The sequence below is a fragment of the Osmerus mordax genome, chromosome 23 (assembly GCF_038355195.1).
Source record: "Osmerus mordax isolate fOsmMor3 chromosome 23, fOsmMor3.pri, whole genome shotgun sequence".
Taxonomy (NCBI): domain Eukaryota; kingdom Metazoa; phylum Chordata; class Actinopteri; order Osmeriformes; family Osmeridae; genus Osmerus; species Osmerus mordax.
Genome location: NC_090072.1, coordinates 4,844,669 through 4,906,262, shown reverse-complemented (window position 1 = coordinate 4,906,262; position 61,594 = coordinate 4,844,669). Strand labels below are relative to the sequence as shown.

The 61,594-nt window shown below is 42.9% G+C and overlaps 5 protein-coding genes across 6 annotated transcripts in view; 3 read left to right on the top strand and 2 right to left on the bottom strand.

The window, feature by feature from the left end:
• Positions 1-1,643: 1,643 nt before the first annotated feature.
• etnppl (ethanolamine-phosphate phospho-lyase) lies at positions 1,644-9,644 on the top strand. The gene is made up of 12 exons (XM_067261579.1): positions 1,644-1,759; positions 2,650-2,768; positions 3,056-3,215; positions 4,223-4,297; positions 4,689-4,782; positions 5,333-5,449; positions 6,442-6,524; positions 6,744-6,969; positions 7,345-7,499; positions 7,998-8,087; positions 8,343-8,473; positions 9,126-9,644. The coding sequence occupies exons 1-12, from the start codon at positions 1,701-1,703 to the stop codon at positions 9,293-9,295; spliced, it is 1,479 nt and encodes a 492-aa protein (XP_067117680.1). The 5' UTR covers positions 1,644-1,700; the 3' UTR covers positions 9,296-9,644.
• Positions 9,645-10,428: 784 nt separating this feature from the next.
• On the bottom strand, positions 10,429-11,983 carry ostc (oligosaccharyltransferase complex subunit). Its single transcript, XM_067261578.1, has 4 exons — positions 11,787-11,983; positions 11,416-11,509; positions 11,039-11,236; positions 10,429-10,905 (listed from the first exon to the last, which is right to left on the bottom strand). Exons 1-4 carry the CDS (start codon positions 11,923-11,925, stop codon positions 10,887-10,889), a joined length of 450 nt encoding a protein of 149 aa, XP_067117679.1. The 5' UTR covers positions 11,926-11,983; the 3' UTR covers positions 10,429-10,886.
• A 592-nt stretch (positions 11,984-12,575) lies between these two features.
• rpl34 (ribosomal protein L34) lies at positions 12,576-14,339 on the bottom strand. The gene is made up of 5 exons (XM_067261386.1): positions 14,311-14,339; positions 13,710-13,781; positions 13,518-13,617; positions 13,004-13,107; positions 12,576-12,700 (listed from the first exon to the last, which is right to left on the bottom strand). The coding sequence occupies exons 2-5, from the start codon at positions 13,772-13,774 to the stop codon at positions 12,616-12,618; spliced, it is 354 nt and encodes a 117-aa protein (XP_067117487.1). The 5' UTR covers positions 13,775-13,781; positions 14,311-14,339; the 3' UTR covers positions 12,576-12,615.
• A 7,366-nt stretch (positions 14,340-21,705) lies between these two features.
• LOC136967614 (sodium/potassium/calcium exchanger 2-like) lies at positions 21,706-50,259 on the top strand. Of its 2 annotated transcripts, none has more exons than XM_067261462.1 (10): positions 21,706-22,646; positions 33,866-33,871; positions 33,979-34,004; positions 35,117-35,225; positions 42,673-42,762; positions 44,782-44,864; positions 49,058-49,192; positions 49,363-49,452; positions 49,699-49,865; positions 50,010-50,259. In XM_067261462.1, the coding sequence occupies exons 1-10, from the start codon at positions 21,728-21,730 to the stop codon at positions 50,257-50,259; spliced, it is 1,875 nt and encodes a 624-aa protein (XP_067117563.1). In that variant the 5' UTR covers positions 21,706-21,727. The 2 variants fall into 2 exon arrangements, with proteins under 2 accessions (XP_067117563.1, XP_067117562.1); XM_067261461.1 differs by lacking the exons at positions 33,866-33,871; positions 33,979-34,004 and adding exons at positions 30,500-30,534; positions 39,952-40,002 and having other exon boundaries at positions 42,673-42,771.
• A 10,602-nt stretch (positions 50,260-60,861) lies between these two features.
• Positions 60,862-61,594, top strand: part of sepsecs (Sep (O-phosphoserine) tRNA:Sec (selenocysteine) tRNA synthase) — a 7,021-nt gene continuing 6,288 nt past the window's right edge. The window contains exons 1-3 of the mRNA XM_067261413.1: positions 60,862-60,890; positions 61,277-61,392; positions 61,573-61,594. The exon at positions 61,573-61,594 is cut by the window's right edge and continues 133 nt beyond it. Of these exons, the coding sequence (XP_067117514.1) occupies positions 61,279-61,392; positions 61,573-61,594 (136 nt within the window). The 5' untranslated portion in view covers positions 60,862-60,890; positions 61,277-61,278. The remainder of the gene's footprint in view (positions 60,891-61,276; positions 61,393-61,572) is intronic.

Below are 61,594 nucleotides of genomic sequence, written 5' to 3'. Positions count from 1 at the left end.
AGATGTATCTATTATTTCAGTGTTTTATTTTCCAATCAAGCCCAAGATCTAAGGCCTTACCCTTAAGCTCTGCACTGATGCATTTGAGTACAGTATGTAGAAGTCTGTAAAGTATGTCAAAAGTGTTCATATGAAAGAGTATGTGTTGATGGTCTTGACCGTATGATGTCATCACCTGGCCAACGACATACAGTGATGGTTTTTGTTACCTTGCTTTTTTCATTTCTCACTCTCTCATTTGCTCCCTCCGTCTCTCACTGTCTCTTTCACACTGTCTCTCTCTCTCACACAGACACTCGTTGTCACTCACTCTCTTACTCTCTCTCATTCTTTCACTCTCCGTCTCTCACTCGATCTCTCTCACTTTCTCACAATCTCTCTCTGTCTTTGCATTGAATGTAGCTTGTTCTATGAGGTGGATTGTCCTAGTTCAGGAAAAGCACATGCTCATTTGACAAGAAGTGCCATTTGTACTTAAGTTGATGTACTTAGGTATGCAGCGTCCAAAAACAGCTTTATAACAAGTCTCACATTTCTGTTAACCACCTTTCATTTCATTGTTCCCACATGAACAGTACCACTACAGTGGCAAAGAAAAACAATTTGATATGCAATTGTTGATGTTTGCGTTACAGTGATATTGACGTGTGTGGAGGCTGTATGTGGGGTCATTTATTTCTGCCTGTTCATACTCACATTTAGAAGATGTTCTGGCATTTCTGAAAACACATTCGTTGCCATATGGTTTTCTTTCTTATCTTTTTATTTCCACTATTTTTATGTACAACTTCATTAAGGTACAAAATACTGAAACTTCAGTGATGTGCAGCTAATTTCTTATCTCTATTTGATTGGATTTGACCTTTGCTTACAGTAATAAAGGGTCGATTGATTGTGATTTACAGTCATTTGTATTCAAGTTCCTATGAATATATATGTTAATTGTTTGTCATAGAGACTGGTATGGGGCCACACATAATTCCTTCCTCACACACATTTGAATCACTTTTACACGTAAACCATGGTAAATATACCCTTGATTGGACATCTGCTTTCCATCATACATATTTCATTTCATGAGATAACAGATTATTTTCCTGTTAAACTGAATTCCTCTTTTACAGTAATAAGCGTATTCCTCACCAGTCCTTCAATGACCTTCAGTTGTTAGTCCACCTAACTGGAACATGAACACTTGCATCCCGCCATGGGAGCTCTTAAGACACCTGAGCAACATTTTCTTTGCTTTCTTATTCAGTTAATTTCTTTTGTTGTTGTTTTATTTTCTACTCTGTATATCTGTATCACTCTTTTACACGTTTGCAAGTGGCTAATATTTGCATTAAAAGTACTTCTGCACACATATTCTACACACATTATTTCAAAACAATTCACATGACTGTATTGTGGGAGCCAAATAAATGCAGTCATTCAAATAACTTTAATTTGTCTTAATTGAGTGCTCAGCCCTTGCTTCTATGAGGTCTACACGTAGTCCCATGAAACCGAGAATGACTCTCCCATTCTTCTTGTTTACGTCCAGGGGGCAGCATTGTGAGGCAATGTGCTCGTGTGCGCGTGCCTGTTTGAATAACAGACGTGTGCAACTATATCGCTATAAAGTCATTGTTGCATTGTCCAACAACACAAGTCTGATGTACATTGGAAACTTTTAGCCTTGTACAAAGTAAACATCCAGGATGACAGCGGAGACTTTTGATAAAAAGAAGACTATAGAACTGAGGAAGAAGCACATTGGGTATGGAATGTACTTTGCTGACTTGACTTATGGTTACGTACAGTCTGTTTAGTAAGGATGATGAAAACAGAACATGCAGTTTTGAGATAATGGGATTTGCACATATAGCGTGATCAGAGAAGTTCGGAGAATTACGTTTTCAAATATATATATATATGAAGGTTTAAAGCTTAAAATTCAGGACAAGTAAAAAGTTAGCAATTGCCTTGATAACTTCTTAACACAAATGTTCGACAAACCTACGCTCTATGATAAACCAGACAGATATTCAACACTATCTCACGATTTATAGCAGTCCATATCTGTATTTCCATATGAAACCACAGTAATCTATTCGATATCAGAACTATACATGTATTAAATAAATGTTTTATTTGAAATAAATAAATGTGTAATTCTAGGCTACCAATTAGTGACAGGTACCGGTTGAAAACAAAACAAACAATTCAATAACAATAATAATAGTATGACAGTAGTGGTTTATCATTGTTTATTGAGCTGCCTGTATATGTGAGATTAATCAAATATTGCAGAATTTTACATGGTATTCATAATCGTCAATATGTCGCAAGAATTGCAGCTTGTATAACTAGTTGGTTAACCTTTTATATGTTTTAAAAGGTTGGGTATCGGGTTGGGAAATGTCATTATTTATTTTTCAAAAGAAACGTGCATATCTATTCGTTTGAGCTAGACTGCTATTAATTTAGCATGTTTGTGTCACGGAGATTATGATTTGGTCTGCTTGAATTTAAATGAGCCGTAAGTGCTCTTTTCCAAATTAGGGAGTTGCAAGCACAGTCGATTGTACCAGTAGATTAAGGACATGCCAAACATTTCTGGTGTTGCTGTATTGTCACCTGCTGCCCATGTGCTTGGTTGCATTTCAGTCCGTCATGCAAAGTCTTCTTCAGTCACGATCCGATCAAGATTGTGCGTGCCAGAGGCCAGTACATGTATGATGAGAATGGGGAACGGTACTTGGATTGCATAAACAACGTGGCTCACGGTAAACTGACAGTAACTCTATTCAACATAATGGGGGTGACAACTCCCATAGATGCACACATGTATACTGTAGATGTATACTCATGACTCATGCACTTGTATAACATAATACACACCAACACATTTCATAAGCATTTAAATGGTTATCCTTGCAACACTACATTTCAGTCTAAATGAGAAACCACATACTTGGTGTTTGTGTTCACATCCTGGTTGGTAATGGGAGAGGGTATTTCCAACACGACTACATGCGAGTTGTTCTGCACATGTTCATGTCCTGGTTTGTAGTGGGCCACAGCCACCCGGAGGTCGTGAAGGCAGGAGCAGAACAGATGGCTCTGCTGAACACCAACTCTCGCTTCCTGCACGATAACCTGGTGAACTATGCCCAGAAGCTGCAGACCACGCTGCCTGACAAGCTCTCCGTCTGCTACTTTGTCAACTCTGGGTACGTCCGTTCTCACCTCACCTAGGACACCTTTGGTGTTGCCTTCATGCCACCCTAAACATTACAACTTCAGAAAAGGGTGGGTCAGATGGCTGAGCGGTTAGGGAGTCGGGCTATTAATCAGAAGGTTGTTGGTTCAATTCCACGGCCGTGCAAAATGACGTTGTGTCCTTGGGCAAGGCACTTCACCCTACTTGCCTTGGGGGGGGGAATGTCCCTGTACTTACTGTAAGTCGCTCTGGATAAGAGAGTCTGCTAAATGACTAAATGTAAATGTAGAAAAGATCAAGTTTATAATTAAGTCTTAGTCACAGTCTGGGCCACTGTCAACACGCAGGACTGGGTGTAAGGACAGACTGGGACCTAGGTATCACTAGGGTAAAGGGCGAGGGTAGCGGTTAAAAAAAAACATAATTTGTAGTCCCTCGGAAAAGCCATCTTACGATTGGCCCAAAAAAAAGGTGTATGAAGCTGTTCCTGAAGATGCCTCCACATAAGTAAGAGCAGTCAGTGCTGAAGAAACGAGGAAGTTGAGAAGCAGAGCATATTTCCGATGGGGAAAACAGACAGGAGAAGCCAACCAATAGCAAGGAACAGTCAAGTCACTCCTGCAGTAGATGGCACGTGGCCAGAACTCAGCTGTAAGCTCTGGAATGCATCCAGACACGTTGTGAGACGCAGACCGCACAGAACTGGTCTAGACAGCTCAAAAGTACAGTCTGTGCCAGGACGTTATATTGCCCTATTCAGAGGTTTTTTCTAAAACTTTGTGAACCTCCATACACCATCAAGACCCCCATCTATTTTTTTCCCGATATTTCAACTTATGTTATTCAGCATATTCACATTAAGTAGGCAAAGTCAGAATGACTGATGAAGACAAAACTTCTGTTTCTAAAGGATATTTCAGCACAAAGTGTTTCAGATAGCTCTTGCTTGTGACATGGCCATGACTAAGCTTGTGTATCCTGTGGTTATTAAGTAACTCAATACACTTTGAACTTTAGCTCTGAAGCCAACGACCTCGCTCTTCGACTGGCCTGGCAATACACTGGCCACAAAGACATCATAACACTGGACAAGTAAGTCCCAATTCCTGGCCATTTTTACGGAGGCCATTTTCCTACTGTTCCTTCCAGTGACTTAAAATACAGTACAAAATCAAAATATCACTTGAATAAGTAGAATACTTACAAATTTGATTCAAAATTACAAATAAAAAAGACTGAAAGATGTGTCTATGGTGTGTGCTTGTCTATGTGTGTGTGTGTGTGTGTGTGTGTGTGTGTGTGTGTGTGTGTGTGTGTGTGTGTGTGTGTGTGTGTGTGTGTGTGTGTGTGTGTGTGTGTGTGTGTGAAAGTGCTGAAGAGTGGAATAGACCGGAGTTTCCTCGTGAAATCACTCGGCTCCCAAGCATTAGTGCAGTCATATTAGGCTCTGACACCCTGCTCAAGCTGTTTCCCATGTCTGCAGTGCATATCACGGTCACGTGTCATCGCTCATCCACATCAGCCCGTACAAGTTCCACCAGCTGTCAGACGCAGAGCAAAGCCATTCTGTACATGTGGTGAGTGCACAGTAGAATCAAAACACCATGACTTAAGATGGGTCTGACAGCCGAGACCTGTGTGTATGTGTGTGTTCATTTGTGTGAATTTAATACGCATGTGTTTGGGGGCATGACATTGTTGAAGCTAACTTGTTGAATGGTGCTGAACCATCCTGATGAAGTCTGTATGACAGTAAAACAAAGATGACAATGGAGTTGTTTTGAAAACCTCTCTGGTCTTTTCTCAGATACAAGAATCTCTAAAAGGTTATACTGTGGTGGTTTTACTGGCCTATACGCAAGTCTGGTCTGAACCAGTGAAGGCCCCTGTCAACAGTTATAATCCAAATGCCATTGTTGCAATAAACTGTTTCTTCTGTCAATGTAATTCTTGTTTGCAGTCACATGGAGGCCATTTTGAATAAAGTCTGAAGTAACATCCCATCACATGTTGTTTCTGAACCAAAGATCCCTAACAAACAGGAGGACATCCCTGGATGAAGATAGTGTTTCCAGATGGTATGATGGTGACCCTGCCTTTCTGCCCCCCCCCCCCCCCCCCCCCCAGGCGCTGAGTCCAGACACGTACCGAGGCAAATATAGAGAATCCCACCCAGACCCCGCTACAGCGTACGCCGACAACGTTAAAGACATCATACAAAAGGCCCATGCCAGTGGACATAAGGTACAGTGATAATCTGCACCCACCTTCAGGGGGCTTCAGCTTTGGGCTGGCTGAGGCTTGCATGACTGTTCGGCCTTCGCAATGGAATACAAGATGTCGTTTCCCAGCGCAAAACATTTGACATTGTAAGGGAGACTCTCGCGTTTCACGCTTCCAAAAACCAAACAGACCTAAGATCCCAGTCTTCTGTTGTTGAATTGGATCGCATCACCCTGCGTCCCTTTACTCTCCTGTGTACAGGCATCCCAGTGCATCAAGTTGACACCACTCTCCATGAACCGTCAATAATATTTTCATCTTCCATCCCTTCTCCTCTTTCTTCTTGCCGTCTTCTATCACTGTGTCTCTTGTTTCTCAGGTTGAGGACCAAAGACTGGGGGCTCAATAGGTGACTTTCTCCTGACTACGATTCCTACTGACTACGATTCCCAGGTGCCGCTGCACTGATTCCCAGCACTGGCCCTCTCACGGGCTTAACCCTCTGTTCCAGGAACTTCCCAACGCCTCCCTCATCGGAAGCAACCAGCTTTGATTGCGATTTCTGACCCACCTCGGTGGGCTGTAGTCCCACCCTAGGAAGATAGAGGGTGCCACTAACACCTGGTGGATATGTGTAAAGAAAACCCGGAAGAGGACAGAACAAGCCTCTCTTGTATGATTGCTTTCTTTTATGTTCCCTTGTAACCTTGTTTTCCTTTTTGACATTGGCGCGTTGCATAACCTTGTGCTCGAAAATACTCTGCGACAGCATCTGTCTCTGCAGTTGTGGGTGTAGGGGGGTGAGGGGGGGGTGAGGGGGGGGGGGGGTGGACAGAGCATGCTCATGGACAAAGTGAGACTTATCATTTCCAGATAGAAGGCAAAGAGATCCACAGGTTGTGTATGGAGTTGTGATCTCAGCCTTGGACTTTGTCTCTCCGTGTCTCAGTCACTCTTCCAGGGGTGTTAAGTTCTGGTAGTTCTTAAGTCTTGCATTCTGTTCTCCTGTCCAGATTGCTGCTTTTATCGCCGAGTCCCTGCAGAGTTGTGGTGGGCAGGTTATCCCTCCTCAGGGCTACTTCCAACAAGTGGCACAGTATGTACTCAGCACTCACAAACGACCTAACATCTAGCACATACTGATAAACATCCTGTGATAAACATCCTGTTCCCCCCCACCCACACCCAGGTGGCATATTTAGTACTTGCTAGATTGTAAAAGTTAGTTATGGTATCATTACAGCTGACACGACAGGCTAATTTAGAATATAATATCCTGAGTGTGTGTTTGTGTGCAACCTGTTCCCTTTCACAGTCATGTTCGTCAAGCAGGGGGTTTATTCATCGCTGATGAGGTCCAGGTGGGTTTTGGGCGTGTTGGCACCAGCTTCTGGGCCTTCCAGCTGCACGGTGAAGATTTTGTTCCTGATATTGTTACCATGGGTAAACCCATCGGCAACGGGCACCCTATGTCCTGTGTGGTGACAACCAGAGAAGTGGCAGAGGCCTTCCAGTCATCTGGGATGGAATACTTCAACACGGTACAACACAACAATATCACTCTATATACCATATACTGTCGTTCTATACCATAGACTATCACACTATGTACTATCACTCTACACCATAGACCATTACTCTATATGCCATCACTCTATATACCTTCACTCTGTACCATTTGAAACATCTGGCATAATCATTATGAGTTTTCCGACTGGCAGTCCAAAATGTGTTCATTGGGCCACTAGGGCCCTTTGTATTCATATATGATGCCCCCAGTCCACCGAACAAGCCCTGTTTGACTTCCATCACATTGCGTCACTGGATCTCTTGGAGAGGGACCAGGAGATTTCTGTGCCTGTATACTGAACAACAGGGTGTCTGTTTCTCTCCGGGTCTGGTCTCGGGTGTCTCAGTTCGGAGGGAACCCGGTGTCCTGTGCCATCGGCCTGGCTGTGCTGGACGTGATCCAGAAAGAGGACCTCCAGAGCAACGCCCTCCGTGTGGGGGCGTACCTGAGCAGGCTGCTGGAGCAGCAGAAGGAGAAGCATGCCCTGGTGGGGGATGTCAGGTACCTGCACACACACACATCCACATACAGTATAGACGCTCAGGCACCCAACACACTCACACACTTTTACATACAATACACACACTCAGACACACAACATACACACACACACATTTACATATAACATATACACTCAGGCCCACAACACACACACACACACATTTACTGTACGTACAAAGAATAAAGAATCACTGTTGTGCACTCGCCTAGCAAATTATTTAGCAGATTTATGGTTTTGTAATATGTAACTGGTTTGGATTTAGCACCGGCGTGCCCTAATTAAGCATGCTTGATTTTTATTGATTTATAGATTATAAAACTACTACAAGTAGATTATCAAACAGATATCAAACTAGTACAAAATGTCTTCAAAGCACAAAAGTATAACTGCATTGCAAGTTATGCAACAACAAAAATGCTGAATGCAGTAGAAACAGAGACAGAGATAAAGTAATTGCGCCTGTTAAGTGGGTCATGATATGATGTCATGTCTGGTAGGGGCTGTGGACTGTTTGTAGGGGTGGAACTCGTGAGGGACAGATTGAAGCTGACGCCAGCGACCGCTGAAGCCCAGGAGATCATATACAAGTGAGTGTGTCACTGTTTTTATGTCTCTAAAGGTGGAACAATACATTCCTTTTGGTGAATGTGGGTTGACAAAGTAATTACTACTTTTAACGTGTTCAAGTTTAAATGGGGTGGCTTTGGCCTTCCGTAATGAATGAGTAATTTCTTTGATTGAACATAGGACTCCAACAAAGGACTCCGGTCTCTGAATAGAAAACCTGAAACAGCGGCGACAGAGTTAATAGTACTGCGGTCGTTGTTTTTGTCGTTTTGTAGACTGAAGGAACAACGCATCCTTCTGAGTGCGGATGGTCCTCACCGCAACGTGCTCAAGTTCAAACCACCCTTGTGCTTCACTGAGGAGGACTGTGACTTTGTGGTGCAGAAGATTGACCAGATTCTCACAGGTACTCTCAAACTCCTAAGTTGTTGTAGAGAAAAGAACAAAGCACCAATCCATCCCGTCTTTCAGCTAGCCTGCTAACGATAGCATGACCCAATTCTGTCAGAAGGATGTTACGAAACACCAACCGTTCCTTTAGTTCTTAAGTTTGTAATGTGTGAAGGGTGTTGAGCAATTAGCTGTCTTCCCCTTAGAAGACCACCTGCACACTCCTCTCAATGATCTCCCTTAGCAATCCTACACATCCAGACTCAAATCATTCTTAGAATATACAGACACTCCGGTGTGACGTTGGGTAAGAGACTGTACCATGTAGGCTGAGGCCTTACTGCAGGGGCTCCGGTTTGATTCCGGCCCTGGCCTCTCCCCTACATTTCCTGTCACAAAAGCAAGAAATGCCGAAAGCAGAAATGCTGCAAAAATACATCTATAAATATTAACAGACACCTCTCATTCTCAAAGTTCTATACAATTCAGAGGAAACATTGAACTAAGAAAAGCTGGGTCTTAGTTCCATTCAAGCATTCAAACTGTTCAAACACTTGTGTTTGAACAGTTTGTTAAAACAGTGACAAAGCATGTCCGGTTCCAATGGCTGGGCTCAGGAAGGGTTTGTCACTTGTTAGGCTGTAATGTGTACGTTTCTTGATATTTAGATCTTGAGAATGCCCTTGGTCTACACCTTCCTGGCATGGCGAACACAGAGAATGGAGGCAGTAAAAGGAAGGTCTCCGCTGAGGAAAACAGACATCAACCAAATGGAAATGGAACCAGCAAGGAGGCCCCACTGCCAGCCTCCAAGCCGACCAAGAGAATAAGGACATAGAGAAGGAGTCTTACATCATTAGATACTTGAGGAAATGCCATATTGCTCATCCTGCCTTAAATGGATACACAAAGTGGATTAATTAATTAAGTGTTTTGCGTAAAAAAAATATTCACTGCACATTTATTACGCAGTGTCCTCTCAGGTTATTTACATTGTTAGTTGCAGAAGGGCATGAATGGTTACAGATAAAACACTATGTAGTACTAACATGTTTCATGATAGTATTGTATGTGAACTAAAGTGTTATTGACATTGTTGTCTATCAACTCATCAATTCACGTATCATAATTACTTATGCCAGAAATATACAGAAATTAGTACTAAAATAAAATACATATAATACTGTAACAGTTTGACAAAAGAGAAATATGTATTATTCTAACTCTAGCCCACTGGATAAGCATGTGTACCATGCAAGCTGAGGCTTCAACGATCCAGCGCAGCTGGATTCGAATCGGGCTCGGGGCTCTTGCATGCAAGATCCCCCCCCCCCCCTCCTGTCAAGCTACCTTCACACCATGAAATAAAACATGCTAAATGGGCTTTATTTCCATTTTCATGGAACAGATCATGTCTGCTTTCATTGGGACAGAGCAGAGATGAACAAGGAACATGAGGTCATGCTGGGGAATGCCTCAAATGGGATTCAAACCGAAAGCCTCTGCTTACATGGTACACACACTTAACCAGTGAGCTCCCAGGGACTCACCATGACCCACTGATGTTCCACAAAAATGTCTCCCAGGAGACAGCAAAGAACTTTGGCCACTAGAGCTTATGCCACTAATATGCCACAGACTATATGAAGGAAGGCACTAATATCTCAGCATATAATCTTGCATACCATGAGCTACCAGGGCCTAACACGGATGACTTCCATTGCTTGACTACAGATACCTTATTTTAGGGAAATAACTTAAAGATATGTCTCCTTGTTGTGCCAACTTTCTGTCCATGGTAGCAAAACCTTTAACAGCATTTTCATTGTTTAGACAGCATGATGCTTTGCCTCGCCTACTACATATAGTTAAAAGTATGTTAGGATGAAGAGCATGGTGCTAGAATCTATGTTTTTTAACTCAGTATTATTTGCATATGGTGTACAAAATAAATATATATTCAAAAACGTGTTATACATAATTATTTATTACTATTGCCGTTTGATTCTGGAAAGAAAATGTTTCCAGTCTTAGTAGAAAAAAAGTCACAACATGCTTAAAGGCATTTTCAAGAACATGTCTACAAAACATCAATTGAAAGATTGCTGCAAACCCCACTAACATTTGCTTGGTGGCAATAATAACTTAATTTAAGAAAAGTGCCCACTCCCTAAAAAATTGTTGCATCTCAACCGATCACACAGCTTCCTCTCCTCATCTCCTACAGAATGGTTAAAGACAACAATCTTAAAGGGAAATCTAAGTATTATCACCAGGGAGGGAAATCATAGATGTGTTTTCTTGGTGCAGTTCAATGCTTTTTCATTTTTAAACTGTCTGGATTCCATTGAGGCTTAAGACTGTAGCTAAGCCTGAATATACAGCTGCCTGCAGGGTCCACACAACTGCTCCTCGTGTTCGAATCTTCTTCAACCCATCAGATATCCACTGCAGAGACAAAAGCAGACACAGAGAGGTGAGTGTCTTGTAACAACACAGGCCTGGATGCTGGATCACAGTCTTTATCTCAGATGAGCAGTGAGAGACGGTGGGAAGCCCCCCTGTGCAGGGAGAGACTCACGGTAGCTTCATCCTCATGAAGACTCTGGCCATGAAGAAGCTCAGGAGCACGCTAACAAATCCGATGAACAACAGCAGGAAGCGGTTGAGTTTGGGGATGTTGGGAGCATTGGAGCGGTCTAGTATGATGAAGCCAAGACCCCCCATCGTAAAGAGAAAGCTGGAGGCCAATCCCTCCATGATGTACTGGCCGTTCACTCTGTCAGGGACAGAACGCAGGTGATCGTATGAATTAACCATCAGACAGAACACAACACTCATGTGAATGCAAAACAATGTGTGCGATGTTGATAATAATAACATGCGTAGACTAAATTACTCGTGCACATCTTCACCATGAATGAGTAGCTTCGACACATGGTTCTCATGAGACCTTACCTGTATGCTAAAAAGGCAACTGGCCGCTGGTGCCCATGTTCATCGGTCATTGAGCCGACACTGGGTGGTTCCACGATAACATCGTAGATTATTCCTGAGTTAGGATAGGAGAAAACATTAGCCGACACTTGTATAAGATGGTGTCAAACCTGGCCTGGATAATTCATAGCCTTCTAACTTAGTACGTTTACGTAAATGTTGTTGTGTTGCATTGCTACGGTCGGTTCGTTTATTTTGTCAATGCAGGTTCACAAAGCCAATTATTTAGTTCCTAGAGCTGTTATTTATCCGGAATCTTGATTAGACATGAAAAGCTAGAAAGATAACCAGCGAGCTTTCTTGTTAATAAATCTGCCGTTGTCGTTGCTTACCTCCAGTGATGAGAAAATATGACACAATAACGATGGCATAAACCGTCATTGCTGATGGCATGTGGAACCACGAGGGCTTTTTTAGTTTGATGTTTGGGCATTCTAAAACCGCAAACGGTAGACCGTATAATGTCTCCATTTTTGCAATATTTTTCTTGGTTAGCACTTAGGGCTACGGTGGTCAGTATAAAGTAGATAGGTCGACGTGTCCAGGAAGTTAAGACTGAGACACCTAAAAACCATCAAAAACTCTACACAGCCCCCTCTAGTGGCAACATTTGGTCTAGCTGAGAATAAACACGTCCCAATTTGTTACGTTGAGGTTTCATGTTTGCACCCTTACTCATAATTAACTTGAACTAGCACTTGTGTCCGTGGTGCAGCCGGTGATTACGACAAAGGATAAACACAGATCCAGAAATATAGTATAATAGTGAAGTGCCAGTGATGCAGCTAGTGAAGATATCGGTTAGTTGATGAAAGTAGTGTCCGTTGGCCTTAAGATGACTGATCACCACAGCTCTAGAGTAATGTTCATAAAAACACCTAGCAATAAGATTCTTTGGAACGTTGCATTATTTTGTAGTTCATCAACATGCCATTAAGTGTTCAAACCATTTCAGAAAGTTTCTGAATCACATACACCAAATGTGTAACCCCATTCTCAAAACCCCACACCATTAATGCAATTTGCTGCTGTAACATGTCCACAACCATTTATTTTTATTTTTTACAGTTTATTATAAATTGTAATGCACTTATATAAACACTGAAACCCAGGACAAAGTATTATTTCCATTTCTTTTATTGTCGCAGTACAAATACACATTTACTTAGATTTCTGGCTCTGTGCCTGTGCCTTCAGCACCTTGACAACAATCTTCTGCTCCTCAATCAGGAAGGCACGCTTGATCCTAAGAGACAAAACTAATGTTAGATTCTTAACATGACATTTATGCACATGACAATTAAGGTTTATGGATTATACTGTCTGCATGGGTTAAAATCGGTATCAATGTGCTTGTTTTAGATTATACGTAAAACTTGGCATAAACTGCTTATAGATGCAACTTTCTTGAAAGACCTACACGTGCAGTTAATTAATGTGAGGAACTTGTGAGAGTCTTGCTATGACTGCAGGACCAACATTTCTGGTTTAAACTCCATTCGGAAAACAGGCTTTGTCCCTCCAGTTAAAGTATTTAGATGAGACTTACCTGTCACGCACACACTTGGCGCACATAGATCCTCCATAGGCTCTGCTGACGTGCTTCTTAGTCTTGGAGAGCCTCATCAGGACCTGGGGTCTGACTGCACGGATCTATACAACAAAGAAGGTGGTCAAAATACATTCCACACAAAATACCCCAAATAAATCCTGTAGCGACACCCATCAACACAAGGTCTGCATGCTTAGCTACAAAAGGTATTGGGCATCACTTGCTCAACTAGCTATGCAGTCTTGACACCAGTGATGATATGGATGGACAGTCAGTGCCATAGTCTGGAAATCACGAACAGTAATAATTGGCAAATAGCTACTGGGGGGAAGGAGTGATCCAATTAACCAACATGCAAATTAGGTCCCTAACTATGGATTCTAATGTTGAAAACGGGTCCCCCAAACAGCAGCCCCCGATGCTGTATATCCTTTCAGCTATGACGTCCTACTCTGCACTAAGAGGTAGTCGTTCTGCCAAGTGTTGATAGTAACAGAATAATGATGCTTACTCCGCGTAGCCTTCCTGGGCAGATGCCGCATGCTGACTTGGGAGCCTTGCCCACTTTCTTGGTGTACAAGTAAACGATGCGGTTACCGGGAGTCCGGGACCTGCAAAACCCCAACAACATGAAATCCCAAGCTGATCAGAGAAAAAAACAAAATGAATGTCAGAGCTACACAGTAGTTAGCAAGCTGCTTACAGTCTAGTCTTGTTGGAGGCGGTGTTGTAGGATAACCTACGACGGTAAGTCAGGCGTTGAACCATCTTGAACCTAGACAAACAAGTTGACGCTGTTAAGAAACATTGCACGAACAAAACATGCAAACTAGACTTGCTACGAAGCATGCCTCGTTTGGCAAGCTACTGTACATAACAGCCTCGTTACAATGAACGGGAGTTTGCTTAAACGTACGCCATACTTCAACGTATCTTCACGTATTATATAATTAAATATGTATTGCAGTAGCATGGTTACTTCCTGTCTTAAATGCCTGCATTACTGCTGAAATGGACACGAAAGTATACGACTAACACATTTGGAACTACACTTGCTTTCCTTCGATGTACTACGCTACCTAGCTACCGGCGAACGGTTAGCATTACAGCCTTCCTTGGCCGATATGGGGACATCTAAACACATCACCGGAAAACAATCGAGTAACAAAATATACCAATCATATGATATACAATTGACTCAATGTTATGTTGTTCACCTTGGAAATACGGTTAGATGTGATAAACAATAAGATTGCAATAGATTATATGATTAACTTTGGGAGAGTAATGCTAGGACGCCATACCTGTTATCACCGAGACCGGAAGAGGAAGGGCTAAACGACAGCGACAAATTTAAAGAAACGTTTGCAGTGGATATAGCAGGGTAAATCGACTGCCATCTAGGGGTGATTTTGTAATTTCCCTCTACAAAACACTGGGTTTGAGTAATTAATGCTTCTTTTGCGCTCAAAGTGAAAAAGTCCTTCTGTAATGAAAGCATTTAAGTGGACCAGCATGTCTCTTAGTTGTTGTGTTTGGATGATTCAGTTCCTCATCACACATCAAGGTACATTCAATCATGTGCAGCCTTCCACAAACGCAGTCCTTCAGTGTATGATAGATTCACTGACAACTAAGCCGCAGGGTTGAGCCATGGAGATTCTAGAAGAACCAAAGACAGTGACTTGGCACACCAGGATTGTAATGATTGGTTATTACTGTAAAGTACTGAGGGGGGAAATCTATTTACATTAAATAGTACATGCATAATTTCCATCAGATGGCAGCACTCTCCGTCCAGAATGCTTAGATAGATCCTTCATCAGTACGACCGCAAAATGCTTTCATCAGATGATATATGAAGAGAATAAAGGTATAGCACATTACACATTTTAGAGACATTCTGGTTGTCCTGCATGCTGGACATAAACAGATTGTTTTGTACCTCTGTGGATTGCAATGTGCCCAATCAACACACACACACACACACGTTAAAGAAATCTAAATGCAAATGTATCAAGACCTAGATTAATCCTTCATCCCAAACATAGTCCTTGTCACCATTTCTATGAAATATCTACACCATACTTGTCCTAAACTTGTTAACCATAGGTCTTAAGGTGACAGCTGTGACACCCCAGTGACATCAGTTGAGTTTTTCTGGACCCCTCTCCTTAGTCTCCTCTGGTGGAGACCAGAGAGTATCACCTTAAGTGCACTTGATTACACAATCCTCTCTGGCCCCCTCTGTATCTCCTTTGGGCTGGTGTGTAATCTGCTGAGATTTAAACCTGCTGTTTCTGGTTAATAAATCCCACTGCGATTAAAATAGGATTGGAGTTCTGCTTTCCAGCCTAATGACACGGGAGCATGAAACAATTTTTTTATTTCAAAATTTTTCCTGGTCGTCTCTTAATTCTTCGCCACTCATCATGAAACGTCCAGACGGGACGTTACTTAGTTCCTGCCCCCAGACCTCCTGTCTGCTGGCCTGCAGGTCCTGCCATCTGTAAGGCTGGGTAGGGGTGCTGACATGAGGATTAACTTGATAATACAGTGCACACCCAGTATCAATGCTGCTTCCATTCGCATTACAGACTTTTGCGCAGATAACCGCAAAAGACAGTTGGGTGCTAGTTGAGAACATGAACGCACCAGATTCACTGAGTATCCACTTTCATAACAGATACAAGACGGTAACATTTACTTGGTCTTGGGTTTGCAGAACACGCAGACATATTTTGTGATTGCAATGAGTTTCATCAGCAGACAACTGCTTTTAAAAGCTTTTAAGTATTTATAAGACCAATATAAGCATTCATCTTTAGCAGTATGGTCCTTCTTCAGAATGTTATCTCTCAGAGAATACAAGAGCTTCACAGAACCAAACAATAGCAGAGACTTCTTGATCTGCAGCCAAATGCTCGACCACATACCTACCCCAATATATAGTGATATTCATATTCCCCAGGATGAAGTGAAAACTGAACTAAAAGGCTGTGACGGTGGAGACAGCAGCAACATTAAATGCATGTCCACTGTTAACAGATATTGTTAAAGACTACGTAAAGACAAGGGTACGTGATCAGACACCTGACTGTTAGACAACTTCCTCAAACTACCTGCTACATTGTACAAGTCTGAAAGTGCTCCATTTGTTCCAACTAAGTCAAATATTGAAACAGGAACAGCATCATAATCTTTATCTGTGCTGTTCTTCTAGTATCCTTTCATCATACCATGTCACTGAGCTTGAACATTGAAGCCAATGTCTGTTTTCAGCGAGGACCACCCCCCCTCCCGCCCATGGTAAACAGAGGATGGGACAAACAGATCAATAGAGTATTCTAGTTGCCCTTGAACAACATGGCTCCTGCATGGCTGCTGATACATCTATCTGTCTGTATATCTATCTGTCTGTATATCTATCTGTCTGTATATCTATCTGTCTGTATATCTATCTGTCTGTACATCTATCTGTCTGTACATCTATCTGTCTGTATATCTATCTGTCTGTATATCTATCTGTCTGTATATCTATCTGTCTGTATATCTATCCATCTTTCTGTCCATCCATCTTTTTAGCTTTCTTTCTAGCTCTTTATTTTTGTCCATGAACCTAATAAAGAAAAAAACCTTAAATGCAAGTACAATTGAGTACAATTTCAATGCTAGGCCTGCTATTACTGCTATAAGACCTTATGGGTTATGGGTGGTTTGGGTGAGTGTTTTCAAAAGTGTTTGAAGTGAAAAGTAAGCGTCATCAAGGTGTCACAAGACATTGCTGTAATGCAGGGTGCTCCAGATGAGGGAGCAGCACTGCAGTGCATCATTTACACGTGACAGTGGTGGAGGCTAGTGTCTCACTTTCACTGCCCATGTCGACTCAGCTGCTGTGTTTACCGATGAGACCTGGCTGTGGATTAGCGCTCGGCTAATCCCTTTAGCGGGACCACGAAGATGAATATTCCCATGTAGCCAACAACCCCCCAACCCCCCTCCCCCCCCCAACCCCCCTCCCCCCAGCCTCTTCTGCTCAGTGGTTTCGTCCATCTGCATAGGGGTGTTCTGTATTTCAAATTGGTTTATATACGTTGCCAAACCAAACCAGACTGAGCATCCTTTCCTGAATACTCATTTTTCACAGATCTACTGTAATGAGTATCTGCTTATAAGCCTACTGTCTGACGTGTGGATACTTGATACACTAATATAAACTGCAAAGGAGTGCTGAAAATATAGTTTTTTTATCAAGAATCTTTTATTTTACCGTAAACATTGTTAAGCTCATATGGACAGTTGGTCTCTCCAAGCCTCTTTGGTCAGTGGAGGTTGAAGAGATTAGGCAAGAGTAGGCAGTCCTCTTGTACTCCTTACTTTCATTGTCTTGACCATGTGCTCTGGACAATAGCCACTGTTTCATTACATAAATTCAATGAACACAACTTTACCAGCTCCCTGCCCCTCATTCTATTCCCCAGCCCCCTGCCCCTCTATCTATCCCCCAGCGCCCTGCACCTCTATCTATCCCCCAGCCCCCTGCACTTCTATCTATCCCCAGCCCCCTGCACTTCTATCTATCCCCAGCCCCTGCACCTCTATCTATCCCCAGCCCCCTGCACTTCTATCTATCCCCCAGCACCTCTATCTCCCAGCGCCCAGCACCTCTATCCCCCAACCCCCTGCACCTGTATCCCCCAGCAGCTGTATCCCCCAGCCTCCTGCACATCTATCCACCAGCCCCCTGCACATCTATCCCCCAGCCCCCTGCACATCTATCCCCCAGTCCCCTGCACATCTATCCCCCAGCCCCTCTATCCCCCAACCCCCCTGTCCCATTGCTGACAAATCCACACAACTATGTGGAACACAAAAGCTTGGATTTAGCGGCTGGCTTGCACTGAGAGTGGGATGGGGGAGCAGGGCCTGGGTGGATCATTCTGTTGTTTTGTTCCCGGACGATTTCAGACAAATCAAAACAAGCGCCCACCCTGGCTAGTCATCAGTTTTCCGCCGGAGATGTAGCCAGATCTGGGCTGCTCAATGAGAAGGAGAGCCTCTGTTCCTTTTGTTCAAAAAGAGCTGACTGTTTGACGGGGGCTCGTCAGATGTTGGCCAGGAAAGAATCCTGGTCACATATTTCCCATGAAGAGATACAGGACATACTTCTGTTCAGAGAGCATGACCCACACAACCTTGCGGGGCAGACTCCTCATCTGTTCACATGCAACATGGAGTCACATACACCATCATTTTTCCATTGTTTTGAATTGGAGAAAATGACAAGATTATATCATATGAAAGGCAGATTCTAATCATGAAATACCTCCCGGAGGTCTCCAGGACTGAAATGTTACATTCAGTTCTTATGAATACAAAAGTAAAATGTCATGCTGACGGATGTATGGCCTGTAGGACTATAAAAATGTCCCGGCCTTTTAATTGATCTTGTGGCAGAAAAGTCAGCCTGCATCTGGCCCTCCGTTCTGACATTGTAATTAACTGGTCAGATGGACCAAAGTTTAACCCAAGACAAAAAACGTTGAAAACGGTTGGCAAGGAAGAGGGATCGTGAAAGGCACCTTTCAATCCATTGTGAGAAGTGCACACCTATGCATAATGGTTCAAGCTGAGCAATTAAACACTGAATCACTTGCAAGTAAATGAGTGCCCCTGTGGGCATCCTGTGAACAGAAAACGTTCAATGCCACAGTAGAGTGAGAAGAACACTTTTACTGTCCAAGGATGATGTAAAGGTGTTACATTATTAAGGAAGTGTTGCCGAGGAGCTCTGGGTGTGCGTTCAAGACCGCATGACTGAGCTGCAGAAGGTTCTGGATTCTGCTGATGTATTTACCCTGTGTATTTATGTAACAGACTGTCAGTGCTTTGATGCATACATTCCTATTTCAGTATCAACCACAGAACTAAAAATAACAACAGTAACTAATAATTAACTCTTTCTTGTTGATTTAAGGTTGAGGCCCTAGTGTGTCCATGACATAGAAGTATATAAATATAGATTGATTTACTCTCCTGGACCACACTCCACACTATGGTGGTTAAAACCTATGTTTAAATAATGTTACAGCCATTCTTTGCCTGTTTGGGCCATGGAAAAGACTTCATGTTGAAGATTCAAGCTCAAGTTCGCTTATGGTCATATATATTGGCACACGTCTAGAAACATCAAATTCTTACCCGCAAGGTTCTTAATAATACAAATCATATAACAGTAAGATCGATAAAAAATTGTTAATTTACTGTAATGTGACAAAAAAAATACATACTGATAATAGAATTGTATTTTATTATAATAAAATAATACTGATACAAAAATAATTTCCTTGCTGGTATGGGTCAGGGATGCCTTGGAAAGTGTAGTTTTTGAGAGGCCACTACATATGGATGGATTCAATGACTGATGTTAAGCTTAACCCTTGTGACTGATGGGTCATTGTGACTGATGGGTCATTCTCACTGATGGGTCATTCTGACCCATCAGTGAGCCACCGTTGTATTGCGGCAACTTTAACGCATACAAAAACAAAGTGAAGCATTTTCTTTTAACCGTTGGGCTGTCTCAGACCCCCCACATTGCGAAGGTTAAAATAAAAATATTTGTATTTGTTTTTGTATTAGGTAAAATTGGGTAAACACAACGATGGTTCGTTATGAACCTTTGGGTCATGTGACCCGAAGGCAGCACAAGGGTTAAAGGAAGAGTTCACATCTAACGCTTGTAGGGGACTATCCATCCCAAGTCCTAGCTCTGACATCTGTGGGAGGGTGGGGTCCACCCATGGTGATCTGTCAATACATGGGCAGTGACTGGGTGTTGAAAAAATGGGCTGGCAGACTAGCTGTCTGTCTGCCTCTGTTCCATGTTAGGTAATTGGTGGCACGGTAGAGGAAAAGAGAGGCCAATCAATGAGGTCAGTGAATCGTGATTTATCATCCAGTGTGAGGGCATTAGTGTCACACACACTTTGTCATGCTGCGCAGAGATTGCACCTATGCCTACCCAGCACAGCTGACTTGGCCAGTCTGTTTATACTCAGCCCTGTTGAGGGCTTTTTGGTGGGAAAAAAAGCAAACCTAGGCATCCAGGGGTTAAGGAGATGAAGGTCAGGCCTCCGCTGAATCAGTTACAACCTTGATTTACCAACTGATACTTTGAACACAGGTTGACCTTGAAGCTATGCAGACAGGCTGTATGCTAGGTACAGAATCCATGTCTGAGCTGAAACCTCCTGTGTGACCTTGAAATTATTGCTAGTGTAGTTAACCATTAAGTCACCTCACTCAACTCAAACACCTAAACATTCATTCACAAAAACACCTTAGTCCTTAGTCAGCGCTCTCCCTGTCAGCCAAGGTGGAAATACCGCCATTGCCTATGCGTGTAACCACGGCAACTCCTCCATCCACGGCAGGGTATATACGACGAGCGACACTGCAGGAGACTGCCCGTGGCCACGTTTGCGTCGTCTGGTTCTCACCTCAACAGCCTCGCATACTCACGTGGTCACAGCCCAACGCTGTCTTAGTGGTTTCGAGTCTTTTATGCAAGATTGGTGAGGCGTTTTCGACAAGAAGTATTTCTCTGCGAAATGGGAGGGTTGGTGCTCTGAGAGGTGAGCGTTTGCAACCAGTTTGCCGGAGCTCCTCCTCTAACGGCGGAGCGGGTAGAAACATCACATCTGCTCAATGAGAGCAAAAGGGCACGAGAGAGGACACCTCAACATCAACCTGCTGCGTTACCTTTGCTGTTCCCTCGCCTCTATTTAAGGTAAGAAATGACTGCGGATTTACATGTTTCCGTTATTTTTAATGAATCGGATTTACGCAGTTGATACGCTGAACAGACTGGGGAAACATAACGCAGATTTTTTATAGGAAACCCAGGCTATTTGTTCATATCGCAGCCGACAGGGCGAGAATATAGTCTACGCAAGAGAATTGGGTACCATGTACATGAGAATTGGATATGCGTTTCAGCTGCGTTAATGTTGATTGGCAATTAGTCATATGTGTCTCTTCTAAAATCGTATTTAAGAAATTGATAGGCTATTCCCCTGAATATCTTACGATTAATGACACAGCTGGCTAGATGTTTTTCATACTCACAGGGTTAATTAATGATTAGTTTATAATGATGCAGGAATAATTGCTTTAAAAAGCGCACGCGTAAGGTAAAGTCCTTGCGCAGATGATCTGCACTCAGCGCCATAATCTAATTCTGCTGCGACTGAATAGGTGTTAGTGAAGTTCGACAAATATAAGGCCTATAAAGTGGCTTCATTTATGTTTTTGTGTGTTGAAAATGAAAAATGTAAATTCTTCTGTGCAATTCTTTAAAAACATTGTTGGCTTACATAACGTAGAAAATGTGTTGGGCATTATGGGGTATAATGTATATGAGAAAGAAAAGAAAATCTTACTTCCACCATAAAAGAGTTTGCTTACAATTTCAGTTATGCTGTGTCAGTATCAAGTTTTTCTTTCTTGTACAATAGCCTAAATTGTATTTTTTCTTCAATGACTGTAACAGAGGCTAATATGAAGACACAATTTGGGAAGCCAGACCCTGGAAAACACCTGGATTTCTCTATTAGAATTTGAAGACCAAAGGCAAAAACATGTATTGTCTCTGGTAAAACCCATACGTACAGTATTTCCACCCAACCACTGAGATCCAGGACAGACAGCAGCATCTCAATGGGTTTGGACCAACCCTGCGTGGATATGGTTGAGCAAATACCCCTGTCAGGTGCCTCGTGCATGAGGCTCCGCCACCAGCACCTACGGAGGAAGCTGAGGCCTATGAGGATCCTGGGCTTCGTCCTGAGCATAGTAGCCATAACTGCCGTCTCATTCTCCTTCAGTGCCTTGACCTGGGGCTACGGGGGGCTCTCTGAGCATGTCCTCCCCCAGGATACCAGCCTTCAGTTGGACTCTACTCCCCACAGGACTCTGCTCTCCACCCAGAACCAGATGGACCCCAATGTCTCGGCCGACATGCCCGTGGCCATGAGGTCTTCGGCGAACGGGAGCGAAGGCCAAGGGGACTACCCCACGGATCTTTTCACTCTGGAGGAGAGACGCCAAGGCGCGGTGGTGCTCCACATGTTTGGCATGCTCTACATGTTCATCGCCTTAGCCATCGTGTGCGACGAGTTCTTCGTCCCGGCGCTGACGGTCATCACTGAGAAGCTGGCCATCTCAGACGACGTGGCCGGGGCCACCTTCATGGCGGCGGGCGGCTCGGCACCCGAGCTCTTCACCTCGGTCATCGGGGTCTTCATCTCTCACAGCAACGTGGGCATCGGGACCATTGTCGGCTCGGCGGTCTTCAACATCCTCTTCGTCATCGGGATGTGCGCCATCTTCTCCAAGGAGATCCTGAACCTGACCTGGTGGCCTCTCTTCAGGGACGTGTCCTTCTACATCCTGGACCTGATCATGCTCATTGTGTTCTTCCTGGATAACCAAATCACCATCTGGGAGAGCGTGTCATTGCTTTCAGCCTACGCTGCTTACGTTATCTTCATGAAGTTCAACAGCAATGTCGAGTCCTTTGTCAAAGGGTGCATGCACAAGAACCAAGTGGTGGAAGTTGAAGTTCAACCCAAGGTGAGTTAGTCAATTTCTCAACCTCTCTCTTTTTTTCCCTCTCTTTTTCTGTACCTCCCTCAAAGCTTCACCACCATCTCCTCGGGCCTATTGACAGAGTAACTTCACACTGATATGTTCTGGTTTGAAGTAATGGGATAATCAAGAGTTTGGCGGTTATTCTGTTTGTAAAGCTGGGTGTGCAACAACACAGAAGCATGATGGGTAATATTTGACTCGGGACACAACAGACATCCCACCCTCTTTTCACCTACATTGACAACAATTTCATGTAAGAACACACTACACTGTACACATCCATGAGGCTACACATTTTATCATATGAGAAGAAAACAAGGATAATCAAGTAGAATATTCACATCCTAGGTATATGAGCATAAAGACAATAGAATATTCCTATCAAACGTTTTACAAAGTGTCCTCTATTTTCAACATAACTGCCAGTAAATGGCTTGCTTGTGTTTTTGTTGTTGTTTTTTTTTACATTTAGTCATTTAGCAGACGCTCTTATCCAGAGCGACTTTTTACAGTACATTTGTAGCAATGACAGCCATAGGTTATTCAAAAAATTACTATTGTTCCCCGGTGTTTATGGGTTCTGTTCTGGTCAGACTCCTTTACGTCCTTGAGTTATTGTGGTGTCCAATCACATGGATTGTGATGTAGATCTACTGTTGAAGCTCATGTGGTGATTGCACTGTAGGGAAGCACATTTATTACTGTTGCAGTCGAGACCAATGTATAGATTTGATGGAGCCAAGAAAGGATTATTGATATTGAATGGATATTATGTAGCTTGTCTGTTCACTATGCACCCTCACTTTCAACCGTTGCCTCACCCAGGCTTTCGTACAGTATTGCTCTGTGGGATTAATAAAACAGAGCCAAAAGCCAGAGTCATTCTGGGTTAAGCTCGACAAATTGTGTCCCAGTTTGCCAAACAAATCCCTAGAAATCAAAGGAATCTGTACAAGCCATATTTTATTTCACAAGGTCTACATGTAAATTAGTTTAATACATTTTTGCATCCACTATATTTTACACATTTAATATTTACACATTTTATAGTAATTTAAAAAATATAAACTGAAATATCTGGTTAGATGCTGCTTTTATGATGTGCCATTCACATATCATTGTACATTGCACAATGTATAAACATAATCAAGACATTGCCTTTCATAACATTTGCAGCTACTGTCAATGACCCTTGAGGGCAAAGCAAAGACACTTCAGCACAATTTGATAGGGTTGTCAAGATTATCTGGAAGGATTTAGGTTACTTTGTGACATGCGATTGAAATGAGTTTTGTAGATATGAGTCCAGGTTTTTACTGTACCGTAAAGCTTGAACTAAATCAGGATTTATTCTAAGTACGTTTATTCAATTTTTCCCATTAGCAACACAATAAGGGATCGAACAGATTCAGAAAATAGGATTTACAAAGCTGCCAACTCCAAAAATAGTCAATTTACCGTAGTAATCTACAGTACAACCGGTAATAAATTCAGCTAGTCAAAGATACAGTCACAAGATTTCTATAATTGTAGGGTTTTCGACCTGTGCTAGGGAGACGTTATCGTGACCTTCAGCTGAACTTGTCGAGTTAGAAGAGGAGCCGGTTGGGGGGGATCGGCAGGTGGGTGAGATGAGGCTTGTCTCATCTTCATCATTGCTTGTGGCACAGCGAGTGTGTGCTCTCAGGTTATCTGCTGAGTAATGTTCCTTCTCTGGTCCCCACCCCGACACCCTTGGATCAGACCCAAGTCTCTGTGACTCATTTGACCTTGCTTTGGTGAGGTATTTGGTGACATAAAGCCAAGCATATCAGAAAAGGATTGTTTCAATCTTGTGTGATTGTTGAATGAGTTCGATGGTGCCTGCCTTTTTGAAACGGCTTAAAGGTGGTGTTAATAATAATTGTGTATTTAAAGTTTTGTCTCTGTGGATTTAGGTTATAATGTTGCCTTTTTCATTTTATAGTCCAAGCCTCTTGGGTGAACGATGAGGTACAAAATGACAATTTTAGAATGTAATTTTCTAAACAGTTTTTTGCACACAAGATTTAGACACTGAGTGACAAATTCTTGGGAGTATTAAATGTATTGGTTCAATATTTCATTGAAACAGGGAAAAGTGTGTTTTTTGTTTTGTTTGTATTTACTTTGGAAGTAGGTCTAAGTATATATTTTGTATAATGACAAATTTGAAGTAATACAGTTTTCCAGGAATGCGCCTTGCATGATCTCTCACAATGAAGGACATGAGTTTCTATCTCGAAGTCTGACTAGATGTAGGACCTTCCCCACCAGTCCTCTTCTAGTCAGCCTTGACGTGGTTACAGGCAGTGCACAACATATAGAGGCTGGTAACATTAGATAGTCATCTGCCCTGAGAGTTGTTGCACTCAGCTAAAAGGCATTCTCTCAAATCCTGTCAGACAGTATATTAGGACAGTGGAATGCATTGCTGTTGTAAACTTAGACATCAGCATGGGAGTGGGGTTATGGGAATGCAGGGAGTTCCGGGTGTTGATTGGTGGTGACCATCAAATAGCAGAAGTGAATCGTCGATTGATTGGCAGTGAGCCATAGCTGTAGCAATAAGGACTGGCTGAGCCCTTGTAAGATGAGGGGGTGTTGGCAGGAGTGATGATGGGGTGAAAATGACAACACAGGCCACCACAGAGGGTGTAGAAGATCCTGGGATATCCTGGGAGTAGCAAAATACTGGGCTTATGGACTGCCTATTTCCTGTGCTGTTTTAATGAGTGCATTGTCAATGTATGACACTGTTATTTAAAATATATGATCTTTTTTCATGTTGCAATGCAAATTCTAGCATCCTTCTATTGATTTATCTCCGGAGCGTGTTTAGAAAGCCTTATGTCACCCTGGCTGTCATATAGTCATATGACGTGGTGTGCTTGTGGTCAAATTGTTTTAGGTCTAGCATGTGAAATGGAGCAAACGGAACTCTGTGATCAGTAGACGGGTCTGGAATCCAACTCGATTCCTCCCTGGGGTGATAATACATAACCTCATCGATACGTCCTATGGCCTTTGTCCCTGTTCCGTTCCATGCATGCATCTGCATTGAGCTCTGGCTGTCGTCGGCTGGGCCTAAGCCTCCAGTGGTGTCAGCCTGTCCAGCTCCAACTACGTGAGCCTGGGGAACACCCTGGTCCTGTTAGCTTCTCGCTAACACGTAGTAGACCGTACTAGCTTCATCGATAGTAATCCCTGATAAACCCTCAATCCAATTTGCACAACCTAAATTGTGCCTTGCGTTTACGTGCTTTACAGACACCAGCAGAGTTCTAAACATGTATTTCATTCTTGTGTTGCGTGGCTGGTGTTAGACAGGATTGTATTGCGTAGGAATGAGGGTTTTTTGTGTGCTTGCGTTTGTGTGTGTTCGTGGTTTTTAGGTTTAGATTCATCAGCAATCGTTGAAGTCGCCAAGGAATCCCTTATCAACTACTTGTCTCACATGATCACAATTCAAAACACTCCACAGATTAGATTAGATGTTACTGTTCCCCATAAACTTTCATGGCAGTTTAGGAGTTAAATCATTAGGGAAGGAACACAGTTGCAGGGTTGTTGGAGTAGATCTCCAGTAGTAGAACTATCCAGTCCATGTTCTATAATATACCACTGAATCCAGCTATGCTGAGATGTGTGAGGTCTTGAATGAGAGAAGCTTTATTGAAAAAGTCATTTAGGTCACACACCCCAAGGCAGCCTACCTTGTTGAATGTGACAGCTTCATTCCCTTCCCCCATTCTCTCTCCAAATACATGGCTAGAGCCGTATTAACTCATTAATGAATTCATTCATGCCAATCAGGCGCTAATACTTGTGTATCCATGAGTGCTTATCTGCTAAACTCATAAGGCCTTCTGTTCTAGTAGTGCCAGCTCAGCCAACACAACTGACGACAATTGGCAACCTGTATTGACGATGCTAGCATGCATGGAGGGCAAGGAGAGTTCTTTCTGGATTATACAATCTGTATGTTGACCCCTTTACTCGATATTGTACTGCGCATGGGAAATCTATAGTGTAGCAAACCCAACCCCCCACTCATTAGAACAAAGTATTTTCTTGATTAAGTGGAAAGTCTTAAGTGACTTCTGATTTTCCGCCCAATGCGGATGCACTATAAATAGATCGGAGCAGAAGTACGTAATTTGTAAGCTGGGACCAAAGGGGGCTCCGCCTGGCTCGGCGAACGATGGACAGTTGAAGGGATGAGTTGGTCATTGCCGTTCTCAACCGCTGCATGGCCTGGGTCAGGACTCTCGCACGTTGGGTCATTCTCCATGTGCCCACACATGCACCAACACACTCACTCGCACACACACATACACACACACAGTTTGTGGCAGGATGTGGAATAGGCACAGTTCCCAAGTGTGTTGATAGCACTGCTCAAGGTCATTGGATAGCCATTCCCTGCTGACTGATGCAACACTGAACCCCACATCTAGCCAAGACGGTGGCGGTACATCAGCTCCTGTATCTCTTTACATGTGTTCTATAAAGGTATGTCTGTACCCACCATTCCCCTACATTCCCTCATTGGCAAATCAGCAGAAATGTGCAGCTGGTTGCTTATGCCAACAGCATTTGCTGAGGTAATCTCTCATCCACATCATGCCCCTCTGTCAGTTCAGACTAAGTATGTTGAATTTGTAAATACACACCAGCTCAGTCACAATCTCATCATATCTACATCACACTGCACTGATAAGACAGAAGATATTATACTGTACTATACTATACTATACAATACAATATGATATTGTAGAAAATACCACACGGTTTTCTACTGCCGTAGATAGATCTTCTGAAATGAGTTAAAAAGTGTGAAATGTGTTAAAAGTATATATGTATGTGTGAGTGTTTCTCATATATACAGTGATTCATGTGAGTATGCATACGTGTTTACATATGGACATGCATATAGTTAGAGTATGTACAGTATGTGTGCATGAACAATTCAGTTATACACATTTAAAAAGTAGTGTTATGTGCCATAATTTGATGTGCCATTGTTTTTTTCTTGTAAAGCATATATTGTACTAAAGTTAAATAGATGTGGCGTTCAAGCATGTACATAATTAAAAGAACAAAGGGAAAGATAATATATACAGCATTAGAAAGTCTATTATGGCAAACTGCGCTAGCCATTTCTCTCAGCTCTCTGGATTAACTTGTGATCTATTGCTCTCTTTCATTGTCTGCCTGATGTCTGGCTGCTATCGAAAATATTGTCTCTGGCGAATGAGATTAGCTAGCTTGATGGTTTTATACCGGGGAGCAAGTGCATTTGTTTTAGTGAGAGAAACTGTAACTGTTAGTGTTAGAAAGGTGCCTCATGAACAGAACGTAAATGAATGTATGTGCATGTTGTGTGTGAAGATTTTATTGTTTCTGACTGTGTCTCAGACTAACTGGCCTCCATACATAAGCAGAGATACAGCCAGCTATTTCTGGGGGGAAAAGCTAAAATAATAATTGTCCTAATGAATACTCAGTGAAGTGGATTTTGCAGGGGGATTGGGTGTTTCATAAGCTCCCAGCCACAATATGACTTGCTTATGTCGTCCATGTTGGATAAGCCAGGGTGTGCTGAGGCAGATGTTGGCTTGTAGAGAGAGAAGGTGTGACCTCTGATGCATTACCAAGCTATAAATAGCCCAGCAAGATCCCCCATCAGGAAATGCTTCAAAGGTCTGCTCCAGAGTGGGTCCAGTGGAGGCGGACTGTTGCATTTCCTCCCAGCAGATGTGGACTTTATTTTGGTCTCAGATGTTCCCTGGCTGCTGCATGTTGATGTGCCAGGCCAAGGTGTTCAGTCTGCTGCTGCTGGTCATGCTAATGTTTTGCTCAATCCTGCTTAAATCCCACTCTCTACATTTGTAATTCCAGATAAACACACTGTAGGGAGTGTCTGGGATGGTTAGCATTAGGGTTGTCTGGTAATCGCTTATTTCAAAAATTCGATACCATCTGAACTCCTTTAACTTTGTTGACAGTGTGCAAGGGAGTTTACTGACAAGATGATGGGTTTGTGTGCATGTGTGTGTGTTCCAGAAGAATACAGTTATTTTATGACTTAAAGTGGGTATCTTAAGGAAGGAAAACAGAATGCGTGTGGAATTTTAATTCATGGTTGTGTCTTTAAGATTGGAGATCGACTAATTTATTGGGTTGATACTGCAGTAAAGTGCTAGTTTTGTGATGTGGTTGCATGATGCATGCAACCACTCAAAGCCTATACAATGGTTTCTAAATGTACGTATCTGTGCTGTAGCTTCACAGTTCTTGAGTTTGCAGCTAAAAGGTCCCATAGGGCTTTTGTTCCAAGGCGTGGGAGTGGGAGGAAGACAGGAACCTTCTCCCAGAATGCCTGGCCAGAGAAAGACAGTGTCCTTATGATTACAGATAATATTCTTCCAGTCTTTTGGTATCATTGACTGGGGTTTGAAGTGCATATATACAGTGCATACATTCTGTACATACACACATTGGTGTGGACACATTTTTGCACATGGGAAAGCTGATTATCAGGCAGGCAGACAGCATCCAGGAAGTCCTGTAAATACAATCTTCGGGGCTTTGATCTGTGTAGAGAAGGCCCTTCTCATCATGCCTACCAGAGCTGACTGAAGGATGCGGAGAACGAGAAAATATATTGGACAGTTTGTCATATAGCTCTGTCCCTTGACCAGGGACAGCGAGTCATTTCCATGCAGGTAAACTGTGCAAGGAAGCCAACCTAAATACGATATAGATTTACACCAAATAGGCTGGGGATCGGATGTTTCTTCATGAGCCTTGCAGAAATGAAACTGTTTCATCGGCTCTGTATTGTCAGCAACACTTCCCAATGTCATTGTGTTCGGTGATGCCTTTGTGTCGTTGTCCCATATTCAATTGGATTACTTTAAATAGAGTTAACTGTGAGAGCGTATTTCTCATTTGCATTGGAATATTCTTGTACTGCTTGCAGGTAGTTCTAGTGCTATGTGGCCTAGTTGGTATTGTGTTGGGAAGGGCTCTAGGTTTGTACTTCCAGCTGAGCAAAACATGTAATTGAGATGTTTTAATGTGGATGTCCAAAGCACAAGTGACAGTTATAAATGTATAGCGCCATAGTAACTGCCTGGTGGTGTCATCCATGACGACCCAAAAAAAAAAAGAATGATGTATACACGTGCCATTCTCCACTTGGGCGCTGTCCAAGGTTCTAATTTCTTCAACACCATGGACAGCACCGGCTCCTCTGCAGGAATGGGGGGCAGTCCTGCCTCCTGCCTCTGCTTTCTGACTCTTCCCCCCCAGTCAATCCTACTGGCAAACAGAAAGAGGCAGCTTTGTGGTCAAATGCGTACGACCATACGACAAATGGCAGCGGGGAGCTCATCGTGAGCTCTAGGGCCAGAGCTGATCTGTATGATCATCGGTCCAGAGATGAGGCAGCAGACCGTCCTGCCTCGGAGGCAGTCTCACATGGGCCACATGTCTCTTTGATGCTTGATGAGTGTGTGTTCTGCTCTCGAGTGGCCCGGAGACAAGAAGAGGCGGCTCATGAATAAGGTCCTGGCTTCGTCTGACGTTTTCAATGGAGGCCCATTTCCATTGATTTGAACATTGTTTGTATCTCACTGTTGATTTAGGCCGCCTACAGCCGAGACAAGCAGATGGTTGGAATACTGCTGTAGCATTGGTCCAGCTCTGAGGATGTGCTTGAATATTGCTCGATAATAATACGTTTCATTTTGGGCAAACACAGGCGCCACATCAATGTTGAATGTCTGTATCATTGCCATGTTGCTTTTGAAGGCTCTACCCAAAACAAACATGACCCTACCACAACTGTTGGCAGATAAGCAGATTGATGGGTTGTCATGCTTGGACTATGCTGGGTCTGTCCATGTTTAGGTTTAGTAACAGTTGGAGACTCGGTAAAAGGTTCAGGGTTTGGGTTCAAAGTTCTGGCCACGTTTGGTTGTGTTCCTCTCATGTAAAGCAATCCTGCAAGTCCTTTTTTTGGCGACAGGGTCACATATGTGGTAAGGCTGAGGCCAGAGAGAAACTGGAAGCCAAATCGATGGAAGGCTATTTTTGGAGGGCCCTAGTTGAATTAGCTAATGTAACCACACTGTAAAAGCACCATGTGAAGGGCATTGAGTCGCTCATGCCACAGGTTATTTTGTGCGAGTGTGTGTTGATGTGTGTTAGTGACATGAGACGAGTGTATTGTTTCTCTGAGTGAGCCAGTAAAATTAACCTTATTCCAGTTTTTCAAGTAAATAGATATTCATAACGCTGAATGATGATGAATGGATCGGATATTTTTCCTAATTCATGTCTGCTTTGGAGAATGGGGGAATAAACTAATTACAATCAGACAATCTCTAATTGGCTAATTAGGAGTAAGCAGCTGACTCTGTCAGCGAATCTGCTTCAACGCTCCCAGTGTCCACTTGGCCGCTCCATCGCATCCGGCTCCCAAGGTCACCTTGTAGTCCTGCGTCAGGGCACGGCGGAGCCGCGTAGATGTTCCTCCCAGACACGTGGCTCCATCTCTGATAGTGCGCTTCCTCCTCCTCCTCCTCCACCTCCCCCTCGGAGATGAGGTGCGTTATCGGCATCCCGGGGCCTGGCAGATGACCGTCAACTGACATGCTGACGAGGCGCGGGGAGACGCAGTGTGAGGAGGAGGAGACAGATGTGCCGACGGTGTGCTGCCTCGACGGGCCGGCTCTGGAGTGTCATCGCCATAGTAGCGATGACAGCGTAGAGCCTCGGATGTTTAAGAGTTCCGAGGGGCGATGTTACAATGTTAAAATGAAACGGGGTCTGCGGTAATAGTAAAAGGCTTTACAGGAAGCCGTGTAACGACGTGTCAGTGTAAAAGTCCTTGTCTTTGAGTGCTTTATGTTTTCCCATTAAGCTATACAGTAGTTAGCTTTTGGCAACTACATGCCTCTGAGTCCAGGGAAAAACAGAACAGCCTTAATTGATCAGTGCACATCTCATCACATCACATTGAAATGAGAGCATGACACAGCGATTTCTGTCTCCCCACCTTTCCATCTACAAAAAGGGGGGGGGGCAGGTGGGGCTCAGTCCTGGAGACCACGTGGAGCTTTGCCTTGTGGGAAATCAGCACCCTGGCAGCTCCTGTAATTAGTTCTGCTTGTTAGAAAAATGAAGGGGTTACTAATTAGCAAGTGGATGGCTTCTTGACTTGTTGTGTGCGTTTTTTCCTCTTTTCCTTGAAGATCATCATTATCTTCTCCAGGCAAATCTAGACAGAGAGAGAGAGAGGGGGGGGGGGCAAGCGGGAGAGGGAAGGAGAATGAAAGGACATACAGAAACAAACAGAGAGAGCGAGAGTGAGTGGTGCTGCTCAGCAGCTTTGTGCGTGTCCAGTTGGCAGACAGCTCTCCAGGGGGCTTCTGTCTGGCTTTGATGGACAGGTTGCTTACTGTACACAGGTTCAAGCCCTTCACTACATTTCCTTCTAAACCAGCAGCCCTCACCTACAACACAAATGGGATATTCAGTTTTATATTCAAAGGTGGAGCTTGTGGTTCTAAAGAAATCTGCATTACCACTCAATGTATTTAAGGTTTAAAGTGTATTTCCATTTGTAATACTACCTAACCTGATCTGACCTAACTGATTTGTCTGGGTATTTCAGGGAAACAATGTTTTAATGTGAAATGGAATCTCCTTAAGCTGTTAGTAATGCAATCATTGCTTGTCCTTGATCCTAGCTAGGTGTTACTTTCAACTGCTAAACACCCCCCCCCCCACACACACACACACACACACACACACAAATAGATTTGCCTTGATCAAATGCTATAGTATATGTATGACATGCAGACTAGGGTAGTTTAAATTGACTTTTAATCAAACCACTCTAGAGAGCTGCCACTATAATCGTACTGTGTATGACCAACATCTTTTGAATGAGATCTAGTATTCCTAGTATTCTTTTTCACCGCACACACAGTTCTGGATGTGGATATCCGGTTATTACAGACATGTTCCAATTCCTCCGAAGTCCCCCTTAAGCTGTGGGCAATTTAAGCCGAGCCAATGACTAGCATGAGATCCCTTTTGACACATGCTTCTGTGTAATGCATAGTTGCATGGATGGGCCCGGCGAGTTTGTCCCCCCCCCCCTCCTCTGATCTGTTTCCTGGAACCGTCCTGATGTGACATTGCGTAAGAACGGCCACCAGAGCTGCTGGGATTAACATGCAGCGCTGACTCCAGAGGACATACCCATCTGCCTGTGTGATTATTAGTCATAATATTAAACATTGGTTTAATGAGCTACCCCCTGAGCACCTTGCCCTGCCCCGCCCCGCCCGTACGTCTGTCCGGCCATCCGTCTGCCTGAAACGGTAACCTGCTTAGCAAGGATTACGCTAAAGATATGAATTTATGATTTGGCAGATTTAGGTTCTGGCAGTTTCTATCTCTAGGCTTGGCATCAGCGCTTTTGTTGTTTTTGTTTGATCAAAATGGTGCTGATCTGAGTGTGGTGATTTTTATGTGCACTAGCAGCTCCTAAAACGGGTGGGATGACACAGTTGACCAACCTAACTTCGTCCATCCACCAGTATCAGCACATTGTAGATGGTTTGCTCTGTCAGTGGATTCGCTACATGTCTCTTAAAAGAGGGTAGTGTCATTGTTCAAATGTATTTAACATTTAATTAATGTCACCGTCAGGGGCAAGCTTAGGTTTTTGCAATAAACGTCCTATTGCGTCTTAAACGTCTCGTAGCTAGCATAAATCATAGATTTGTATTACTACTGACTAGATACATAGATGGATGTCTAAATGGGCAGGCAGGCAGGCAGACTGATTTATTTCAAATCCATGTAAACTGAGCCATATAGGGTTTCAAAATAAAATTTGAAATGTTATGGAAAGTTTCCCACCCTCTAAGTCGCAAGGCTTTAGGATTTACCTTAAATTACATTCATGAACATTTTAGGTCCTCCAGCTTCAAGTATCATTGAATCACCCAATCATTGACTATTGACATTGAGACATGATAAGGTCCTAGGCAATAACAACACAGCATTGGGAAGCTGTCCTGTTCCTTCACCTCACATCACCATCATCATCATCACCATCCATAAAAAAAGTAATGTCTCTCTACTGTCTTCATCTGTCAGTCTCTGGTTGTGTTGTGTATGGCATGCTTCACATCTCTGTCCTCTTTCTCTCTCTCTCTCCTGTTTTTTTCCTCCTTTCTGTTTATTGGATGTGAAGGCGACTAGTCCCGAAGCACCGGAGGATGAAAGCAAGCTGTCGGTAGGTTCTGTCTGCATGGAATTCTTTACGTCTGTTTCTGTGTTGGTCTTGTTTCCGTGTAGGTAGCCAAACTCCTTGTTCTTTTCTCTCTCCTTCCATACTGTGAACAAGTCAGCCATGTGTCCTCTGTGGTGCTGGCAACTTCCCCTGTGCACGTAATATGGTGTAGCTCCTGGTTCTTGCAGGCCTGGTTCTTGCGAGCCTTAACAGTGAAAGTGTAAGAGTAAGACTGCATTGCATGTGAAAACGCACGAATTTCCAGTTTTGTCACTCACACAAAAAGAAAAATGTTTCAACACTTACAGATTTAAAGTAAGTTTGACATCCAAATGATTTTGTAAAGCGTCTCTTTTTCCACTTGTGCCCGAAAGGCACCTGGAATCTCAGAATAATCCCGACGCAAGTTTGGGCAGGAAAAGGATCATTCTCGGTGGATTCCAGTAAACCCTGTCCTCGTGGCCTTTTGCAAACGGTGCCGGCGATCTGATCCCCTCCCCACCCGCTCACACCCATATGGGCTGGCGAGTTAGCAGCTGACACCTCCAGATTGCGCCTACGTGTCCCCACGGGGCGAGCCAGAGACGGCCACGCTCCAGACAGTCACCGCCTGTGAAGGTGGCCCGTTTCCCACAGTTCCCTTGTTCAGCTTGAACCGCCAAAGTGACCTTGGGCCAGGGTTTGGGTCCCCCAGGGCTGTTTCACCACCAACAAACTCGAATCGTCAACAAAAATACCAAGGCCGGCTGGCTGTCTGGATCGGATGCATGTACCTTCTTTTATTAGACGGCAGGGTGTTAAAATGCTTGCAGGATTAATGCGAAGGATGATGGATGAACAGGCTCCTTTTGGTTTCAGCTGCTGGAGCATGGTACTGGGGTTTGATTGGCCCTTCCCTTGACAGGTTCTAAAGCCATCTGTATTTTTTTTTACTAAATCATTGACACTTGGATATCAATCCCAAGACTCAAACTGTTGAGAAGGAAATTCTGGTACTGTAAGAAATATGGGTGTTGTCATGGACAGCACCTCCTATTTATGTGCTCTTACTTTTGAACACATTTTGCACCACAAACAAGAGTTAATTATGACTACCTGGTCATCCCCCCCTGCAGGCCAGACCTCGTCTCCAGAGGGGGGGCAGCTCTGCCTCCCTGCACAACAGCTTGATGAGGAACAGCATCTTCCAGCTGATGATTCACACCCTGGACCCCCTCAGTGAAGGTAGGACACGAGCACAACCGCACACAGACCGACATGTGTCACTAACAGTGTTTCTCGATGGAACTCTCTCTGTCTAGACCTGTCAGTCTCCTTGACTCCCAGGCAGACAGAACCAGGAAGGGAGAAACTTCCATAACACTGGTGCTCTTCAGGAGAGAGGCTTCGCTAAGTCTCTGGGCTTTTGTTGTTGTTGCTGTTATACAGGTTGAGATGACTCCTCATTTAAGAGGGTTTTACTAACTCCTGACAACATCCAGTCAGATTCAGTAGGTCTTCAGTAGCAAATTGTAGAGATTGTGGTTATTTTCCTGATGTTTTCTAATTACTGGGGTTATTTTGGTTTTATTCACCACAAAGGTGCCTTTCTTGGGAACTCCAGTTGATCAATTAAGGCCAAATCAGGACACTCCTTAGAACACCTATATTAAGGGTTTGAGATAATCAATGCTCCAAAAATCGAGTCACAACACCAACGGCTTTGGGCGTACTGGTAAGTGTATGCAGGATTAATCCTTGTACTGTGAGCGAGGTCGTGAGGTTGTTTCTTGGAAATACTCTGAGGTCAATGCGATATCAGCAGTCAGACAGATATTTCCTTGAATCCAAGATGAAGGCCTGCTACGTGTGCTGGGGATGCAGAATTCTGTGTTCTTGGAACATGGGTGGAATATTTCTGAAACATTACGGGTGGTGCAGCATCAGCCCCAACCTGTCCCAGGGAGCCGTCATTTCAGCTTCCACGGTCTTCACATTTCTGTAAAGCGGAGCTTTTGAATGAGTTGATTCAAGGCAGATTAATAAGCTGTGCTCTGACTGACTGCAAAGGGCCCCATTAACATGCATTCCCCTTCTTGTGGCGCTACCAATCCTAGACGCCCCATTACTCAATGTGTTAGTCACTCCATCTGGGTGATTAAGCTCTAAATCACAGCCTATGATTGCAACGATGTGCGAGGGCATAGCTTGCGTGAAGGAGAAACGCACTGTAGGACCCTCGTCAGATGAGGCATTAAGGCCCCCACTTCTCCTTTTGGTCTTCAAATGGATGTGTAATTATGATCGCACGATGGGAGCTCGATGCTATTTTGCGTGTTTTTCCCAGGCTGTGCTCCTATGAGGCTCTCGAGCTCTTGGGAGGCGTTCAATAATTCTTTTGAAGGTTAATGGTCTAATGTTCTCTTTTCTTGTACCAGAGATATCCGTCCGTCCTCAGAAAAGAGCCCTGTTCTTTTTATATAAAGGACAGTGAGGTGGCCACTTTGTCAACAGCACAATACCAGACGAGATGTGGGACTTAGTCTTCCTCATCTAGGGCTGATCAACATACCTCACATCCACAAGACTGTGGTGGACCTGTGCTAGACTGTCTGTCAGCAAAGGGCTGTTTCCTGTGTGCAATGCCTTCAGGTTCATTGTTGCTTGTCGGTAACCTCACACCAGAGAGCGTATCCTCTGTGCTCTTAAGACTTGGGCAAACAGCTTCATCGAGTCGAAGCATCTTGTCCTTAACGTTCACCGTTCCCTGCAAGCTCTTAGACTTTAAGTGGCTCAGTGTTGCCAGCTCAGTAAGTCCATCTATTTTTCATAGGCACTATTAAAAGCTATGGGCTTGATTCTGAGTGAAGTTTGTGTTGGTGTACGAGGCACAGAGTTGGATGTTTTTGTGAGACTGAAGAACTGGTGGTGGCAGCTATTTAAAAAATGTATCATTGAACCCTCTTTTTTGCTTGGGGTAAAGCCCATCATTTCAACCATATTTACATGTCTTTCAGTCTATTTCAATGTCCAGATTATATCTTTTTTTGTGGCCGTTCTTTCCCCTCACATATGAATAGCTCATTGTGCATATTTTCATAGTTGAATAGTTTCAGAACCGTCAGTCCTGGCCTGTTCCAACATATTTTATACATTCAAAGTCATCTGGTTTATCTTTTCCCTTTCTCTCTGTCTCTCTGTCTTTTTCTACTCTTGTTTCTGCCTCTGTCCCCTCAGAATTTGCTGACTCTGGTGAGTTCCAACTCTAATTATCTAATCCCCCAGATTTGTTCATTCTCATCCCTGTAGCCCCGAGACCCCGCCCCCTTTGGTTGTAGATTTCTTCTCCTCAAAATGCCGCCGTGTCCATCCTTGTTTGTTCAAGTCAACAATCCTGTTTAGCCGCCGTAGATGTACTTGTAATAGACAGATCCTCTATAGCGGGATCCTCTATAGAGGTATTCTCTAAAGAGGTGTTCACTATAGTGTCTTTCTCTATCTCTAAGTATTTTCTACGTAGGTGGTCCTATAAATGTATTCTCTATAGATGTATTACCATTGTAAAACCATTCACGTGTTGTTCCCATTATTATCCCTTCTTGGTTACCCCATAAACTACAGTCTTAATGTCACATGTCATAGAGTACTAACCAGCTGTCTCAATAATGAACATACTTGCTGTCCTCCATCTCCAAATTCAAAGACCAATGTACCTTTATTTCCAATGTCTTTTAGTTTTAGTCAAAAAAATTGTAACATAAGTCTTGACTTGCCAATGCTACCATGAGTAGGTTAACCTTGAACTAAATATGGAACCCTCTGAAGTGGTTGGCATCGCCTAATTCTGCTGGGAATAGGAAATCCAAACTGTTGAACCATATTACCTTGTTTGGCGTGTGTGTGTGTGGGTGTATGTGTGTGTGTTTGTGTGGAAGAGGAGGAAAGGGGACAACACACATTGAATATTCTCTCCCCATCTGTGTGGAGCTAAAATGCTAACTTTTGAGCAGCATGAAATATGAAGCAACAAAGACTCAAGGGAGATGAGGTCAAAACTGCTTCCTCAGCTGCAAGACAAATGGCTGTGGTCAGGTGCTCATCTGAGGCTCTGTGCACTTACTCATACTCATAGCTGGACCTGACCTCTTCATCATGGGGTTTCTGGGCAGCACTCTGATTTGACAGCAACTCGGGTCACACTGTGTCACAATGAATTCCATCCTGCTCCTCCTGGCCCTGCTCCCTCTAGTCCTCCTCCTTCTCCTCCTGGTCCTGCTCCCTCTAGTCCTCCTCCTCCTCCTGGCCCTGCTCCCTCTAGTCCTCCTCCTCCTCCTCCTGGCCCTGCTCCCTCTAGTCCTCCTCCTTCTCCTCCTGGTCCTGCTCCCTCTAGTCCTCCTCCTCCTCCTGGCCCTGCTCCCTCTAGTCCTCCTCCTTCTCCTCCTGGTCCTGCTCCCTCTAGTCCTCCTCCTCCTCCTGGTCCTGCTCCCTCTAGTCCTCCTCCTCCTCCTGGCCCTGCTCCCTCTAGTCCTCCTCCTGCTCCCCCTCCTCCTGACCTTGCTTCACCTAGAACTGCTTCATGATTTGATCGCGGATTACGCAAACTTATATATGACTGTAGCCGGCGGAACAGAGGGAACAAGGTCAATCGATTGAACTGGGAGAGGTTTGCCTCTAGCCTGTCACTCAGAGGCTGTGGACATGCCAGATAGCAAAGGCCCCAACAGAATAGGCTCTTTGCTTGGCTGACCCATGGACTCCAGTGAGCCCTTACCACCAGGCCCCACTCCCCGCCCCACCCATGGTCCCCAGTGATGCCCTCACCAATGGTCCCCAATAAATCAAATCAAATCAAATGTATTTGTATAGCCCTTTTTACACGCAAGCATGTCACAGAGGGCTTCACATATGCCCATAGAACTGCCCCTCAACCAACCTAAACCCTCAAGAACCCACCCATTGCACCCCCACCCTTGCGCTTTCCCGGAAGCCCACTTCAACGCAACATGGAAATCATTACATCAATGATTGGCTCTGGTGAAAGAATCGTTGTTAAAAGCGTTCAGTTCCAACACAGACTGAATTTTCATGACGCTCCAACTAGTAAAAGGAAGAAAGACAGGGCTTAGAGGTCGCCACGCAATGACGAGAGGTCTTTAGTAGAACGCCAAGCGTGCTCTTTTCCTGCCACAGAGGATAAAGTACACATGAAGTGGTTGTGTTGTCGTGTGTCTTCAAGCTGTGTTGGATGCAAAAAGTCAGTCCGAATGATTTTCTTCTGACCATTGTCAGTGATCCAATTGTGTTGTATCAGTACTTTTTTTTTTACATTACTGTCTGTATCGTGAGGTCTTTTTTATTTTTATTTTTTTGAGCGGTTAAATTTTTTTGGACTGTTTTACAATGATGACCAGGCACAGGTGCAACCATAATACTTTGATTATCAAAGTCATGCTTTTATGTTTCAGCACTGTTATATTTTTTTATTCCAGAATAAGTCATCAACTAAATGTATTTTAAACAAAATGAAAGCAAATATCAATATATGGTGCCAGTCTCAACACTGCGGAAGAAAAAACTCTTGCTTATAGATGACAATCGGATGGATAATTTAGGTTTATTTGTTTATGCAGACATTATTTTACTGACACAATAATATCAACAATCGTTCAACACCTGCAAGCTTGAATATCTCAGAAGAATCTGAGATCTGAGAAATACCTACCTATAAGGATGCTAATCACTTGTGGAAGTTGTTGATGTAAAGATTTGTACTTTGTGAAGTGTCCTGGCTAGTAGGCTTCTGTTTTGCACTTATGCAGTGATGTTTTGGTGAGAGAGAACAACTTTGCCGTCCCTTTGTACAGTGTGTGTGTGTGTTTGAACCTTCAGGATGTGGTGTTTTTACATGTCTGCTCCTGTCCATGTCTCTGTGCTCGTCGCCTTACCCTTGTCTTTTGCTGTGATGTTGTAGAACTTGGAACATATGGAAAGCTAAAATATTATCACACAATGACTGAAGAAGGTAAGTCTGCTCTCTCAATTACTTTAGTCATTTTCTTTTTTACATGTTCCGTTTTCTCTTCATTTCAATCGCTTGACCTTGCCACTCATTGTTTTGTGCTTGTACGGTACGGTTCAGTTTTTACTTTTTCTTTGATGTCCTCTCCGAGATTTCACTGACATAAGTGCAAATCGTGGTTCCCATGCTCATTGTTTTGTTTTGGTTTCTGATTGATGTTTGTTTTTTGATGGGGTTGGTTGTCCGTGTTGTCAGAGCTCTGAGGAGATTTGGTATCTAAGTGTTGTATTTGAAACGTTTACTGTATGTACATCCACCCTTTTTGTTGTTCTTTTTACTGTTGTGCCATACAGTGTGACACCCTGGAAAGGTATCATGAGAGATAGAAACCTACACACCCAGAGATGCAAAGAAAGAGTTCCAGTGTGTAGTGTTGTGTATATAATTTCTACAGTTTAGATAAGAAGTAAAACACTGATACAACATTATCAAACCAGCTTCCTTAATAAGTCAGATTGTTTATTTTGTTTAGTCAAAATCTATCTTAATACCCAAGTTACCTTGCTTGCGTGTGACTTCACCAGTGGTTATAATGGCTTAGTCATGAAACACAAATAGAAAAACAACGTTCGCAAAGCATTGCGAGAACGTCTCCCCTCCTCCCTAGCAGGGGGGGGGGGGGGGACGACAGCATCGGAGAAACAGATCAGCCACGCCTCGTGAAACCCTGGTACTGACAGGGAGAGAGCGTTGTGAACGCACCTCCCATTTACGTCACACATTTTGGAGAAAAACCAGTGACTCACCCACCCAGGAATTGCGTAACATTCGGGGCTGACAGGGAAAATAGAGTAGGCAGAGATGGCTAACATTATAATGACGACTAGAGAAGGGCTCCCTACCAATGAGTTACATAACTCTGTGTCAATGACTGAGTTGTTTCCTGTGTGTATAGTTTGTCAAGACCCCGACGTTGAAGTTAAACAGCATACAGAATGAAAGTGCTTGTTTGCAAAAGCACACACAGCTAGGGAATCCTGACATTGGCTTTGTTTTGTGTGCCTACATTCTTCATCTTCTTGAAACACATTGTGAATGCACCTCATATATTGACTTTGTGAAATCTGAAGGACTTACTCGGCATACTATCACAGTGTTGGCTGATCGTACCATTAGCTCGAAGATAAAAGGAGATTGCCCGTTACGCCAAGCCCTCCCTGCCTGTGCAACTTGCCGGAAGCACTGATTACACGCGTACGCACGCATATACATCCTCTCACGCGGACAACCTCCCAAGGTTGAACGAGGCTGAAGTGTGCTGGTGGTGTGATCCATATCCGTGTGACCGAACGTGTTCGTGTGTGCGTTTGTGTGTGTGTGTGTGTGTGAGTAGGTTAAACAGGGTTACGCGCCGTCAATTTCTACGGACGATAGTGAAAGAACACGACGGATGTGAGTTGTACAGTATGTGAGGGGACTGGCGTGTGAAATGGGGGAAGAGGTGTGAAAAAGAGGGACATGGGGTTGGAGGTGGAGGGGGTCTAGAGGACACAGTGTCACTGGGTGGCTGTGTGAAGGCTAATGATTTTACTGGAAGGTCACAGATGGCGACAGGGTTGGGTGGAACACATATCGATGAGTCACCCCATCGAGCCCGACGAAGTAGTCAACCTTACGTTATTCGAGAGACTGAAAAAAAACTAACATCCAGAAGCTCTCAAGTCGATTGAAATGTACTGGCCTGAATAGAATTATGCATGGCATTTGTGCATAGGCTGGCACGCACATGTGCTCTGACACGAATACACCCGTCGATTCGTAGTCTAGAGTTGAACCAAACACGTATCTTGATATATTTCAAGTCCATCAGGGCCGATTATGTGGTGCAGCTTTTCTGTCCTATTTGTGTGACCAACCAACAAGCTCAACACCTGTGAGATGCATAATAATCCCCTCATTCTTAGTTATCATTGATCTTCTGTTATTGATGCTGTTGACTTTAAGTGGATACAGATAGCCTGGACTTCCAATAAGCCCATCCTATGAAGTGTTAAAGATTGTAAAGAGGTCTGGTTCCATGGACGTCTCTTTCGGTCCCTATCACACATAATCCCGGTACCCAGGCTGTACCCAGGCCGGAGGTCTGGCAGTCAAGTCAGGACCAAATAAAACTGCTTTAGGTGTGTGGACGTACTGTAGGTCCCCCTTTGGGACTAGCAGAGAGTGGTGGTCTCCAGATCATGGGACCTCTCAGGCAGTCGCACCCCATGGTGGAGGCATTGAAGGGATTGCCTTTGCATGCTTTCTTCTTAATGTCAAGAGGGGCAACCTCTTACATAAGCCGATACACCTTGTTGTTGTTGACTTGATCAGAACCCTAGCCTACTGTGTCGCCTTGTGTATTCCTTAAGCCAATAGAAGTATTCTTGTGTTCGTGCTACTGGATTGATAACATTTTGTTTTTCAGTACTGTCCTTTTTTTTTTTTTACAGAAGCTAATTCATTTGACGCTAGTGTTGTTGTGATTTTGACAGGTCAAATGGTAGCGGTTGTGTAAAGCTGTTGGTGTGTGTTCCTGCCTCTGGGTCAACGTCTGTGGGCATGGGGGGGCAGTCCTGCTGGCCTGCCCCAGCAGCCTCTGAGGTTCTACTGCCATTGTTGTTGTTTTTACAGGAAAATTCCGGGAGAAGGCATCCATCCTTCACAAGATTGCCAAAAAGAAATGTCAAGTGGAAGACAGTGAGAAGGCTAACGGAGCAGCTAGCCGCTCAGGTGGGTGACACAGCATTTCCTCACACTGGAGGGTTTCGTAAAAGCTCCAATTCCTGAGCTTCATAGCAATATTTTTTCATCCTTAGTCTATATTTCATGAAACATTTTGATCACTAAATGGCTGTTAGTTATATTATCAATATTTTATATAAATATAGTAGGTATAATCTACAAATAATGACTGTCTGCGGTGAATATCCATCCCAGATCTTTCTAGAATACACAGTGAGGAACGACCCACCAGGGGGAAGGACTTGTCATAATCGTGAATGGATTCCCCATAATATATGCTCAACCGCTATGTTGACATACAGGAGACGTGCAAAGATAATGATCCAGACACAGGAACGACACACAAAGGATAGTTCATATAAAGTGTTATTGGTAGTTGTTTGTTGGTACATCCAAGGCTGAGCATGACCATACACCACACCAGTAAAATATCCCCCATGATTTATAGTGCAGCACACCACGTATGTCTGGCAGATCTGCCGCTCCTCTCCAGCTCTGTTATCCTCTCCTCTCCAGATCTGTTATCCTCTCCTCTCCAGCGCTGTTATCCTCTTCATCTCGGTTATCCTCTCCTATCCAGCTCGGTTATCCTCTCCAGCGCTGTTATCCTCTCCTCTCCAGCGCTGTTATCCTCTCCTCTCCAGCTCGGTTATCCTCTCCTCTCCAGCTCGGTTATCCTCTCCTATCCAGCGCTGTTATCCTCTCCTATCCAGCTCGGTTATCCTCTCCTCTCCAGCGCTGTTATCCTCTCCTCTCCAGCTCGGTTATCCTCTCCTCTCCAGCTCGGTTATCCTCTCCTCTCCAGCGCTGTTATCCTCTCCTATCCAGCTCGGTTATCCTCTCCTCTCCAGCTTGGTTATCCTCTCCAGCGCTGTTATCCTCTCCTCTCCAGCGCTGTTATCCTCTCCTCTCCAGGCAACATTTTGCTCAGTAGGAGCCCTTGCCAAGTGCAAATCCTGTGTTTTCCACTTCAAAGAACTATTACGTAAAGGTCCAAAATACTACCCCGACGTAGGAACGTGTGTGTGTGTGTGTGTGTGGAGGGGGGGGGGGTTTGTGTGTGTGTGCGGGGTGTCCTTACTAACCGCACCAGATAAAGTGTGTTTGGGGGGGGTGGGGGGTAGGGGGTAGGGGAGTGCGCGCTTTCATTGGCAAAATGTACCCAAATGGGCAAAATCAAAGAGAGATATGTATATTTATTACAGACTAAATTATGCTAACAGCGCCGCATTAACATATTACCATTTTAACAGAGTCCCAACTGCATGACCGGTATTGATAGTAGCCTGCTTTGATGTTAAGACCTCTCATTGCTCAAGATTAGAGTTAATAGCACTGATTGAATGATTATTTTAACATTGTCTGCCACAGTCAACAAAGACACACTTTGTCACATTCAAAGAAACCCACAGTGTTCCGGTAACACGGTGACGCGTTCATCATGGAGTGTTAGTCCTTCACACAGAATCCAGATCATCTGGGAAGTCTGTTTGACCTATTCGCTGTCAAACACACACACGCACACGTGCGCACACACAATGCTTATGATTTGATTAGGATCTCTCTGTGGTTTTGTAATGACTGCAGGCTCCCGTCTAGAAGGACAGAGAAGGAGGGGTTGTCAGGGCTATCAGATCGCAGTATCAGCCTGACTATCTCCCCTGCCGTGTCACAACCACACTCGGATTAAACCAATTTCCATAGCAATTATGTTTTAATCATCTGATTACATGGCTATTGGCTCGTTGTATTTTAATCAAAAACTCTAAGTAAGTCTGGCTCTAAATGAATTGGAGATATGTTAGCCACAAGGATTGGAGGTAAACTGTGTCTGGGGATACACTTGTGTGTGCTCATACACACACACATAATTTGTACTCAAGGTTTAAGTCATGTGAACAAATTGTAGGTCTTTCCGGTTATGAAGGCTAGTAAAGTGTGGGCATATGTCAGCCTCATTTAAAATGGCATGCGTTTGTTTTTTGTTTTGTTTTACAGATAAGAATCTTCCGAACAGCTCCAATGTGGAGGTGGAGGTGACGCCGCCAATGAACGGAACTGCAGGACAAGAGGGTGAAGCGGTAGGAAACCAAACACACACACACAGGTTACACATCCAAACACCTACGCTTTGCTTATCCCTAGCCGTTACCTACACTGACTCTTCATCAACATTGGAACGGCAAGATCTTCGGCTTAGGGAAAGTTGTGATTGACATGAAGGTCACGTTGACTACTGTGCAGGTCTGTGCTTCTGTGTTGACCCCAGCATGTTTCTAGGCGGGGTCCTGCGTCTCTACCCAGGCCTGCCAAAGTTCTTCTCCTGCTGCCGTGGCTACGATCACGCTATCCTCTCTCTCGCCCCTGGACGTCCGGAAACACACATGCACACACCTTGATACACGCATTCACAAAATTGACGTGCACGTTCACAAAAAGTCATACGCAAACTCACCTTTTCCAGCTATGGTAATTACATTAGTTTGTTTGTTTTTTAAGAGCAAACAGGAAGATGAACCATTAGTTGTGAACACAGTGGATTATATAAACAGGATCATGAACGATGAGGCTGACCGCGTACATCCTCTCTGTTGGCACAGCAACCTGCCAGGCTGCCAGATGGTGCAGCATGGTTCTGGAGTGAGCTGGCGTTTTATCAAAGTCTCCTACGAAAGGAGGAGTGGTTGGGGCGGAGACGGAGGGGGAGGGGGGGGGGGGGGGGGGGCTTGACCACCTTGACATGACATCTGCTTCTTAGGACAGGTACATTTCTCAAAGCATCTCTTTACCTTCACCGAACGAACATTATCATTCGTTCATATTAACTATCAAAGTACTCTCCTTGACCAAGAGACCCTGATAATGATGGGAGTAACAAAAACCACACAGATCCGTCTCTGAAATAGAGCCCTCTTTCTGGTTGTTTCTGCAGATTCTTCTCTCCATATCTCAGTCTTTTAGCTGCATTCTTGTCTCCAAGCATCGTTAAAGGTCCAGAATCATTTGGAGCTTATGGGACTGTCTCAGAATAGATTACAGAGGGAAGTTTCTGAAATGGATCTTGTTTGGTAAAATGACCAGGCACACCTCAATCGATCTGCCTCCTCCCCCACCCATACACACACACAAACACACACACTCCCCTTGGTTCAGAGCAAGATCTATTGCTCTGGCTAACAATAGCCTCCATCTTTGCAACCCTCATCACTCATACTGTGGTTCAGGAAATATAGCCCAAATCAGGAGAAAAAGTAACCTTCAACAATATTTTTGGGGCGAAACTAAACTTTAAGGTCAGCATTTTTGTTCTTCTTTCTGGAGGGGCCTGAATGCTGAATTTGAAAACATTGTTTTAAAGCCAACATGGAAAAATATATTCTCATTAAAAAGCAGAGAAGCCAGAGTCTGGTTGCCACAGCTGGGTTTTTTTACACATAGCTATTTTAGAAGACAACCTTGCGCTAGTATCCCACAGTGCACCTGTCGGTGTCTGACAGGAAGTGCCTTGGAGCTCACACCTTTACGTGTCGCCAGGGGCACCGTCACACTCACTTTTCAATTCCTACGGGATGCCTTGGCAATTCGGAAATAATATATATGGTTAAGGTCTAATTATATATTCAAAGCCGTTTTCAGCACAATTTCCTCTTTTTTTAAAGTTGATAGTTTAGGTTAGGTTTGGCAAACTGATGTTTTGATAAACATAAAAATGCCTTTCAATCTGAATTGTAATGTTAAAAGGTTCCTTGGTTCAAACATTTTTCTTTATCTTTTTAAAGAGTGATGCACAGACTTTGCCTAAATTATGTGATGCAGGCTCATTTCATGTTTCCAACTCTTTTAGACGGCTGTAGCCTACATGACTCAAGCTTACGTCACAGTTCCAGCTCTTCTAAATGTTCTTTTTCTGTGTAATGCTTCTCTATGCAAGTCATGTTAAATATTCATGAGAGTGTACTGCTCCTTTAATCTATTTCTCCTTTAAGAACAATGAGTAGAAAACAAAGATTGATAACAGACAGGCTTTATGACTCATCCAACCCCTACCATTACAGCTTCACAGATAAGACAAATAGGGAAACTGTTTCCATGTCACGGTTGATGGATACGGCATCTGATCACAAGCGTCCCTGCTTATTTTCTTTTTCTATAAACCCAAGCAAAGAGGTTTAGAGCCTTCAGATCCAGAAAGTTTGCTCCACACAAATATCTGGTGAATGTATTGGGAATTTTCATTCGCTTCTCACATCTGCGTTTGTCACCCAGCTAGCAGGCTGTCAGCTTGAGGTCTGTTCTCAGCAATGTTGTCAACATTGCAGCAGTGCCCTTGTAGCTCATCCAAGATTAACCAGGACCAACGCCTGGTTCGTCAGCATCGGATAAACAAAGAAACACATCGGAATTAAATGATGAGAAACGGGTGAGGCGAAGATGATCAGAAAGATTTATCCATGTCAGAAACCAAGAGGTGTCCATCTCTCTGTTCAAGGTTGTCAATGGATGAGTGAAGGTGAAGGCAAGGGTAAAGGCAAGGGGGCCATCTTTTCCCTGTTGAAGCTGGTAACTGTTGTTAGGAGATTGTTCCAACTATGTGAGACACCTCTCTCGTGTACAACTCTCTGAGGTTCCAGCTGAACAGGTTGTTCCACCCCACAACCTACTATAATGAGTTGACAGCTCATCCCAGCTGTCCCTAGGTGAACATCCCATGTTTACCATCTCTCCCTGTGCATTTCAGACATTTCATCACAATACTGCGCATGCGCTCAGGTTTTGCGCATGATGTACGGCTCTGATTTGATCAAGGGTGCAGAAATGTACATCCCGGCACTGATGTTGGCATGTCGGGCTCACATTGGGGAAGTGCCTGCTGCTATCCAGGAGTCATTCCCTTTGTGGAACAATACAAGTGTCTCAATGGGCTTTCCCCCTGAGGGTAAAACTAATTTAATAAATGTCAGCCCTCCTCTGTTGCTCTGGGGAGCTGGGTGTCTGCGCTCTGTGGGGCTGGGTGGTAGGTGTCTATGCCATTTAAGCTTGCCGACTTTGGCACTGGCTGAGGCACCGCAGGGCAGGAAGGCCCCTGAGGGGCTGGCATATGGGAGCCCTCTCTGAAAACACAACAACATCTCTGTAGGACATTGACCGGCAGAGGTTACTGATAAACTGACAGGCTAATAATATCCCGATTTTGTAGGCCCGAAATGGTGCCCACCAGCAAGGTGCCCTGTGCCAATATGAACCGCAAAAGTAACCAGTTTATAAAGATCATGAAAAAGCGGATACGGTGCCAGTTTGCGTACGCCAATTCAAAACGCCGTCCGATTTTCCTGATGGGAGAACTCGGCTGATTCTCTGTTCCCAGCTCCAGACCCATTCAGTGGTAACAATACGACCATCTGGATGTGGAGAGGTAGTGAGAGAACACAGTGAGCTCTTTTGTTTTGCAGGCGCTCATCGCCAAGGTTACCTGAGGACGCGGCGACAGGATGGGGAGGATGCGCCGGACACGGGCGCCATCTTGTTCGTACTTGTCTTTTAGCTGACTCCAACATGCTGTGGAAGTGCAATCAACCAGTGGGTCAAGGGTCCGCCTTCATTTGCTCGGCTCCAACCTAGACTCTCTTTAGAATCAAGGAAGTCAGGGAAGATTTTTCTCATCATGAGTGTTTTACTAAACTGCCCCTTACCGTCACAACCCTCTGTATCTAGCTCTGTAATCTAGCTCTTTTGACGATTTGAGTTGTTGCTGGTGTGGCACTTTATTTGTATAGAGGACATAGTCTTTGTTTGATTCGTTGTGATGATTGCAGCGGTGGGCCTCCTTTGACAAGGAGCTCCCAACGGCTTTTCCCTGTTAACATTTAAAAGATAGATGACATGGCCAGAGATTATCAGCATCTGGTCTTAAAACAGGCTTAAGTCAAACAGACGTACCAGACTAAATGTTAGCCCTACCTCCTGGGTCAGGTAACACATCCCCCAGTGGCCTAGTCAACTGGGCTGCAGGGACACCAAAGCAGCTTGTAATATTCCACTCTGTTTGTTGTTTTTCTTTCCATGCTCTAAGCCTAAATTTACACCGTTCACACATGCACCAAACAGAAACAAAACAACAAAAGGGATGTGCTTAGCCACACCGCAATGTCTGTTTCATACTTTAGGAGTATCTTTGTTAAAACACACCGAAAATACGTGTTGTACACATTAAGCTGCCACAGGGTTCAGAGTGTGGATAGAAGCCATGACTGAGGGTCTTGCCCTCTCTGCTCAGGCTGAAGACGAGGAGGACGAGGACCAGCCTCTGAGCCTGTCCTGGCCCGAGACGAACCGCAAACGCCTCACCTACCTCATCATCATGCCCATCGTCTTCCCCCTGTGGCTCACGCTGCCCGACGTCAGGAAGACGGTGAGTGCGGCCGCACGTTGGTCGCTCCTGATTGTTGTCGTTTTCATGGTTGCTGTCGATGCGCTTTTGGAGGCGGACCGTCTCTGTTTGCATTAAGGCCATGTGTTCTTTATCTAGGCTGTGTACGTCTGTGTGGTTATTGTTCCATTTGATCTTCCCTTTTCTCCCAGACTGCAAAGAAGTTCTTCCCCATATCGTTTTTGGGATCCATCAGCTGGATTGCGATATTCTCCTACCTCATGGTGTGGTGGGCACACCAGGTCTGTTCTCATTTCACCTCGTCATTCATTTCTGCTTCCAAAGTCTCCAAACAATCCAACAGAGCTATTCAATTTTTTTTAAATAAATCTTATAATCTTAGGTTTTGTTGAAATCTTTCACGTGTATTTATTACATGTAAATTGTAGTCTACAATGTGGAAAAAGTTGAATTCAATGCAGGTTTGACTGTAATTAAAAATGTTTTGAAAGTGGATGTGGACTAGGCATGATGTCTTATCTTTGCAGGTGGGAGAAACCATTGGTATTACAGAGGAGATTATGGGGCTCACCATATTAGCAGCCGGTACCTCAATTCCAGACCTGATCACCAGTGTGATTGTAGCCAGGAAGGGGCTGGGGGACATGGCCGTGTCGAGCTCTGTGGGTTCCAACATCTTCGACATCACCGTTGGGTATGCTGATTTGTGTCACTAGCACCGTGTGGCTTAGGGGGTAGGGTTAAAGTAAGAGTTCGAGTCGCCATGTAGTAAACGTTAATATCTAACCCTCTTTTTAACTGCTGTGTGTCTTTCTCTGTGTGTGTGTGTTTGTTCCAGTCTGCCGTTCCCGTGGCTCCTGTGGTCGCTCATCCAGGGCGTGAAGCCTGTGAGCGTGAGCTCCAACGGGCTTTTCTGCGCCATTGTTCTCCTCTTCCTCATGCTCCTCTTTGTCATCGCCTCCATCGCCGCCTGCAAGTGGCGCATGAGCAAGCTGCTGGGCTTCATCATGTTCCTGCTCTACTTTGTGTTCCTGGTGGTCAGCGTCATGCTGGAGGACAAGGTCATCATGTGTCCAATCTCCATTTGAGCTCCCCCACGCTCCTCCTCCCCCCCCCCCGACCTCTGACCCACTCGACCCCGTGCAGAGGAACTTTGCCAAGTCTCTTCGTGAGTTTGGTTGGAGAACGTTTGGTTTCCGTTTTTATTTAATTTTGTACTTTTTGTTGGGACATCCAAAAGGAATTATGAAGCATGACTGGGTTCAGTTCATTACTAACCTGTGAGGAAATAGTCTTAAACTTTTTGGTTCACGAGCATGGGGGTCTCGGGCAGGGAGAGAGGTAACCCTGCCATCTTATGCATGTCACTTGTTTCATTACATACAATGCGCTGGGTTTGGACACCTGACAGACTGAGCAGGCTGTGTCACAGTCACTTCAACCCTCCCTCTCCCTCCTGTTTAAGCTGCAGTGTGCAGGCATGAAGGAAATACTGAGAAAAAAACGTACTGTAATTGTAGTTACCTGATTCAGGGCTCAGAGAATGATGGATTTTCAAATGACGGTTGACATGTTTGTCATCTCTGGCTCGATGATGATCAACTCCTGGATGAAGGGATGGTGTGCTGTGAGAACGCTGTCTTAGAACGGTGGAGTTTGGTTCAGAGTAAATGTCCTCCTCTCCTGAGGACTCAAAAGAGGAAATACTTCGTTTTCCACATTGTGCAGATTTGGGGAAAACAAAGACAGTTTTGTTGCAAATTTCATCTTGTGCTCTGTCTGAAAGATTCAAGAATTCAATCGAATACTATTCTTTGTCCATTTTAATTTTACCATACCACTGAATGTCTCTTTGATTTGTTAATGGATATACTACTCATGGTACCTAGAAGTAGAGTTGTACTGTAGCAGTGTAAGGTCTAGAATCCTGAGCCCTGGTATTAGTCTTACCACTATTCTTCTCACCCACCTGCCATTAAACACGTGTTTCCATTGTACAAAGCTTGTCACGCTTTACTCCCAGTTCAGAATAGTAAACTCTATACAAGAAGATTTAAACAAGCCCCAATTTTAGGCTACTAAAATATACAGTATACTAGCCTTCAATATCCTTCACTCTGAAAAACAAGCATGTGTAGATTCAGATAAGACTCTCATAACCAGTAAGTCAATGTCACAATAGAGTAGTAGATAAACACTTAATACGAGTCATGCAATGGTCTATTTAGATTAGTGAATGTATGTGCACTCTTCAAATTTATCAGACTATTCAGGCCTCTTGAATAGGAGTTACAAAAATATTGATTGATGCATGATTGACCACATTTCCAGATAAGTGTTGTCAAACCTGTGAGGAGTTCTCTATAAAACAGATTTTAAAGAATAACATTTCCTAACTCCTTCAAAGTAGAGAGAGTGCTCAGTTTCTCTGTAGACAATGTCAACATGTGTGGCTATCTTATCAATCTTGTGAAATTTATTTTCTAATCAAGGGTGCTTATGTGCATGTGTGCAATCTGTATATTCTGGCATCATAAAAAGACTATTGGTTAATGATAAAGGTATATGGTAGGAAAAAAATGAATAGATTATATTACCAGGATTTTTGCAACTAACCGCACAAATATACACAAGAATGCGTTTTTTATATTGTTGTTTGATTAGCTAATCTCAAGCACTTATTTTTACACTCGCTCAAGCTACATAGAATGTGGATATTCACAAAACTAACAGCAATATACTGTGTGTATTGTCATTGCATTTGAGAATAGCGTTCTCATGCAGTTGTCTCTGCCATCTTTCTTGTCTATTGTGATCTCATCAACTAACTAGAAATAAGTTTATCTTCAAGTCCCCTACTTTTAGAGCTCTAAACTGGCCAGAAACACCGGAATTACCTCAGCTCAGTCCCTGTGTAGTATATTAGCAAGAATTACCTGTAAAATAATGGTAAATAACTAACATGAATGTGTGAGCGTAATGCATGCAAGGACATTGGGCTGGTTACCCATGAGCTGTACAGGTGAGCTGGAAAAACTGTAAATGAACTCTTATGCATCAACTCAGAAAGAATTGCTGGTTTCTTTTGTACATAGAACAGAAACGCTTTCGCTGGAGGCCACACAGAACCGAGCTTTAACAAAGGTAATTCACATCTGTGTCGTATTCAACCTATTTTTTTACATTTTCATTTCCTTTGGTAGAAAAAAAGAGATTGGCATGAAAGTGTTCCCATGTTATCACTTGAGCAATAAGAAAGACAAAACAAAAACACTTTTCATTGAATGAAGCCACCCTCAAGAGCTTCCCTAGAAGTCATTGTAAAACTTATTTTCAGTATTCCACCCCTAGAGTGAGAGTGCACTAGCTGGGCTGATATGAGAGCTTCATGTAACCACATTGATTCTTTGTAGTCCATAAACATTAGCCTTTCTTTAGGTGATATTATTGTGTATCAATTAACCCAACTATGTTAGTTCTCCAGCACATTTAAACTCAAAAACTGCAAATACAAGCAACTCAAACAGTTATTTACTCTTTTGTAACCACACAAGCAGGATAGATGGTGGATTTGTACAGCAGGTATTTACAACCTGTATTGATAGACTATTGGAAAAACTACATATTTTCGGGCATACTGGGATAAATGATATTTTCCTTTCATAGTGCTAACTTGCCCACTAACAGCAGACAACAGAAACTCCTCTGCCTTGAGAGTCCCTCATATGAAGGAAAATACTATGTGGTTATATTTAAGCTTGCCAGTAGGGTACTGTATACAGGCCAGATAGTTGCCATTCCTCTCTTACACACTAAAACATACTCATCCCTTCATGTAAGTGGGAGATACTTGCTTGAGTTTACGATTTAAATTTCACTGAGAACCTAAAGCTTCTCCTTTTGCCTCCTTAACCTGCTTCTCTCAGTGGCTTCAATGTCTGGTGTCAAAAGTGCATAAATGCATAAAGAATTCGAAGTTATTCATGTGAGAAATCAAGAATGGGCAAAGACACAGTTTTCCAAGTTGAATAGTACATTTGTGTGAGCATGAATGAAAAAAGGTTTAAAATGTGAGACTGGTATTGATTGCTGAGAATAGACTATGAGTCAATAACCAATACACATTCTTGCACTGTAAATGTTTTTTATTTTCTTGGTGTTAATGTAAGATTTATTTAAGGTGTACATATATACAGATACAAATTAACCATATAATCTATATGTGTGAAACAACATGTCTCTTTACGTAAAGACACAATGTATGTAATAAAATGAATAAAGCTGATAATGAAATTATTCACTGTTGATCTCTTTTAATTCTCAGTTAGTTTCAGGGTTTCTGCACAAAGGAAGAGAGGAAAAGAGTTTCACTGAAGTACTAAGCCGAATTCACTTCCCACCTCATCATAGCTGTGATTGATTGTGCTGTGTTAGTTATAGGCTGCAAACACATGCCCACAAATGTAAAAGGAAATGAGACGAGGGCCAGTGCGCCCTCTAGAGCTCATACTGGTGGCATCTGAAGCCGCCTTCAGTTTAAACATATCATGGATCTATTCTTCGTTTATCATAGACACATTTTGATTGATAACCGCTGTATATAAGTATTTAGATAATCTAGATGCAGATTTTACACTGCATACATCATTCAACTGTAGAATGATTCAATAAACCGTACATTTAGCATGTGATCCCAAAAAGCAGCTAGACTAGGTCTAGCTGTTGTTTACCTTATCGTTATTCTTAATGGCATTATTTATTATCATATAGCAGGACACCTTCTTGAGTAATTTTGAGAATATTTGGGGATTTATTAGGAAAAAAAACGTATTCAGTGGAGTAACTAAATATTACTAAACATTTAAAGTAATGTTCAAAGGAGAACGTCACACCATTCTAATTGTATTGGTCTTCTTTGTTAGACTGATACTATGCACTATGAAACTGCAGGAAGACTCCCATGTTTGGAGTTGGTTTGATGACAAGAGGATGAAGAGTCATCCTACTGAAACTAATGATCACCACCTTGAGACTTTACTGTAAAGATGGTGGATTGGGACACTGAAAGTGGAAAAAACACAAAATATGTTATTGTGGGCATCTTATTTTTGTAGTATCATTATTTCTAAAATTTGTTGTAATTATCTTCTGTAGTCCTTAGAGTATCTTTGTTTTTTAAAGAGAAATCACCTATTCAATTCCAGTTTAGTTTCATCAGGTTTTGGGATGCAACATATGTTATGTTCACGTTATGACATGCCATCAGTCAGAACTCTGATACCAATCTTTTGTCGTGTGCGTGCTAACCCTAATCCTGTTCCTTGGAAATGTTCCATAGAGGCTTCCTATGCAAAATGATGAGGGGGATTTTCAATTCTTGCTTGGTTCTTTGGTATTTATCAAGATTCAGTATAATAAACAGTTCTGTATTTTTATATTCACTGTGAAACCTTGTCTGGGAATAATCCCACCCCAATATACATTTAGAAACAGTTCCGTAAATTTACAAAATGAATAATGAGTTGTGTAAACTTCCAAACCTATATCAAATGTACTTGAAATACATTGCATTTGTGGAAAGTTTTGGTTTTTTCAACATTTGGGCTTTGGAAGTTTCTGAAGTTCGAGACAACATACAATGTATATAGGCTACTGTATTTAAACTATAAATATCCTGGTATTTGCTTTTTGACCTAAAGATTAGATCGGAGATATTCTGTTGAAGTAGTTCATGTACATTGAACAACACATAAAGCCATACCAAGCTTGTCTAACAAATCTTTCATTTCACAATGTGGAATGTAGCTGACACCCTCCAGAAAGGGATCGTCTCATTCCTCAACAACTACCACCTTAAAAAAGCAGATATCCTCCTAACTGACAAGATTTTCTGGACAACTTGGTTGGGGGTTTCCCTGTCCCACTCACATTTCAGAGGCAGACTCACTTGTATACTGAGCTGGCTGTTAATGAAACCCATATGGGTGTGAAGCTGAAGACAAATCCTCTAGTCCAGTGGTCTTCAACCCTGGTCCTCAGGGCCCACTGCCCTGTATATTCTAGATGTTTCTCGGGTCCAACACACCTAATTCAAATAAATGGGTTGTGTTGGAGCAGGGAAACAACCAAAATATCCAGGCCAGTGGGCTCTGAGGAGCAGGGTTGAAGAGCACTGCTGTAGTGAGTACCACGACCAGACTTTGTTCTATGACTTCATTTGATTGCCAGTTCAGGGCGTGTTGGTGTTTGACTCAGCATAAAGTCTTTGGTGAGCAGACTCAATGCCAGCACTACTTTCACTCACTGCTTTCCTTGAATCAGATATTGCCAATGGAATGAGGAAACGTCTGCATGTGGCTGTTACACAGAGGAGAGTCACCAAAAACTGTTCGTTAAAACATGTTGTTAACCTTCGGTTAACAACATGTTTTGGTAGGTTTAGTATTGACGGCTCCCTCGAAAGGTCTTTCCATGGAGCTCAACTTATGAGTCATATAAAAATAAATGGTGATCTCTGCTGTGTGGAATCAAACCACTGACTAACTCCTGCACAAAGTGATCAGGGACGTGTGGTCTTACAAATCAAACCAACATACTAACATGCAGTCGTCGAGGCAGTGAGATGTTTTGATTTCTAAATGAGTGGTCACCATCAAATGATAATCAGGCGTTTGTGGTGAAGTCACAATGTTCAGTTCAATAGCCTGTAAATTTTACATGGCGAACTTTCATGGCGAATAAATCCCATTCTGATTCTGATTCTGGTCTACGAATCCGTTCAGTACTATAGTTGTGGATAGGGGGCCTTAGACTCTGTATCAACTTAGTCCTCTTTTTTTCTCATTAATGCAGTTTATATTAACTCACTTATACTTTGATAACCAAATGAGATCAGACATGTTTTCTTTTATCCTTATGGCAACAACAAAAAAACACTAGAGGTTTCAATGTAATCATTCAAATCATGAGAGAAATGGCCTCATAAGAGTGCTTAACCCTGTCAAGATCTGGGATTGTCCTGTTCAGGTTATTTGTTGTATGGGAGTATACCGGAGTGGCCCTTCCATTAGGAAATGAGTCATCAATCTCAAACTGAATCACAGTCCAAAATGGGGTCACTAGGGATCGAGGCGCATACCTCTAACACTAAATGTGCATCTGAGTCTTAGAACTTACCAATAGCAATAACCCATTTTGCCAACTTTTGATGCTTGTCTTAGTCATCAGCCTTTTTAAAACAGTTTGTACCATAACCCATTTGTTAACTATTTAACTTCAGTATTTCATTATTACTTTCACTGATACTTGACACTATTGTAGTTAGGAACTAGCAGTAATACTGTTTAAGAGGACATGCTCTTTAAGTCTGAGTTAAGTAAATGTGTCAAAATTGTGTGTTAGGAAAACAGGGTAGGCTAAACAACAATCTTACATTTCAAGAGGCCGCCCACCCCTTTTAATATTCCATTTGTGTAAATTCACATAGGTCCTCCTGTGCAATAGCAATTTTGGGACTATGTCTAGGCTACTGCTACTGTATGATTAGGTTTACATAACTATATCTTATTGCAGCACACTCATTATTAAAATCATCAAATCCCCATCTTCACATCACATTGGATAAAAGCACCTGCTGAATGAACACCTGATTATTTTACATTATAGTCCTTTAAAAAATGAGAAGGACTTGAAATCACACACTGACCAGCAACACTGATCAAAATGTTGTTTGAATCTACTATTTGCTCTCTTAGTCTAGACATGTTCTTGATCAGTAAGTGATTCATCTTCCTGAACAAAGTCCAGATGGAGGAGATGGACACCAGCAGGAATTTTTGAGCGGCTCAGCAAATTTAGCAAACAACTTCCCGCCACAATTGCCCTCCTTTGCCATTCTATTCTCAAGAGTCCAAAACTGCAGCAGATGCCTACCACCGTGCTCCTGTAAAAAAAACAAAAAAAAAACCCTATTGATTTTAAGATACCTTTATACAATCAAAAAGGAATCTATTTTAAATCACATTAAACTTAGAGTGACTCACATGTACCTATAGCATAGTGTCTACTTGTGCCGTGCGCACAAATTTCTCTCTGACGCTTGTTGAATGTTAGGCTGTCTATAACTGTAGAAAATTACGATCTATGAAAAAACGTCTTATAACTTCGTGATAATGGACCAACTTCTAATTTTCATACAGCCTCCCGCCAGCAGTGACGTAAGATAACCGGAGAGTGCAACTAGCCTACTTCCACGGAGAGCAGCTGAGTCATTTTAAATGTGAATGAGTAGGCGGCCGGTATTTACGGGCAGCAGAAGCCCTTACATTCATTCAGTAGTTGAATCAATGTGAAGACATCTACAACCGAAGACGATTTTATTGGAACCAGTTGGTTACAGCACAGGTAACAGGCAGGTAAGAACTAGGAAAAGTTTAATTCTAATTCCTTGATAACTTTTGGGAAAAGTTAAGTTTAAAGAAAAATGAAAGAAGACTATTTTGCTATTATTGGTAGGTTTGAACTCGATGAAGGACTGCTGTGTAAAATTATTGTTAACTATTGTTGTAGCCTACATCTACCTGTTGTATCTAACACTATCGTAAATGTAATACAATACACATTTTAGAGCACATTATGGCCTATTATTTGATGATGCGTTATCATGTTTTGTTTTATTATTATGACATTATTCGATATGCTTGTTCCACTTTCAGTATTGTAGCAGAAAGTGGTCATCCAAGCGAGCCAATCAAAACTTGTAGATTGTGGGTCGAGGAAAGATGGCAAGATGTTGGCATAGCTGCTAAGATAGATGTCCTGCTATGCTATCACATTGCCATCCTTCTCTTCCCTGGGCAGCCAGGATCTACAACACCTGATATTGTTCCATATCCCACCAAGCAAGACTAAGACGAGCAGAAAGCAAAGCTTCATTTTACATCAGGCTTACAATCAACGTATACAATACCCATGACTGTACTGGTGTCTCATACATACTGTAATGATTGCTGACTAATAGCCTAATTTTTAAAATTGCACTGGAAAGAGGTATATAACCTATTTGATAAAGTATGATGATCTGTTGTTTGTGTGTGTGTAAATGTGTTTGAAGCATATGTTAGTGTGTGGTAACCAATAAAATACGGTTGTTTTCAAGTTGACTCACATTTCTGTCACCAACAAAAACGACTGAAGAAGTAGGGCCAAGTAAGATCCAAAGTTCCTCTTTTTCCTTAATTTCACAGAAAGCAGGCAACCTTTAGTCTTCTTCAAACTCAAAGGGCTTTGTACTGTACCTGCTTTATTACCAACCATTATGGTTCCTGCCATCATCTTTTCATATATGATTTTTTTTTAATCTGTATTTTGAGTTGGAAAATGTGACGATTGTATTTATTTCAATTTCAATTTTTACTCAATAATTGTAATGCAGGCTACAGCAACATTGCATCATTGCATGTACTTATCTTTAACCAGAATTGTATGAGTAGTCTTTCTGTATGCAAGAGCTGAATACACAGACATTCGAAACTATATAATAATATTATTATTGAATATAGTATATTCATTGTACTAAGTTGTGATTACTATTCTTTTTATATCAATGAATTTACTACAATAAAAATAGTACTACATGCCCTGGATGCTGTGTTTGATTCTTATTACATTTTATTTTATGTAGTGTCTAATTAATTATATGTAGTGTTTCTTAACTGGCTGTGTGTATGACCTGAAAGCATTCTTTTGCACACAGGTTACAAATGGTTTTGTGGCACTTTTGCCACATTTGCTATGTTTTGTCATGAGTTTTGTGCATGTCGTTTAAAGTTTTGAGAAAATGGGGAAGGTTTCAAGAAATGTGTCTTACATTACAAAACAAACAACTTTTTTTTCAAAAAGGACCATATATCCTAGCCTGGTCCTAACCAGACCCTAGTACATTTAATTTGTACAGAGGGTCTGGGATCGCTCCATTGACAAGCGTTAACTTCGTTGAAGGAGGGTACTCTGTTGAGGATTAAAACTATTGGATCTGCCCAGAGGCACTCTGATCTGCCATAACCAATCGCTAGCGTTCGCCTTAGCCAACTCCTTCACCACTACTGTAACAGAGCTAACATCATGGCCACCAACAAAACTTTGAAAAGATTGTTCTTGCTCCGGCTTTAACTTTTGGATATTCGGCAGCGTTGCCACAACGGACCGAATGAAAGGCTTTGCTCGCATCTTTCTCCGCTGCCATTACTGAACTACAACTCAAACTAAAACACTACATCAACGTCATCATTATCAGCCACTCTCTCTGTTCGCTGATTGGCCCTACAAAAAATAGATTTTAGAAAACCGACTTATGTGCCGAATTCCCAGACCTAGTACAGAAGCAAAATCAAAATTGAGCGGAAGTACGTAGGAGGGCATAGCCAGGCTTCATATATCCTGCCACAGGCCTTAATTTCTTAGCAACTTATAACTTAGTGGGCGGAGAATTTTTCACAATTGTTAAAACACATTTCTTGAAACAGTCACCCATTTTCTCAAAACTGTAAACACAAAACCCAATCTTCAAACCAAATTTCCAAAACCTCTGACTCTTCTGGCAAACTCAAACACTCGCCCCTAAACCATTTAACCTGTGCTTAAAATCAAACAATGCTTTTAGATCACAAACAGCAAAATCAATACATAAACACTATGGAGCAATCATTAGACACAACACAAATTGAGAACAAAGCATCCAGGGCATGTAGATACAGGGCTGCCAACTCTCACCCATTGTCCGTGAGACATCCGCATTTCAACCAGTTCACACGCTCTCACGCCACACCTTGTATTTCTCACTCTTGCTTTGTACGCAGCAAAATGTTGGTTGACCCCACCAACTCTCACTCCAAGGTTTTTTGAAAAGTTGGCAGCCCTGGTAGGCCTACTATCAACAAGGAACAAAGAAAATCGGGGTCCAGCCTTGAAAACACTCCACACATGTCAGTCACCACAGGCCAATTCCATTGCCTACAGGAGATTTACCCTGGCATATGGGTTTTGGTCATAGACCTTCCACCGCCACGCAAAGAAAAACTCTTCAATTGGGTTTACCATACATACCATGTTTCCATCCACGTGGAAGGCAAACATTTACAGTAAAAATTGCTGGTTGATGTTGAGCTATTCTCGTATACGGACACCAAGGTGAAAGCTGACATTGTCCAAAACCACCATTAGAAACAAGTATGAACAATTTGGACTAACTGTGTTTAACAAGATGACAACTGTGTTGTAGGTTAGTTGTGTTTACTATTTGCCGCCTGTGTTTACCAGTGCATCACAGTGCAAAATGTTTTTAGGGAATGAGAATGTGTTTAGAGTTTTGCCAAAAGACTGTCTGATTCAACAAATGGGTTTAGGCCACTGAACATTTGATTCAGAGAATGGGGTGTTTTAGCAATTGTGAAAAACTGTAAATGTAGGTCACTCATTATAATTTGGAATAATCTAGAATGTCGATAAAAATAGCATTCAACAGATATGCAGGTGCGAATAACATTATTAGGGGCCAAATGAGAGGAATAAATTGAATAAAATGTATTGCCAACTGTCCCATGCCAACTACCGTGCACAAGAAGAAAGGCGTGTCCCCTTAGCCTACGTCATCGCGCTGCGACGATTTCGCATTTTATTTCCGGAATCCGTAGTTGCCTCATTGCTCTAGAGGAGAGATCTAGTAAGTAAACCATATTCAAACTTTCTTGACAACCCTTTAGCCAGAGACATTGAGCAACTATTTAACTAGTTATTTTAATCTAATATAATCTATCTAATATGTTACGTTGATATTTGAAGATGGCTACTTAGCGTGCTAGCAATGAAGATAGTTACCCTGTATGTTAACTCATGCAAGGGGCTATCAACTGATTTGTAGTTAACTAAATAGTACCTTGCTAAACATTTCTAAAATAACAATTAAATGCAGGTAGACTACTAAAATAAATGTTACTGCCCGCACATCTCGAGCTCGTTGGTATTCTCGCCCAGCTGTTTTCCTGTCACTATAATCAATACTTTTCAACATTGCTAATATCGCCCCCTCTCCGCACTCCCCTCTGATAGAGATGAATACTGAAAACTTCGCCATTAGTGAGAAGATAGTATCATCCTCATACATCCGCCAGGGGTCTCAGGCACGCCGCAGCCATGAACAAGCGATAAGGCTGCTTTTGGAACAGGTGAGCTTTAGCTACGTAGCCAAAACCCTTGGATGTATTCTAGCAGCTGCAGCTCTAATAATGTAAACATTAATATAAATATAAACAACAGCCTTGCAAAAGAAAGGCATCCCCTAAGTATGTCTTCACATATTAAGGCATTGCTGTGATTGACAGGCCTGAGCCTTACTGTACCTTCAGGGCAAGTGTCCAGAGACTGGAT

What these genes read in the sequence shown, in the direction of transcription:
- rpl34 (XM_067261386.1), bottom strand. Translation starts at nt 13,774, where the DNA reads ATGGTTCAACGCCTGACTTACCGTCGTAGGTTATCCTACAACACCGCC. An exon ending in GCCTCCAACAAGACTAGACT is followed by an intron (nt 13,618 to 13,709) that starts GTAAGCAGCTTG and finishes GGGGTTTTGCAG; the next exon opens with GTCCCGGACTCCCGGTAACC. An exon ending in GCCAAGTGTGTGCGTGACAG is followed by an intron (nt 12,701 to 13,003) that starts GTAAGTCTCATC and finishes TTTGTCTCTTAG; the next exon opens with GATCAAGCGTGCCTTCCTGA.
- ostc (XM_067261578.1), bottom strand. Translation starts at nt 11,925, where the DNA reads ATGGAGACATTATACGGTCTACCGTTTGCGGTTTTAGAATGCCCAAAC. An exon ending in ATATTTTCTCATCACTGGAG is followed by an intron (nt 11,510 to 11,786) that starts GTAAGCAACGAC and finishes ATCCTAACTCAG; the next exon opens with GAATAATCTACGATGTTATC. An exon ending in GTTGCCTTTTTAGCATACAG is followed by an intron (nt 11,237 to 11,415) that starts GTAAGGTCTCAT and finishes TGTCCCTGACAG; the next exon opens with AGTGAACGGCCAGTACATCA.
- etnppl (XM_067261579.1), top strand. Translation starts at nt 1,701, where the DNA reads ATGACAGCGGAGACTTTTGATAAAAAGAAGACTATAGAACTGAGGAAG. An exon ending in TGCTACTTTGTCAACTCTGG is followed by an intron (nt 3,216 to 4,222) that starts GTACGTCCGTTC and finishes TTTGAACTTTAG; the next exon opens with CTCTGAAGCCAACGACCTCG. An exon ending in GCCCTGGTGGGGGATGTCAG is followed by an intron (nt 7,500 to 7,997) that starts GTACCTGCACAC and finishes CATGTCTGGTAG; the next exon opens with GGGCTGTGGACTGTTTGTAG.
- LOC136967614 (XM_067261461.1), top strand. Translation starts at nt 21,728, where the DNA reads ATGGGTTTGGACCAACCCTGCGTGGATATGGTTGAGCAAATACCCCTG. An exon ending in CGGAGCAGCTAGCCGCTCAG is followed by an intron (nt 42,772 to 44,781) that starts GTGGGTGACACA and finishes TTTGTTTTACAG; the next exon opens with ATAAGAATCTTCCGAACAGC. An exon ending in CAGGACAAGAGGGTGAAGCG is followed by an intron (nt 44,865 to 49,057) that starts GTAGGAAACCAA and finishes CTCTCTGCTCAG; the next exon opens with GCTGAAGACGAGGAGGACGA.